At 44.3% G+C, this 63,395-nt stretch overlaps 3 protein-coding genes across 4 annotated transcripts; 1 reads left to right on the plus strand and 2 right to left on the minus strand.

Annotated features, from left to right (window-relative positions):
- Positions 1–2,691: 2,691 nt before the first annotated feature.
- fgf18b (fibroblast growth factor 18b) lies at positions 2,692–10,645 on the plus strand. 2 transcript variants are annotated; one of them, XM_017715185.2, is made up of 5 exons: positions 2,692–3,105; positions 4,727–4,766; positions 5,928–6,105; positions 8,098–8,204; positions 8,503–10,645. In XM_017715185.2, exons 1-5 carry the CDS (start codon positions 3,074–3,076, stop codon positions 8,785–8,787), a joined length of 642 nt encoding a protein of 213 aa, XP_017570674.1. In that variant the 5' UTR covers positions 2,692–3,073; the 3' UTR covers positions 8,788–10,645. The 2 variants fall into 2 exon arrangements, with proteins under 2 accessions (XP_017570674.1, XP_017570675.1); XM_017715186.2 differs by having other exon boundaries at positions 8,103–8,204.
- Positions 10,646–18,768: 8,123 nt separating this feature from the next.
- Positions 18,769–41,269, minus strand: fbxw11b (F-box and WD repeat domain containing 11b). Its single transcript, XM_017715173.2, has 13 exons — positions 41,125–41,269; positions 32,754–32,816; positions 32,282–32,501; positions 30,638–30,824; positions 29,216–29,306; positions 28,095–28,232; positions 27,727–27,845; positions 26,883–27,132; positions 25,168–25,286; positions 24,813–24,923; positions 22,787–22,865; positions 21,359–21,523; positions 18,769–19,680 (listed from the first exon to the last, which is right to left on the minus strand). Exons 1-12 carry the CDS (start codon positions 41,161–41,163, stop codon positions 21,362–21,364), a joined length of 1,578 nt encoding a protein of 525 aa, XP_017570662.1. The 5' UTR covers positions 41,164–41,269; the 3' UTR covers positions 18,769–19,680; positions 21,359–21,361.
- A 5,515-nt stretch (positions 41,270–46,784) lies between these two features.
- On the minus strand, positions 46,785–59,698 carry etf1b (eukaryotic translation termination factor 1b). Its single transcript, XM_017715175.2, has 11 exons — positions 59,605–59,698; positions 58,041–58,151; positions 54,865–55,040; positions 54,135–54,274; positions 53,478–53,616; positions 52,302–52,492; positions 50,983–51,112; positions 50,065–50,238; positions 49,917–49,981; positions 48,968–49,115; positions 46,785–47,933 (listed from the first exon to the last, which is right to left on the minus strand). Exons 2-11 carry the CDS (start codon positions 58,124–58,126, stop codon positions 47,851–47,853), a joined length of 1,332 nt encoding a protein of 443 aa, XP_017570664.1. The 5' UTR covers positions 58,127–58,151; positions 59,605–59,698; the 3' UTR covers positions 46,785–47,850.
- Between the last annotated feature and the right edge of the window lie 3,697 nt (positions 59,699–63,395).

A 63,395-nucleotide genomic window follows, 5' to 3' on the forward strand; every position in this document is an offset into this window, starting at 1 on the left:
TAGTTCCAGTGAAAGGAACTCAAAGCTTCAGCGCCAAGAGATATGGGACAATTTAATAATCCCAACTTTGTGGGAACAGTTTGGGGACGGCCTCTTCCTGTTCCAACATGACTGCACACCAGTGCACAAAGAAGGTCCATAAAGACATGGATGAACGAGTTTGGTCTAGAAGAACTTGACTGGCCTGCACAGAGTCCTGACCTCAACCCGATAGAACACCTTTGGGATGAATTGCGTGCCAGGCCTTCTCGTCCAACATCAGTGTCTGACCTCACAAATGCGCTTCTGGAAGGTCAAAAATTCCCATCAACACACTCCTAACCATTGTGGAAAGGCTTCCCAGAAGAGTTGAAGCTGTTATAGCTGCAAAGGGTGGACAGACATCATATTAAACCCTATGGATTAAGAATGAGATATCATTCAAGTTCATATGCGTGTATAAGCAGACGACCAGATTTTGGATACTTTTGGATATATAGTGCAACTGTACCATAATCCATTGAAATTATTTCTGACAGTGCAGAGTGGCAAGAAGTATCCATTGCCAACAAAACCATGTGCAATTGTAGGTGACAGTAGCATAACATCACTGGAATGTAGTAGGATTTAATTGGACCAATGACAAATTAACCATCTTATGAGCCAAATCAGTAGGTAATGAGTTCTAAGCCTTTTTGTAGTCTTATGAGTGGTTGAGTATTTCTTTGCTTGAGGCTTGAAAGCTAGTGTCTGACTTTGGTTTGCTTCTGTGACATAAAGCAACCTGTAGCAATGCAAGTATGAGTGAGTCAAGGTCTGTCTGAAGGTTCCAATATTGCAGGGAGCTGAACTAAACTTGCGGTCATGAAGAGCCATGCTGTTTTTTTTTTTTTTTGTGCCATGTTTGGCACAGCTTGCTTAACTGTAATTGGCTAAACTGAACATGAGATGAGAGGTTAACGAGTTCCATTGGAGGTCATATGTAGCAGCTACCACTAGCCAGATGGTAACGGTTATCTTCAGACCTAGAACATGAGAGTTACGAGAGGATCAACCTCAGTTTTACATGGTGTGGTTATTGTGGTCAGTCAATTAGCTACTGATCAAATCCAGTGCGACTGCCCCCTGCCCCCATTATCCCTAGTAGTTACACTGCTGCTTCCTACAAGGCAGGGACTGAAGGCATTTCAGTACTTGCTTCTTCTTAAGGTTATTCAGTATCTTACCACTGGTACCCAATTGTGTCAAGATCTCTTAATGCCCCAGTTCATGTTATATCTTACTGATATGTGGAAGCCCATCTAGACTGCTTTGCTCAGGCTTGAAGCAAGCTCTGGATCTCTTACAGCTCAGTTGGTGGATCATTTACTTATGTAGCTCCTGAACAACATTCTAAAGAAAATGAGCAATGCAAGCTCCGCCGGCGGCCACCTATTTCAGCTCCTACCATCAGGCTGGCGCTTCAGCCAGATCAGATCAGGAGGATCAGGACCTCCAGGCTACAGAGGAGCTTCTTCCCACAAGCCTGACTGTTACCTCATTTACCTGCCTTATTACCCCACTTATCTGACTTTTACCTCACTTAATTGCCTTATTGGGGGCAATTGTGGGCCGAGGTTAGGGAACTGGCCCTGTGACTGGAAGGTCGCCGGTTCGATCCCCAGCACCGACAGTCCATGACTGAGGTGTCCTTGAGCAAGACGCCTAACCCCCAATTGCTCACCGGGTGCCGTGGATAGGGCTGCCCACCGCTCTGGGCAAGTGTGCTCACTGCCCCCTAGTGTGTGTGTATTTACTAGAGTGTATGTGGTGTTTCACTTCACGGATGGGTTAAATGCGGAGGTGGAATTTCCCCGTTTGTGGGATTAAAAAAGTATCACTTACTTATTACCCCACATATCTGACTGTTACCTCACTGATCCCTTTTGCCACTATACACCCTTTTAACTGTTGCTGCCCTCAGCACTTTAATATAAGAAACATACTTTGCACATTGTGAGGTTTACATGTATGACTGTGTGTGTGTGTGTGTGTGTGTGTGTGTGTGTGTGTGTGTGTGTGTGTGTGTGTGTATGTGTGTGTGTGTGCGAGTGTGTTTTGACAGGAATATGATATACTGATGGAGACTGTGTTGTATATGATTCTACATAGAATTCATTCTATATAGCACCAAAAAGGGTTCTTCTATTGTCACACGCTTGGCATCATAACAATAGAGGAACCTTATTTGATGCTACACAGAACCATGTAAGCCTACAACACATTCTCCATCGGTCTGAAGAACCATTTCACCATGCAAAGACGCACGTAAGCCTGCAAATGGTTCTTTGAGTGCCCATAGCTCTAAATAGATCCACTGCCTTTACTAAAGACCCTTCAAGAAACCTTTAGTGTATACAGGCCTCAGGGTTCTAAACAGAACCACTGTCTTTACTAAAGAACCCTTAAAGAAACAACTTTAAGTGTGACCGTCATAAAGCCTCATTTTATTTTATTTATCATGTTTCATATTTTTGTCATGGTGGTACACGATGACCCCCACCCCCCCAGCCCCAACACACAAACACCCCCCCCCCCCCCCCACCCCTTGGCGACAACTGAACCCGCGCTCGCTCGCTCACACCGTCCCAGCCCCGCGCGCTCCTCCTCCTCGTTCCACTCCGGCGCGCGGCGCTTCCTCCCCATTCAGCAAACGCGCTGTCCTGTGGCGAGCGAGGGGAGCTTTGCCGAAACAAAAGAGGGCAGAAAAAGGGGAGAAACATCAGCAGAGCAGCCCGAAACCGAACTGCAGGAGAACCAGGAGGAGACCCTCATCCCCCCCTTTTCATACCAGTACATGTTTCTATGTGTTATTCCCAACTTTCTTATGAAAACTCGGAGCTGGAAGCCTGTCATGAAGACGGAGGAGCCGCGCGGCGGACAGAGCGGCGTGTGGGCTTCACCTGTGCTGCTCCAGCAGGGGATGGTCTCCGTCGCGTGAACAGGACTCCGTCTCCAGCCGCCGTCCTGCCACGCGCGCGCAGATGCTCGCGCTTCTGAGACGATCTCAAGCGAAAAAACAGCGTGGAGTCTCACTTCGAGGAGCGCGCGAGCCATGCAGCCCACCCTCCCTCCACTTCCCATCATGTAAGTTGAACTGTGTCTGTGGCATCGTGCCACCTGCCTCGTGCATGCGTGTGCCTCACATTCGAGCCAGAACGTCTTGATGCACCCCGGTCCGTCTTTAAGGGCTTCAGAAACAGCGCCGCTCAGATCACACGCTGCTGGAAAAGGGGCCAGCTCCTGGTGGTCACTAATGGTCTCTAATGGTGTTCTGCACTGTCCCGATGCCACAGTGTAGGACTCGGGGCACTAACAGGTGCCCTGGGACTGATTCCACATGGTGTTCGATTGGGATCTCGAGGTGCCCTACAAGAAACTAGCAGATGTCCAGTAGACAGCAGAACCTTATACATAGAACCATATACAACGCGTTCTCCATCAATCTGAAGAACTATTTGTCCATGTAAATAAGTATGGTTCCGAACTTTTAAACAAATATGGTCAGTTGAGTGTTCTTTAGTTGAGTGTTCTTTAGTAAAGGCAGTGGTTCTGTTTAGATCCATCAACACTCAAAGAGCCATTTGCATGCTTTGTGTGGTGAAATGGTTCTTCAGATTGATGGCAAATGTTGTATAGGGTTCTATATAGAGCCCAAAGGAGTTCTTCTGTTGTTGCAAGCTTAGCATTGTCACAACAGTAGAACTCCATTTGGTACTACATAGAACCATTTTCAAAAAAGTTCTACATAAACTATATACAACACAATCTCTTATCGGTCTGAAGAAACGTTTCACCATGCAAAGAATCAGTCAGGCATGAAATGGTTCTGTTCAGAACCATGAACACTCAAAGAACCATTTGCGTGCTTAAATTGTTCTTTGCATGGTGAAATGGTTCTTCAGATTGATGGAGAATGTGTTGGATATGGTTCTATATAGAACCTTTCTGAAAGTGGTTCTATATAGCACCAAAAAGGGTTCATCTATTGTTAGAAGCTTGACATCGTCACAATAAAAGAGCCCTTTTTGGTGCTATATAGAACCATTTACAACATGTTCTCCATCAATCTGAAGAACCGTTTCAGCAAGCAAAGAAGCATGTAAGCATGCAAATGGATCCCTGAGCGTTCCTGGTTCTAAACAGAACCACTCTCTTTACTAAAGAACCTTGAAGAACCGTCTTTTCTAAGAGTGTATATAAAACTGGTTGAAAATGCTTCTATATAGCACCGAAAGAGGTTTTTCTTTTGTTAGAAACTTGACATTTTACAACAACAGAACCATATGCAACACATTCTCCACCACTCTGAAGAACCATTTCACCATGCACAGAACCATTTAGGCATAAAATGGTTCCACATTAACAATGGCTCACCAAGGGGTCTTCAGTAAAGACAATAGTTCTATAAAAATAGAAGAACCTTTTGGTCCTATATAGAAGCACATAACACATTCTCCATCAATCTGAAGAACCAGGATTAGGTTTCAACCCTAAGGGTTCTAGTGATCTTTCTTCAGCAGGGCAGCAGGAAGCGTCGACCAGCACATCTTCGCTGTGTCTAATCGTGGCTGCTGCTTTTTTTTTCCACACCGCACCTCAATCTGTCATCAGAATTGCACTCGTTTTACTCCCGGCTTTATCTCATACTGAGGAATGTTAAGGTCTGATAACAGATCATCTCAATTCTCTCTTTTCATTCTGCTAGATGCGTCCAGACCGTGTTGCTGCTGTGTAGCCTCCTGCAGGTAAATCTGACTCTGGACTGACTTCCAATGTGTAGCTCATTTCCACAACGTTGCTGTCAGATCCGAAACCTCATGCATCCAAACAACACTTTCCAGGAGAAAGGAAAAACCTTAACTTTTACTGTAAGCTAGTAGAATGAGTCATTTCAGACCATCTGTTGGTCATTTCATCATGGCCTTGCCTCACAGTGTAAAAGGTCAGTCGGGCCTTCAGATTATGTAAAAAAACAAATATGAGCACGAGGTTTCGTTCTGACTGCAAAGACATTCCATCATAACAATCATTTAACACTTATTACACTGATCTGGCATAAAATTATGACCACCTCCTTGTTTCTAAGCTCATTCTCCACTTACTGTATAGCTGCACTCTGTAGTTCTACAGTTACAGACTGTAGTCCATCTGTTTCTCTGATACTCTGTTACCCTGTTCTTCAGTGGTCAGGACCCCCATGGACCCTCACAGAGCCGGTACTATTTGGGTGCTGGACCATTCTCAGCACTGCAGTAACACTGACATGGTGGTGGTGTGTTAGTGTGTGTTGTACTGGTACGAGTGGATCAGACACAGCAGTGCTGCTGGAGTTTTTAAACACTGTGTCCACTCACTGTCCACTCTATTAGACACTCCTACCTTGTCAGTCCACCTTGTAGATGTAAAGTCAGAGACGACAGCTCATCTGCTGCTGCACAGTTTGTGTTGGTCATCTTCTAGTCCTTCATCAGCGGACACAGGACACTGTCGGCTGGATATTTTTGGTTGGTGGACTATTCTCAGTCCAGCAGCGACACTGAGGTGTTTAAAAACTCCAGCAGCACTGCTGTGTCTGATCCACTCAGACCAGCACAACACATACTAACACACCACCACCTCGTCAGTGTTACTGCAGTGCTGAGAATGATCCACCACCCAAATAGTACCTGCACTGTGAGGGTCCATGGGGGTCCTGACCACTGAAGAACAGGGTAACAAAGTATCAGAGAAACAGATGGACTACAGTCTGTAACTGTAGAACTACAGAGTGCAGCTATACAGTAAGTGGAGCTGATAAAGTGGAGAATGAGTGTAGAAACAAGGAGGTGGTCAGAATGTTACGATCGGTGTATATTCAGTGTATGAAACCATGAATTTCTGACTTCTGTTCCTAACTCTCTGTGTAGGTTCTAGCAGTGGAGAATGTTGATTTCGGTGAGCATGTGGAGAACCAGACGGGCGTGAGGGATAGTCTGAGCAGAAAGCATCACAGGGTGTACCAGCTGTACAGCAGGACCAGCGGCAAACATGTGCAAGTACTTGGCAGGAAGATCCTGGCCAAGGGAGAAGACGGGGACAAATTTGGTAAGAACGTCCATGTCACAGGAAGGACATTTGCAAATACAGTGATATCTCAGGTCTGCTAACAGCAGTGGCGTAACAGGAACCTTAAGGGCCAAAAAAATGAACAAGACCCTCCCATACAGAAATGCTTCATTCAATTAATAAGCAAATTAATTTATTACGTGCTTGTTTACTCACTATTAATCTCAAGGCCACCCACTAGCATCTAAGGTTGCCCTAAATGGACACCCATTTAACATTCCACATCTGTGGGCGTCTGTATCTATTTGAAGGGCCTAATGAAGATTTCAGGTGGTCTTCTGCTTGAATCATCGGTACCAGTCCGATTGCCTTGCCCTCCTGGTAGTTACGCCACTGGCAAAATGAACGTGCAGATGGTCCTTTTGGATAGACGTTTGATTCAAAATGTTGGTTTAAAAAGTGTCCAAAGTCAGAGGGATGCAAGGCCACTCTTAAAAGTAAAGGTGCCAGAAAGGGTTCTTTGAAGTGACGCCACAGAAAACCAGTCCTGGTTCCCTAGACCTTCTTCACAGTAGCTGTAAAAATAAATGTTCACTTTTTCTGGAGGTCCTATGATTTGTTAATATCAAGAAAGCTGCTCCATTTATCTTAGCACGGCCTTTTTTGCAAAGATGTGTGAACAGTTTTCGCAGCAGGGGGTTCAACAGCTCCCCTTTCACTCCTTATTGCTCACTAGCAGCCCAACACAAAGTCACAACATAACACAACACAACAGTGGGTACTTTTACATGCACTCAATAATCCAAGAACTGCAGAATAACTGATCGACGTGTCCACATGTGCTTGAGTAATCAGATAACGGGAAACTCCAGGTCTACAGGAGTCACAGTAGTTGGATTTCTGCTTGGCAACCAGCCACTATAATCACGGTATAAGACATGACGTAAACATAAACGTACCTGAAAATATGAACGTACATCATCTAGAAGATGAACAATATTTAAATCCATCGTGTCGTCAAGCACATCATCACTCCAAAAGTGTTTCGCTGCGTCTTGCGGTGACGCTGCTCGCTGATTTCTGCTATCGCCACCTGTTTTGCACATGCACAGACTCAGAAATCTGAAAGAAGCCAGAGTAAGAGTTCACCTGCACTGAGAAATCTGATTATTGAGCTCAGTTCCAGCTTCTTTATCAGATTTCTTAATCGGATTTCTAGACCTTACTCTGATCTAAGAAATCAGGGAATTACGTTACAGGGAATAATGTTTTATTTGCTTAAATCCATTAAAAAAATATCCAATCCATCAGCAGAATGACCACTAGGCAGCTGGCAGGAAGAGGCAGACCAACCTAAACGATATACAGGTTCTGAACAAACGACAGGCCACTCCAAGAACCTTACATTCTAGCCAGGAACCTTTATTTTGAAGAGTGTAGAGGGAAAGCAAAAGGGGTCGATTGGTTGATGGACTGAATTTGTCTTGCTCCTTTTTGCCCTGTTCCTCTGTAACAGAAGGGCAAAGACAAAGAACAGAGGAACATGTAAGTGCACGTGTTGGTTGGGGAAGCAGGAAGGGAGGGGGGGTGATATTGATCTTATATGACCTCCATGTCATTCAAGGACTGTACAAATGATCTGATAGCAATCGAGCCCTTTCTCAAACAAGAACAGGCTCAACTACAATACAAATTAAATAGCAGAGAAAAGTTTGCAGGGGATTAAAGTGTTATCAGTGTGCCCCATCAGACGGCTGAGGAGAAGAGAGAGAGAAAGAGAGCAGTGTATGCAGTATTGGCCAGTGAGGACTGAAGTTGTCAAGATGATAGCACCCAGTGAAGGACATTTTTTTGTTATGTTGATTGGCCGAGATGACTAATACCTACTGAAATGAATAGTTGCAGATGGGGAGTTGCCTGTGTTTCGGCCTGGAAAAGCCAAAAATTCTCTGGCAGAGATTATGAAAAGGTAAATCGAGCACGTCCTCGGCCCATCTATATTCCTCTCTGTTTGTGTTGTCTCTTCACAAGCCCAGCTTGTTGTGGAGGCCGACACCTTTGGGAGTCAGGTGAGAATCCGCGGCAAAGAGACCAACTTCTACCTGTGCATGAACCGCAAGGGCAAGCTGGTGGGAAGGGTGAGTTGCTTTAACCTTACAGTAAACCTTCATTAAGAATGCCAACGTTGCTAACAAAAGGAGGCGCAGTTTGAGCCAGTCATCATCACCCAAATGAGATCATGCTGTTGGTTTTCCTCCACCGTCAGCCAAGTTAGCATTTTGGTGTCCCCTAATTCCATTACACATGCCCGCTTTTTGCTATCTTAGCGTGGTGAACACATTTAGCTCTTTAATGCTGATGCATGTCTGAGCATGAACGAAAACCACACCAGATGTTGTCCACCACAGCGCATGAACGTTTGTGTTTGGTCTGCAGAAAGCCAGCAGTGGGAATGCCGAGTGCGTCTTCATCGAGATAATGCTGGAGAACAACTACACCGCCTGGATGTCGGCACGTTACGTGGGCTGGTACGTGGGCTTCACCAAAAGGGGCCGACCTCGGCGAGGGCCGCAGACTCTCCCCAACCAGCAGGACGTCCACTTCATGAAGAGATTCCCTCCTGGAGAGCAGCCCAGCCTGCAGCTCAGCAGTTTTACCACCGTAAGCAAGAGGGGCAGGAGGACGCAGGAGAGTCCTGCTCCTCCTGACCTCCACTCATAACACATGGTGGAGGTTAACGTGCAGAGTCGAAGACTTCGGGCCCTGACACACCAAGATGACAAGTGGCAATGGAAGCTTTTGTTGCCTGACATCTTTAGTGAAAAGAAGCTGATATGCCTGCGTGAAAGGACTCTCCATACCAGTAGTTTGCATTCATAATCAAAGACCCAGCGTCTAGAAAGACGGACAAACTGGCCTAGCTAGTTGCTTCTGGATCTGCACTGATTTGGTAGGCTGGAAAGCTAATGTTTTCTTCAGTGGATGCTGATGTTTCGGGGAATCATACAAGCAGGAAACCACCTCCAGGTAGAGGTCAAAGTCAAGGGAGGAGGCTTGTAGTCAATCTAACGTAACCAAAGACGGCTGGGCAAATGCCTAGGAACTAAACTCTGAGAACCCAGACTCGTGACAAGGGCTCACAGCACTTCAAGCCAAAGAAGGGCCCTGCAGTGTCCAATGATACCAAGAAAAACTAGTGAGTGGCCAAACCTTACTGACCATTTCACAGCCAAAATGTCTGTGGAAGACCAACAAGTGTATAACATAACACATCATCTTCGACCCAAAGCATCTGCTTGGAACGCTAATCTATAGGACAAGTGTAAAGGCATATTAAACCCTCTGACACACAAAAATGACCAGATGAATGTAGCTAATGTCAGTGCTGGAAACACGAGTGGTAGCAAAGACCTCAATTGAACTGCAGTAGTCGGAATTCAACACAGAAGCCTAAGCACTTGATCAGAGAAAGGACTGGAGGTTGAGAGTGGCTATGGGTAAAAGCTCATACTGATGCACTTTGTACTTGGTTAGAAGATTAGAGTGTGAAATCACTAAAACCTTTAATCAGGAACTGCTGCAATTGCCAGGCCAGTTTTTTTTTGGTGCCCCAACAACAGAAAAGGGATTTAAAACAGGAAGAACAAAAATAATAGCTCACTGATTTCAATGTACCCCATTTCCAAGGACCAGTAGAAGCACCTCTGCAGGTCCTGCTCCTGATTCTGGAGACTTAAAATATCCTATACCCATATTTCTGCTACTCATCATCCTCTGTGTACGATTCTGATGCAATTCAAAATCAGGATAACGGACATGACAGAGTTTTTCCATAGTTTAAATATTAGGTATAGTCTCAACAGTGAAAGTGCGGAAATGGGTTTTTTTTAGACTCCTTAAGAAAAAAGTGGCATCCATGTTGTCTTGGCCAAATGTTGTATTTCGACGTTTCTTTTTACTTGTTATAAGTACTTTTATCTACTGGAATTATCTTGTTCCATTGGCAGATAATGAAGATTGTTTTAAGAAATATTTCTTGGAAATTTAAGCAAAAAAACCTGAAACAGTTTCCTTTGATAAAATGACTTAAACCCAGAAGTGGGTAGTTCAGGTCCAGAAAATAAACCTACTCAGGTTTCCGTTCCACCTGCTTGGCTTCTCTAGTTTGCTCAGTAATAGAGGAGTCCAAGCAGCAAAATCCTGGGGGGGGAATTTTCACTTTCTGGACCTGAACTACCCACCTATGCTTAAAAATGTGTAGAAATCAGTTATACCAGTGGTCTCCACCCCTCCTTTCCTGCCTAGTTTCACCCACAGTTTACCACACCTTCTCCAGCAAGTCCCTGATTGGCTTGGATCAGACGTATTAGAGTGAAGTAAGTGGTGGAGCAGCTTGGAGGAAGTAAACTCTGCAGGAAGGTAGTTCTCCAGGAGGAGGATCAGAGATCACAGTTAAATAGTCTTATTATAGCAACAATAAAAATAATGTATCCACTGGTCTTAAGATGATCAGTGTGTCTTAAGATCAGGCATAACATTGTGACCACCTCCTTATTTCTACACTCATTGTCCATTTTATCAGCTCCAGGTGGTGGATCACTCTCAGCACTGCAGTAACACGGATGTGGTGGTGGTGTGTTAGTGTGTGCTAGTATGAGTGGATCAGACACAGCAGTGATGCTGGAGTTTTTGAACACTGTGTCCACTCACTGTCCACTCCATTAGACACTCCTACCTTGTCTGTCCACCTTGTTGATGTAGTCGGAGACAACAGCTCATCTGCTGCACAGTTTGTGTTGGTCATCCTCTGGTCCTTCATCAGTGGTCACAGGACACTGCCCACAGGACACTGCCCACAGGACGCTGCCCACAGGACGCTGTCGGCTGGATATTTTTGGTTGGTGGACTGTTCTCAGTTCCGCAGTGACACTGAGGTGTTTAAAAACCCCAGCAGCACTGCTGTGTCAGACCAGCGCAACACACACTAACACACCACCACCACGTCAGTGTTAGTGCAGTGCTGAGAATGACCCACCCTCCAAATAGTACCTGCTCCATGAGGGTCCATGGGGGTCCTGACCACTGAAGAACAGGGTAACAAAGTATCAGAGAAACAGATGGACTACAGTCTGTAACTGTAGAACTACAGAGTGCAGCTATACAGTAAGTGGAGCTGATAAAGTGGAGAATGAGTGTAGAAACAAGGAGGTGGTCCTAATCTTATGTCTGATCGGTGTGTATATTGCAATGCAAAAAAAAATACCTTGGGCAAGACTCCTAACTCTACATTCGCCATGATAAAAATGGTAAGCTGCTTAAATGGCATAAAACGTAAATGTGCCTAGTACGGCCATTTCTGAGAACCTAAGTATTCAACGGAGAGTGTGAGCTTTGACCCAGTGCCACAAGATACCTTGGACAGTGACAGATGAATAAATGAATATCCAGTAATGGACACCAGGAGGCCGTTTGATGAATAGACATTTTGTAACAAGAACACACGTCTGGCGACAACCTGTAAGAGGGGAAAACAGAACTGGTTTATGAGGAGCCTGGCCACTTCCTATTTACCCCGATGTATCAAAAAACATGACTGCAAAACACCAGAGGGCGCCTGTGAGCAAGTCCTCCATGAATGATGGAAAATGAAGCTAAACGGCTGAAACTGAAACGTTTATAGTTTCTAATCAGTTCCCCAGAACTTCCCTTAAATTTTAGAAAGTAGAAGGACGTGTTTTACTAAAACAGCAAAGAAAACTCACCTGCAAGTTTATTCCTGTAATTCAGGTTTAAAAACTCTTAAAAAATTAACAGCGGTGTTTGTGTTTTATGCTATTCAGTGTTCAGGAAATTAATGCATTCTTTTACATTAAATGTTTAAGTATTTATAAACTAGAATTTTGCTCAAATGCTCCATCTTAACCCATTCAATTTGGACTTGCTTGGGAGCGCCCTCTAGTGTTTGAGAAACCCACAAGACATTACATAGTGGCAATTCTTGTCTCTACAAGTTCCCTGGGGAAACCCCTTAAAATCCACCCCCAAATTCCTCTAGTCCTTGCTCATTTAATGTCTACAATGAGTACAATCACTAACACAAGCAAAACTAGCTAACTAACGAATGGCTATCGTTAGGTAATGGAACTGTTTTCCTTTAATGGAGGTATTGTTCATTTTCAGCCACGCTAACTGACATTACATTTATGGGCCAACGACAAGCTTGTTGTCCCTTGGACAATTTCCACGAGTGCACCATTGCCCACCAACTTTGAGATCCACCTCCACAAAGCATTTCATTGGTTAAGACATTTCACACTCACTTTGTTCCCACTTAGAATTTGCCCAAATGTCTCATGGTTGTCCCCAGAGGTTCTCGTAGGCCCCATGGGAATACTTCATGGAGCAACGCTTCTCATTTCACTTGACATACTGGGGACGACACCCTAAGGCCTCTCCAATAGCAAAAGCCAGAGATGTCTCATCTGTTTGTGAAGAGATCTTGTGTTGTGAAATAATCTCTGTAGCACGACCTAAACTCCACTCCAGGTAGTTGGACATTACTATGTTATTCAAGCCGACACTGGTACCTCTCTGGTCCTCAATGCAGAAGATTGTGTAAAAGCCAGTGTCCAGTTAGACCCAGTTACGCTACTTTGTCCCACTGTTACTTGGGGCTGAAGTAAAAGGTGAGAGATGAACTATTTTGATACATGTTGTTATTAAAATATTTATTTTGTTGACATTTTGCATGGCGGTGTTTTATTATTAGGATTCTATCAGCCAGACATTCCTAAGATTCTCTCAACTAAAGCTGCTCCTTCTCCACCTGGTGGAAGAGGACAGTGTGAAGAATGGCCTAAAATACCCACAGATTCATCTGCTCATGATAAATGATGATTACAATAATAATCTTTTTTACTTTTAAGGTCATTTCTACATAGTTGCCATCAGTTTAAAGCCCTGAAACATCTTTCTATGGGTAATGAGGCATTCTGACCTGATAAAACACAAAGTTTAATGTTATTTATTGGGTTATGTGGTATTCTGTATCAGACCACCGTATCCCTCAGCCTCATCGGTTTCACAGAACTATTTAGGTTTTAAACAAGGCACGAGATACAGGGTGTCCTTTGGGAAGCAGTGGACACTAATTGACCTCTTGGACCCCTTGAATGCCTCAAAAAGTTTTGCAAGGTTCCTGCAAATAAACATGATGTTACAGTGTCTTTAGATGCTCAAATAGAAATACAAGGAAAGGTCATTGTTTAGCTGCTTCACCCACAATCGGTGAGCTTCTGTCTTTGGTATTCTTAGGAGATGCAACGCTAACTGCCTCTAGGTGGCACTGTAACAAATTGGTTCACCTCAGTTGGTCTTTCATAGCCTTGCAACTGTAACTATTTCCGGAATACCTCTGAAAAACTTGCTGTTGCATATTTCTCGACATGAAAATTCAAGAGTCTGATGGAAAGAGTGAACCGTTACTCATTTTCAAAACCGAAGACAGAAGAGACGTGTGTAAGATCTCAGTTAAAGTCCAGGAGAGCCCGAATTAGAAAAGAACATTTCCAGGAGAAGAATGGTAAAGCCAATCATTTAGCATGAAGCTAGCACACAGCACTGCTATGGACAGTGAGTTAGCAGCCCACCAATGCTGGAGTAGCCAGATGACATGGGACCCATCCTAAATACCAAGGGTTGTATCGCCCATTGATTTTATATCAATTTCATGCTCAGTGTTCTCTCACAACACCACCCAGCATGTGTTACGCAGACACATACAACCATACAATGGGAATCCCTGTGGTGTCAACCAATCCTGACTGCTATTCTAGCCCATGATAAAAGGGTTTAACACTACTGTAACTCTTACCTCAGTTGTGGAACAAAAGTATATTGAAAACAGATATTGCAGCTTTATTTACCACAACATGGACGCATGAGACTCATATCACGCCCTTTAAATCAGAGAAGAGAAACCAAACCGAGGTATCTAGACCAGTGTATTTAGCCCTGGACCTGTAGGCCCTGTTTCCCATGCTTCTAACACTGATCAGCCCATTACCGACTTCAAAGTTGGATGAACATCACTACAGGGCAGTGGATCTAGATAACTAGGCTCCCATCCTAGCTTTAGCTTTTGGTTTGTCATGCTCTTCATCTGATGTCTTTTTTTTAATCATTTGAGTGATGCGTTCTTTCAATTGTAATTAAAAACCTAGTAGTGCCGTTTTACTGAGGATATTCTGCTTTCTATCTGATTTCCTTCTGCATTTGCCAGCACTCGTTAAAAAACAAAAGCTTTTTAAAAAAACAGCCAAAGCAGCTTTAGCTTTTCAGCAGCATCACCAGAAGAATGTCCTAATCTTCTGGTTTGAAGACCTCACTCTCTGGCCTACAGTGGAAAAGCTGTAGGAAGCAAGTAGACATGGTTACAACAGATGTACACACACACACACACACACAAGCCGCTTCTCTCTCAGGGTCATGGGGGAAGCTGGAGCCTCTCCCAGCGGTTCTCGGGCAGAAGGCAGGATACACCCTGGACAGGTCGCCAGTCCATCGCAGGGCAGACAGACACACACACATACAAACCCACGCAGACACAGGGAGAACATGCAGACTCCAAACTGAGAGGACCCTGGTCACCCAGCCGGAATCGAACCCAGGCCCTTCTCGCTGTAAGGCGCCACTGTGCCGCCCTACAACAGATGTAGTGATGGGTAAATTTTCCATTTTCACCAGAGCGCCTCTGTAAAGAAAACAGGCCGTGATGAAACAGAAAGGCCGGCCATATTGAGAGCGCTCGTTTGCACCCTGAGATCAAGAAAGACTGCCACAAAACCCAAAGCCAAAGGTTTCTTCATAATTTAGAACAGATCTAAATGACTAGGGTTTCGTTATCAAGGCCAGTCTTGGTGTTTATAGAGAATCGGTCATTAAGAGCGAGAGAGACAGTTAGTGAAATATGTGACAACGCCCATGGGCGGAGAGAAGATTACAGGTGTACAGCACAGCTTTCCAGACACAGATTAGATTAGCCTTAAATTAAATTACAAATGTCGGTGGGGATTCACGATTCAAAAGCCTTTTCATTCTTGGACTAGACTTAATCTGTGCCTGGAAAAGTGTCCCCAGCTGTGTGTGGTGAAAGTGTGAAGGCTCGTTTTCCTCTGCATTCCTGATCAGCTGTATTGGGCAGCGTTGGCCTTCCTGCTGCAGACGTGCTTTGATCCTCCCTTTGAAAGACTCGCTCGCACACATTCTATACTCCTGGCACAAAGCGGCCTCCAGTATTTTCACCAATCCGTACCGAAGACGACGTTCAGCCAGATCCCGTTTGCTGCCTATGAACCAGTGCAAGAGAAAAAACATTATCATCTAAGAAATATCCTATTCATTAGCTTTAGATTCACAAAAACCAAGGTCAACATTGACCAGTGGTTCATAAGCAGATCGTTTGACCAGAGATGGTCAATATCATTTCTGATATTGGTCATTGAACCCTTCAGTTGGCACAGATACTGATACATTTTGTCTATTAAAACTACTGTGCATTAAAATGAGCTGTTTTATGTGATGGCCTTAGTGCTGCGATGCTGAAACTGCTCAATTCTACTCAATCCAAAATGTGAATGTTTCACAATGTCCACATAATCCCAAACATTGAGATGTAAGCAGAGATTCAGAGCAGTTTGGTGTGAAATGCTTCAGATGTCTTTACAGAGGTGGTGATAGGAACCAGGGGTCGCCATGACAACAAAAATATAGATATTTTATTTACTATCCAGAACCACCAGTGAACCTACACAAGTCTTCTGAGCTTCTATATGGAACGTTGATGGGAAAAGGGTGTAAAGTTTTACTGGGGACACCCTGCATGTAACCCGCCCCCATGGATAGATTTTAAAAGCTTTCTCAGAAAAGTAATAAAACAGTTTTTCGAAACTATGCTTTCATGTAAAAATATTCGGGTCTGGGAGGGTCACTACCACAGATTCTCTGAGTTTTTATAGAACAAGGCATTTCACATCAAACCATTCTTAATGATTCCATTATGCAAAATCTTCATTGGAAAACCCTTTTAACTCCCAACACAGCCTGATGATGACTATGATCATGTTGCTGCAGAACTTGACGCTAGAGCTGGGAAGCAGGAGTGCTGGAGGGAAGTGTTGATTGGTGCCGACTGTTTGCAAACTTTGGTGTTACCATAATTAAGAATAAGTGACCCTTATTAGCCCATTAGTAACGCAGCTGTATCAGATCATTAACAGAACGTCCATTTTCTAAGACGAACACTGCAACGGTTTTCCAGCGCCCGGCAGCCTTTAGGTCAGAAATTCCTTCCTGCATGCAAACAGATGAAAACTTAAAATGTACATTTCAGGTCAAACATGATATTCAGACTGAAATTTTAAAGCACTACTAAAAAAAAATAGATGAATAAATATAGGAATCTTAAGGCTGCAGGCTTCTGTACCCTGGACGGGTCAAGAAACACAGGAATACCACGCACCATCTTACCATTCCAATACTACACTATGTGCAAAAATATCTAGAAAGCCCTGCAGTTGGAGAGTTCAGATCATTTCTGACACAAGCATTCCCATCTACAACCCCATCTCCAAAAAGTTGGAACGCTGTGCAGAACAAATAAAAATAGAATGCAATGATGTGCAAATCATGCAAACCATATTTTAAATGAAAATACTACAAAGACAACACATCAAATGCTGAAACTGAATTTTCTTGGAAAAACATCCAGCCCTTTTGAATTTAATGCCAACAGCACGTTCCAAAAAAGTTGGGACGGGGGCCTGTTTACCTCTGTGTTTCATCACCTCTTCTAACAGCACTCCAAGTGTCTGGGAACTGAGGAGACGCTGCCATAGTGTTGAAAGTAAAGTTTTCTCGTTCTTGTTTGATACAGGATTTCAGCTGTTTAACAGTTCGGGGGCTCATTTTTCATATTGTTCTCAGTAGTGACCGGTCTGGACTGCAGGCAGGCCAGTTTAGCGCCAGGACTCTTAATATGGAGCAATGCTGTTTCCTGAAAAAGACGTTGTCTAGATGGCAGCATGGTGCCAAAACATGTATATATTGTTCAGCATTAGAGGTGCCTTCATAGATGTAAACGTCACCTATACCATGCGCACTAATGCCCCACTAAACCATCATGAATACTGGCTTTTGAACTGCGCACTGATAACAAGCTGGGTGGTCTTTAGCCCGGAGGACACAGCGTCCATGATTCCGCTCCAGACTGAAGATCAAATTTTGATTCATTGGACCACAAGACACTTTTCCACTTCCCTCAGTCCATTTTAAATGAGCTCGGGCCCAGAGAAGGCGGCAGCGTTTCTGGAGCCTGGTTATGTGCAGTTTCCTCTTTGAGTTTTAACTTGCATTTGTGGATGCAGTGATGAACGGTGGATTTCAAAAGAGTTTCTGAGCCCATGCAGTGCTTTCACTACAGAATCATGTCTGATGTAATACAGCATCACCCGAATGGCCCAAGGTCATGACCAACAAATCGTTTTTTGGCCTTGTCCCTGGCATATAGATTTCTCCAGATTCTCTGAATCTTTTAATGCTATTATGTACCGTAGATGATGAAAAGCAAAAGTTCTTTGCTATTTTATGTTGAGAAATGTTATTCCTGAATTACTGCACAATTTCACTGTGCAGTCCTTCACAGAGTGGTGAGCCCCTCATCATCTCTACTTCTGAAAGACTCTGCCTCTCCGAGAAGCTTCTTATACCCAGTCATGTTACTGACCTGTTGCCAATTAATTTCCCAGAAGGGTAGACGCTGTTACAGCAGGAAAGAGGGACAAACTCCCTATTAATACCCTTCATATCAGAAGAAAGACTGGACATGTGGCCTTGGACACACTGATCAGCAACAACATTAAAAGCACCTTCGGGTCTCTACACACTGTCCATTTGATGCTTCACTTACCATATAGGAGCACTTTGTAGCTCTACAGTTATAGACTGTAGTCCGTTTATCTGAATACTCGGTCAGCCCTCTTTTACCCCGCTCTTCAGTGGTCAGGACCCCCATGGAACCCCACAGAGTAGGTATTATTTGGGGGGTGGATCATTCTCAGCACTGCTGTAACACTGATGTGGACGTGTGTTAGTGAGGTGACTTTACATCTACAAGGTGGACTGACAAGGTAGGAGTGTCTAATAGAGTGGACAGTGAGTGGACACTGGTTAAAAACTCCAGCAGCACTGCTGTTTCTGATCTACTCATACCAGCACAACACACACTAAAACGCCACCACCACGTCAGTGTTACTGCAGTGCGGAGACTGATGCGCCACCCAAATAATACCTGGTGTCCAGACCACTGAAGAACAGGGTAACAAAGAAAACACAGAAACATCTGCACTTTTCTGTAGACGATAGGTGTACGGTAGAACTTTAGTCAGCTGCAGTAGTCCTCTGACCAAACCTTAAAGACACAGGCTCTACTGCCCTCTAGTGGACATTTCCAGAGTTCAGAGCTCACAGCTCTTTTGAGAATATACAAGATTAGAAACGCGCTCTTCTGCATACTGAAAAAAAACCCTCATTTTCTATTCGACTTTCACGAACCAACGAATATCCCAACATTCGGACACGTCCCTAAAGGCAAGCATGCAGGCAAATGCACATCCGCATCAAAAGCAATCTGGATGCGCCAGCCTGTTAACACTCCTTCACAGTCAAGTACTTTATTCTTATTAATAATAATGTTTTTTTTTTTCTTTAAAAAATCTTTTCAATATACAACACCATTTTAGACAAGACATTTCTGTTTACAACTAAATTCAGATCAGTTATGGGTCATTCGGAACCTAGACAAGCAGACAGCAAAAGGGACCAAGACGGAGGAGGAGAGAAAGATAAAGCTAGAGCTAGCAGGAAATGGAGGGACAGCGCGACATATCGGAGAAGAGAATTTGAAAAAGGGGAATTACAATTATTAGTACAATATCACAAAGAAAGCGAAATTAATGTGATTTCCCAAATAAAAAAGGAAAAGAATTTTTTAAAAAAGTAAGAAAGACGAAAAAAAAGGGGGTTTGACCGGCTCTACTGTCCCATCATTCGTTCATTCATGCAAGTACAGTCCTCAATGGAAGATTCTCCTCCACTGTTTCTTTTTTTTTCTTCTTTTCACCAAAAAATGTGGAAAAAAAAAAAAAGAAAGAAAAAAAAAATTCAAGATAGATATAGTCCTTGGGTCCAGGGGGCAGGGCAACCATCACTTTAGATGTGGGGGCGGAGCTCCATGCTCTTCCTCAATGGCATCCCTCTCTGCTGTGGATGAGCTGGGCTGAGTGTGTGTAGGGGCCTTCAGAATATATATAATATGAGAGAGAGAGAGAGAGAGAGAGAGAGAGAGAGAGAGAGAGAGAGAGAGAGAGAGAGAGAGAGAGAGAGAGAGAGAGAGAGAGAGAGAGAGAGAGAGAGAGATGGGTGAGTCAAGGAGATGGGTGAGTCAAGGGGGGGTGGTGGCGTTCCTCGACCTCTGATCCTGGCACATTACCACAGAGACTCGGTCATCAGGACAGTCCCCGCACACACTCTCGCACTCCGCACGCCTCCAGCGCTGCCCTGTTGAGTGACCACACATTACGCACTGTATTATATTACTACGTTTGGATCTACAGATACGCAGAACACAAGTATAAACAGAACATTTACACAGAAGAACATTTTAGAGCCTCACTTTCAGTTTCCCAAAAAAATCTGCAGGGATATTTTGCCTTAGAAGTACAAGTTGGTTTATCATTTTCTGCTTTATGAATCAAGAAATCCCAAACACATTCAGTGATGTTGAGGTCTGGACTCTGGGGTGGTCAGTCCACTGTTCTGAGAACACCAGCTGCTTCTTTGTTTGAGCTGTTCGTTTTACATGGCTGAGTAGCTGCATGCAAGCCTGATATCAGAGGGCAAAATGCCAAGCGTCGGATGAAGTGGTGTAAAGCGCCGCCACTGGCCTCTATAGCAGTGGAAACACTCTGTGGAGTGACTATTCACGCTTCTCTATCTGTCAGTCTGATGGACGAGTCTTGGTTTGGCGAATACCAAGAGAACGTTACCTGCCTGACTGACTGCACTGTGCCATCTGTAAAGTTTGGTGGAGGAGGTATGATGCTATGGTGTTTTTCCAGCGGTTGGCCTAGAACCCTTAGTTCTAGTGAAGGGAAATCGTAAAGCTTCACCAGAACCAAGACATTCTATGCTTTCAACTTTGTGTGAACAGTCTGAGAAAGTTCCAGCATGACTGAGCCCCAGTGCACAAAGCAATGTCCATGAAAGCCTTGCTGAGTGAGTTTGGTGTGGAAGAACTTGACTGGCCCTCAGACTTCAACCCCACCCAACACCTTTGGGATGAACCAGAATGGAGATTGTGAGCCAGGCCCTACCGTCCAACATCACAGTCTGAACTCACAAATGCTCTTCTGGATGAAAGGACAAAAATTCCCCACAGACACAGACAAAATATTGTAGAAAGCTTTTCAGATCAGTGGAAGCCGTTTTAGCTAAAAAGGGGGACCAAATGGGATGTCCTAAAAGCTCCTGTGGGTGTACTGCGTAGGTGTCTCAATGCTTTTGTCCATACAGTGTTGCAGAGACAGAAAGTCTCTTGATCTGACTTGCAGCAAAGGTGGCGTCGCACGACAGTGCAACATTTAAAGTCAATGAGCTCCCACTATACTGCTAATGCTTGTGTATGGAAACTGCACAGCTTTGCACATGACTTACACCTGTTAGATACAGGAGTAGCTGAAGCACCTGAACTCTAATAAAGAAGGGTGCCCACATATTTAGTATAGTGTATAGTGCATGTGCAAAGGTGTCAAGCACCCCTCCAAAAAATACATGTATATGAATGAACGAACAAACAGAGCTTTCTAATTAGGGGGGGGGGGGGACTCGTCAATGTCCATGATTCGCAAATAATACCCCAAATAATTCCTTTAGCTACATTTGTGTATTTAGTGTACAAAAACCCAAAAACACTGAACCCCTGAAAACTGAATCATTCAAGAATAATCAAATCAAGTTGTGGTGAAAAAGAATTTTAAGGGCAGAAAAACAACAAGTGAATTTTCTCTGACCTTAAACGACTTCTGTTCATCCTTTTTGTAAAATTTAAATATAAAATTACGCCTTTACATGAATTCTATAAGCATTTTAAGATAAATACTTAAAATATTTCATGCAAGTGACCACGACGCTACACACCAGGCCTGTACATGTACACTGTATGTGTAAGCGGTCTTACCTGCTATCTGGATATGTAGGTGTACGTGCGTGATGGCGATCGCCCTTCCATTTGTCCGTTAGACGACACGTTCAGGAAATCCCAGATGAGGATGGTGTCGTCATGGGAACTGCTGATGATCTGGAACTCGTCAAACTGCAGCCGGAACACTCGGCCCGAGTGCTCCTACGGACACAAGGACAACTCAGCTTTAGTGTCACCATATCAACTTTCAGCTTCAGCACTCTGGGCTCCAGGGTTCAGTGAACAGATCACAGTGCAGAGGTTAAATTCAATACATGTGTGTTTTTTCACATATTTTAGGAAATTATGTTAGCCTGCAACGTCAGGACCAACACAATGTTTAACTGACCAAAATGTTTTGGTTAATGAGATTAAGGTCTTGGTTAGTCTTTTAAATAAATAAATAAATAAATAAATAAATAAATCTTAGATACATGACGCCACTGTTTTTTCTGAACAGCAGTAACTGCCTCTGCTCTTTGGGACTTTGGGGAAGGCTTTACCCTAGATGGTGGGAACATTGCTGTGAGGAGCTGATAGCCTTCAACCACAAGAGCATTAGTAACGTCTGGTACTGACTAGGGACAATTACTCTGGATCACTCCGACTCATCCCATCCCAGAGGTCATTAACGGGGGCAGCATGGTCCGAGTCTGAGACCCAGACGCCGTCCTATTCGGACCTGGACCTATAACTGATAAATTATGAATTCTTTAAATTTTGATGGGGTGGTCCTATTTTAAATCGGGGTAGCTTTCCTAGCCTTTACGGTAGCTTTAGCAGCCTGGGAGACTCAGACCAATCACACGTGACGCTACTCAGCCAATCAGATCTGTGCATTTCGATGAGCACTGAGACTCAAGTGAGTGACACACGCAGGGGAGGGACGAGGAGAGAAACAGCAGTCAGAGAAGAAAGTGAGTGCAGTTATTCCACATGGCGTGCTCTAAAACTCACAAATGTTGTTGAAATTGTCTGAATTGGACTTCATCGGATTTGATATTCAGCTGTTGACTATATAAGATGTTGCTATTCCTACTAGGGCACTTCACTACAGACTATATGGCACTGAATCATGATGCAACTTAGACGTGATGTTCTGGACCTTTGCTTGAGGATATTGTCTCGTACTGGACCTTATTAAACTTTTAATTAAAAGACCCCTGCTCTAGCCCATGCTTGGCATGGAGACCTTAATGTGCAGCTGCTCCAGAGTGTCTCAGTCTACTGGTCAATGCTTTCCTATGGAGATTATACAAGCCAAGTGTGCACAACTGAGCGCTTGTCATCAATGGGTGCGGCTGAATTCACTCATTAGCAAGTCTGGATAATTTCAGAAACAGTGTATATGCATATATTTCCTGACGTGCACAGACACACAGAGGTTTAGCTTTTGTATGCAATGTGTGTTCTGAGGTCACTCACCACCAGTGTTCGCAGACACAGAGTGCTGGCCGGGGCTCGAGGGTCCAGAGCAGCCTGCAGGTCCCACACTTTAATTTTACTGCACAAACAGACACAGCAGAAGCCATTATGCACCCACACAAACACCACTATTCAATTAAACACCATTAGTTTATCTTCACTGCCTACAGCTCACTGGATAAACCTGAAAACTCTAAAAAGAGAGAAGTTACTTCTCAAACTATATATTTTGCAGCTAATCATACATTTCCAAGTGGACAACGGTGGTAAAAAGGGGTGTCACAAAGTCACAAATGTGACTGTTCAGCTATTATAAACCATTAGGGTATGAGATTAACAATCATATTTATAAATAAATAAATAAATAAATAAAAAAACAATTAGATTACAGAGTAAGTGCATTATTAATGTTTCTACACTTTAGTGTCCCCTCTGCTCTGCACACCTACTGTTTTCTCGGTTTAAAACACACCTGACTAAACTCATCAGCTAGTAAACAAATCCTCATCATTCATTTGCTACAGCAGGTATAAACTAGCAGTTAAAATGCAACAATGTGAAGTGCAAAACTTTAGGAAATACTGACGGAGGAAATGACCAACAGAGTCTTCAGTTGAAGACAACAAGCTCTGCTCGCATCTAGGCCTTCTAGTGCAGAGCACTGCTTAAAAAAATCAGAATTATGAATCAAAAAGGTTGCCACATGAAACCATATTGCTCCAGAAAACAGATCGCAAGACAAAAAGAATCACTTTTGCACATCTTGAAGCTGTGGGTGACATTTACACCATCCAACTTGTTTGCCCATCGCGACAAACTGGCTCACGTCTACGTTTTTTCAAATTCGGGCCGTCACAAACTGAATTTGAAGTCAGCGTGGACTGGAAAACAAAACCCACGTTCCCTCCACGTCTTTCACAAAAGACTTCGCATCATGGAGGTCCGCCCCGAGTTAACCGAGCGACCTCTCTCAAAGGAAAGGCGGGGGTGGTGAAACATGATATTGGTTAATATTTCCCCTGCCCACTGGTGTTCGGTGATGTACAAAGAAATCAGAAGGCGTTTTAAAGGCAGGGCAAAATCATTCATTCTGATATTCTGAAGATCACAGAAAAAAAAAAAAAAAACAGGTTGAGACTTTAAGAAGCAAATCTAATTTACTCTCCTAACCACATCAGTTCAGGGCTTAAGTAGCTGATTAGGCTGGGCCTACAGTACATTATTTGTTTGCCTGATTTTGATCCCTCGCGACAAATTTCCGCAACCGGAAACGATTCTCCAGGCTGGGAGCTGGTAAGCGGAGATGGGAAACGAGTGAATCTTGAGCTCTCTGATCGAACTCGGAAGTGATTGGAGGCCCTCAACCATGTCTGTTAGTTAAGACTCAAAACGCTGAGGAGTCCTGCAGCATGAGGAGGTCAAAGATTTACTCAACGAGCTAGAAAATAGGGAAAAAAAGGGCAAAGAAACACTGATGAGCACTGCCTGAACAGAGAGCGGAGGCATGAGAGCTGTGCGTAAAATGCAGGCAGATAACAGCAGATATTTATGCTGGTTCTAGACGTCACGTCACTCTTTATACTTGCAGCTCAGCTCTCACTGCGATTCAGCGTTTCTCTCCACATCTTACTCCCCAGTTTGCGTTTCGCTGGGCACAAAAGCACAAACAGGTCCAGCAAGTCTACCTTTGCTTGTGTCGTGTGATCTGAGGAGATCTGGGAGTTTGAGTTCTTATTCGTAGCACAAACTCGTCATCTAGTGCGAGCGTCCTCACGACAAAAAAAAAAGAAAAATCGAGTCACAAACTCAGGTTGAGTTTGCGATACTCTCCGTTTCAGAAATCTGTTAAGATTTTAGAAGTCATGTAGTGAACGCCCAGCCTAAGCTGGAGCAACCAAACATGGGAGGTCCACGATCGGCACTGGGAATCTCTGGATTGGTCAACAAACCTAACAAGACTTGTGTTAAGACATGTAATAAGCTTTCAACAGCCTTTCGATTGACTGGCAGAGACTGTGGTCCTCACCCATCGTACGCTCCACTCACGATCCTCTTGTTATCGAACCGAATGCAGCGAACCAGCTCCTCGTGTCCTTCCAACACCCGCAAACAGGCACCACACTCGATATCCCATAGCCTGCAGACAGACCGAGCGGTGCATGAGAGGACAAATATTAAATTTACTCCAGAGCCAGAGACTATAAATCACCATACTGAACGCAGTTGGAGCTTCAGAAGTCGAGATGATTTCATTACACGCGAACTGACAGCGATAAAACAAAAAGCAAGCGGCGGCAAATGGACAGTCAGATCAAATATAAGAAGACATTTGTTCCCGATGGCTACAATTTTCCGCCACGCAGGCGCACGCATACACATACCTGATGGTGTTGTCAGAGGAGCCGCTAACCACAAGGCGGTCTCTGTACTGCAGGCAGGCGATTCCACGCTTGTGACCGTTCAGAGTGCGCACAAATTCACAAGTGCTTGTGCTCCACACCTACAAGAGAGAGGAGCATGGATTTAATGGCAAAATAATACTAATAATATTAATGGTCTTTGCTTATATACCCAGATACAAGTGACAAATTAGAGAAAAAACTGATGGAGAGCAGAAAAACATGAGGGAAGAGTCAGCAATTAATTATGCTGCTGCGCTCTGTGACAATGTTGAGCAGGCCCACTTAAGCTCGATTTTGGCTCAAATATCAAAAAGAAAAATTCCAAGTGACTGAAAAAGGGAAAAGGGGTCATTACTGGGACACAGATGGCAGATGTTTGTCACTGCTGAACTGGCCAGTGCTTCAACAGAAACAGTGACTAAATTAACATCGGATTTTAGATCTGCGGGAAAGAAGGCAGTAAACAGGACTGGAAATTGTGGTCAGTGATTTTAATCAGAACTTAAACACACTTAATAAAGTGTTTATTTTAAGCCCTCAGCCACCACAGAGGATCAAGCTGGAGACTCTTAATATGAACTTGGCCAGAAATGGTCAGGCACGTTTAAAACGCCATCCATCGCTGCTGCGTCCGACAGTGTGGAGTCACGTGAAACACACGAACACACACACACACACACCAGACAGCCCAGCCTTATTATTTGGGGAATGTTTTGAGAGGGTGGGAGCTCCGAGTGGTGCACTTTTTTTTTTCCACGCAGAATGACTTGGCGAGGGTCCCAGGGCGATGGGTGGGCTCGCGCGGGGCTGCTGCGCGTTCCTGGAATCCCGACTGCCCGCAAATCCAGTGTCTGGAAGACAGAAGGGCAGGAGACGGAGCGCGATCCAGCCGAGGTGAGCCAACAGGCCGCAGTCTGGCCGCCGCTCAGCCAGCCAGTCAAAACTGCAGCCTGGAGAGGATCTCGATGAACTCCGGGTAAAGAGCTCGGCTGATCCACTGCGCCCTCTGCTGGACTTTTTGCATACGTGCCACAGCACAGGCTGCTGGACTGACTAATAATCACTGCAATGCTGATTTAGTCTCAGTAACTTAAGCAGATACTAGGGGTGTAAAAATGCACCGGAGGTGTTGATTTGTGTTGATTTAACTGCACTGGTTTTGGAACAATCACTAAAATCAACCATTATATTTAATACGGTGTGTTTTTTTTTGTTTTAAATAACAAGCATTTTAAAATATCAAAATCTGCCACCTAAAGAAAGCAAGAAAGACAGAACACAGAGCAAAAAGGAAAAAAAGTGACAATACCAAGTGAGAAGAGACGATGTAAGGAAAACTAAGAAAGAAACAAAAAGCAAAAAGAAAAACAGGAAAAAAGGAAATAAAACTGAAAGAAACCAAGCGTGGAAAAATAAAAAAAGAAGGAATACGAGGAATGAAAGTGGGAAGATGAAAGCGAGAAAGAAAGTGAGGAAAAAAAAGTTATTTAATTGGAAAAACAGACTGGGGGAAAAAAAAAGACTGCACTGTTTTTAATATCCCCCGTCACATCTGTATTCAGCAGTCAGACCAAAACAACGAGAGATTCTGAGCAAACTTGAGATTTCAAGATGCTCTGAACCATTTCCTGAAGAATCACTCCTACCCGGCACTGATTAACAGCTAATCGCAGACAAAATATGAGCTCACTGACCTTAATGGTGCGGTCGCCGGAGGCGGAGACGATGTACTTGTCGTCGAAGTCGACCACGTTGACGGCAGCCCGGTGGCCCACCAGCACACGGCGCAGGCTGATGTCGGTTGGGGAGGCCATGTCCCACACGGCGATGGAACGGTCCTTGGAACACGTCACCATCAGACCGTTACAGAAGCGCAGGTGCAACACCGCCTCGTTATGGTGAATCAGAGTGTTCAGTACCTCCCCCGAGTTCACATCCCACACCCTGCAAAACGGAGCACGCTCAGGAGAAAAGGAGAGGCACATTTGGAAGGAAAAAAAAGCGACAGCGATAGAAAACGACAGAAGTGATAGAAAAATTTTAAAGTATTATTATTTGGGTGGTGGATCATTCTCAGCACTGCAGTAACACTGTTGTGGTGGTGGTGTGTTAGTGTGTGCTGCGCTGGTCTGAGTGGATCAGACACAGCAGTGCTGCTGGAGTTTAACACACTGTGTCCACTCAGTGTCCACTCTATTAGACACTCCCACCTTGTAGATGTCCATAGCTCATCGGCTGCTGCACAGTTTGTCCACGTCAGTGTTACTGCAGTGCTGAGAATGACCCACCACCCAAACAGTACCTGCTCTGTGGGGGGTGCATGGGGGTCCTGACCACTGAACAACAGGGTAACAGAGTATCAGAGAAACAGATGGACTACAGTCTGTAACTGTAGAACTACAGAGTGCAGCTATACAGTAAGTGGAGCTGATAAGATGGACAAGTGTAGAAAAACCTGATGAAAAGGCAGGTCGGGGTGCAATATTACAGATATTATAACACCATTAGGCATCATGGAGAGAAAGGTAGAAAACTCACCTGACTGTCGAGTCAGACGACCCCGTAACGATGACTCTCTCGTCATACTGCAGACACAGCACAGACCCTGTATGCCCCGTCAGAATCTTCAAACACTCCAGAGACTGCTTATCCCATATCTGAAAACGAGCGCAGCACAGTTTACTTGGTTACATAATAATCAATTACTTATTGACCTTCTTGACAAATCAATCAGCAATGATTCACTGGAAACGTGCCTGATGATAAGGAGTCATTAAATTCTCCTACTGATGGTCATTACAGTAAGAAGAGCCAGAAGGACCATGATGCCCCAATAAAGGCCGATCATGGTACTAATACTGACACTAATGTCTAACGTGCAGAACCCTCCCCGAACCAGGACTTGCCTTGATGGAGTTGTCTCGGAGGCCGCTGATGATCTTGTCGTCGTCGTACTGGAGGCAGTAGACCCCTTTACTGTTCTCAGATCTGCACTGGATCCTCTGAAGGTTGTGCCGTCCACAGCGCCAGTTTGCCTCAATGGTCTGCAAACAGCAACAAACGTTTAACACACGACCTGCACTGTGTTCAATAATTGTATAACACCATCGAGCTCGATGATTTTCCTATGGTTTAACCTGCGTAGCCTGTATGCAAATGCCACAATGCCTTCTAAGCCAACACCCCCTTACTTTCCTCAGCTTATGCAATCCTCTGATGTCATTCAAGCCACCAGTAGCAGGCTGATTGTAAAGATAACGTTATCTTTGTGGTTCTTGTGATTTGTTTTCTAATCATCTATTCGAGTGTGTGCGTAGGTGTAAATCTCATGATGAATGGACCAAAAGAAACGGCCCAAATATATACATGTACACACACACACACACACACACACACACACACACACACACACACACACACTTTATTAGGTACAGTTCCATTGCTTGTTAACACAAACAGCTAATCAGCCAATCACACGGCTGCAGCTCAGTGCATTTAGGCATGTAGAGGTGGTCAAGACGACTTGCTGAAGTGCAGACCGAGCATCAGAATGGGGAAGAAAGGGGATTTAAGGGACTTTGAACGTGGCGTGGTTGTTGGTGCCAGACGGGCTGGTCTGTGTATTTCAGAAACTGCTGATCTGCTGGGATTTTCACACACAACCATCTCTAGGGTTCACAGAGAACGGTCCAAAAAAGAGGAAATATCCAGTGAGCGGTCAGTTGTGTGGACGAAAATGCCTTGTTGATGTGAGAGGTCAGAGGAGAACGGTCAGACTGGTTCCAGATGATAGAAAGGCAACAGGAACTCAAATAACCAACCAGAATCTCTGAGGAACGTTTCCAACACCTTGTTGAAAGTCTGCCACGAAGAATTCAGGCAGTTCTGAAGGCAAAAGGGGGTCCAGCCTTTTACTAGCCTTTACCTAATAAAGTGGCTTGTGTGTGTGTGTGTCATATATATATATATATATATATTCACACTACATGAAAGTGGCACTAAATAGTGTAATGGCCACTGCGCTCACCTCAATGTCCTGAATGATTTTTGGGTAAAGAGAACGGTAGTACGAGTTTGGCGGAACTTCTGTAGTGCGGTTCTTGAACAAGTACTTTTCCCTGTTAAAAACAAAGCACATTTACATTAAACCACACAGTAAATCTGCCACACTAGTCACAAAACAGAAGCCAATAGCTAAACAGATGCTTGTGAGCCAATACAGGATAATTAAACTGGAATCCATGACACACAAACAAATTAACTAATTATTTTTAAAATTAACGCACTAAATACTTTTAAAAATTAAAAATAAAGGTTTTACAAAAATCATGAATGAATGAAATAAAACCAACAATAAGAATAAAATACTTGAATACATCTGACACCGCTAAATATCATTATTTTACAACTTATAATAAACAACAACATTTTATTAAGATAAATAAATAAAAAGTAAGCTCATTAAAAACAACCAACAAACATCACTGTCTGGGCAAAATCTTCTCAATTTTTGTTTTTTGTAATCTGCCCAACTGCCCAAAGTGTCCAAAATTACTAGTTACAAATGTTTTGTTTTTGTTTTTTTTTCTCCTCTACCGTTACTATTTTGGAGAAGAGGTCAAAAAGCAGAAACAGTGACTAAAAGCAAAGATTTAGAATTTATAAAACTATTTCCATAATAAACGAAGAGGGAATGTTGAATGATGAGCACTGAGAAAAGCCCATTTTCATATCTGGTGCCCAAATTCACATCCTGGCCTGGTCTAAAAACCTTCATATATAGATTCCACAGCGAGAAGCACTTCTGAAGAAGGTGTAATTCCTATTCTCTTAAAAAGGTTTATAACTCTGATGATAATGAGTCGCCGTTTAGTGTCATTTACAGTTCAGCATTAAAGGACAGCAAGCTTACTGGTGCCAACTAGCTGCCATTCACTGTTAGCCAGGTGGGCATATTTGACTGAGCTGGTCTTAAGTCACGTGTTATAGATCAACCTCAGAATGTAAAAAAAAAAAAAACACCATAAATGAAGGTCAGAATCACAACTAACAACTCTGCCCATCACTTCGCCCCCAGATTTTAACTTGGCTTGGAGTTTTTTTTGCTGCAATTGAGACTAAATCACTAGTGAGTACTCCGAACGCGCCGCCTGATTTGTGTATAAAATGCCCCTGAATTTCAGTCAGCGAGGGCACAAACTGGCCCCTTAAAAACGCAAGACTTTATTTCCTGTCAGTGTGTGTGTCAGTGTCAGTGTCAGTGTGTGTCAGTGTCAGTGTGTGTCAGGGTCAGTGTGTGTCAGGGTCAGTGTGTGTCAGGGTCAGTGTGTGTGTCAGTGTCAGTGTGTGTGTCAGTGTCAGTGTGTGTGTCAGGGTCAGTGTGTGTGTCAGTGTCAGTGTGTGTGTCAGTGTCAGTGTGTGTGTCAGTGTCAGTACTGTGAACTCTCACCACTGGTGTCGCTCCGAGAGGCCCTTCCAGAGCGGGTCCGTGCGCACCATACGCTCGATCAGCTTCTTCCACAGCATCCCCTCGGAGATGACGCGCTGCCATTCCTTACACACCAGCTCGGCCGAGCAGAGCGAGCGCGCGTCCAGGAACGACAGGATGTTCTCCGCTATGTGATCCAGACCCTGAGCTGCATCAGGAACGCAGGAGGAAGACACGGAGTTAAGAGAACGGCTTCTAAACAGATCCATAAACACACGGTGCGTTCCAATCAGGAGGCAGCTCTCTAAACAGGCAGCATTCCCGAGGCAAAGGCTGTCCCATTCTGAAGGGAGATTAAGGCAGCTGCCTTCTAAGGTACCAAATCTCGAGGCAGCATCGCGTGTATACAACACTGTTCACCTGCTCACTGGCCAAGAGCTCCACTGCGTCACTTTGATAAACACGGTGGATGAAGTGGCCGTTTCGACTCCTCGATCGGCAGAAAAACCCAAGTTATTTCTTCACTTCTGTCTTTACTGTCTCGGCTGATTGTCGTATTTGTGTAAAGTATTTAACATATTTGCATATGCAGATCTCTAAAAATCGTTCCTGTGGTATAATTCAAGCAGCGGGCTAGCTGTGTAAACGCTCTGGCTCTTTAAGACGAGAGTACTGGCTGTTTACTGTTTAGCAGCGTTTTTATCTGTAAATAATTCTGTCCTCAGGAACGTTACAGCAGCTGAGGGGCGACTGTCTGAGGGGCGACTGAAAGCAGCTCAATTTTGCAGCGTATACGGGGAAAACACTGTGGAGGCAGTGCTGTAGACTGAAGTTCTCCCTGAACAATGAAAAAATAATTCAATACTGGACGATGAAGAACTTCAGAAAATGAGTGTATTAAAAAAACGAATGCCCCCAGCATATTTTTACCTGCTCTGCTCGTCTGGTATCGCTGCGTTTATCACAGTCACATCAGCGTTACATGAATGTTGATGGCTAAATTTCAGACTGAGAGCTCATACATAAGATGAGTATATGTGAATTAAAATGCATATTTGCCAGCTTAACAGGCTGCGTGCGATCATTTTTTCTGGATTTATGTTGTACAAAATTACAGATAGTGTCTGTTAGAAATAAAGCAGGTTCATTAAGGTGGATGAGGACAGTGAATGAATCGAGATGATTTACAAACACGATTTTCTGTATTTGTATGGGGCGCCAATACGACAATTCTTCACATACAAATTTCCAAAACGCTGTCAGTGCAGGAAAACAGCTGCTGCAGGTACGAGAGCCGTCCTGAGGCGATGCACCTTTCCACTCGGAGCTGAGCGCAAGTTAACCAGCGCACTGAGTTATGATGCATAACGGCTTGAAGCGCCGCCCCGAACGCGATGCCTACTAAGGTTCATCTTCCGTTAAATGCTGCCCAACAAGAGGAGCTGCTTGAGAAGGCAGTGACTAGTTAGACAGCTGCCTCCACAATGGAAAGCACATCAAGCACGTTTACCATTGAGAAACAGAAAAGAAAGGGGGAAAAAAGCGAAGAGGAAAAAAAACAAGTAAAAACAAAAAAAAAAACAATTCAGACAATAAAAGACAGAACGAAAGATAAAAGAAGAGAGAAAGCGACAGAACAACAGCGAGAGAGAGAGAGACCGATACCCGGCAGCGCTGTGATGAAGTCCCTTTGGAGCATGGGTTTGAGGTAGGAGTTGATGTGGCCGTGCTGGTAGTGGCACATGCGTGAAATCAGGTGCTCCACAAACTCCACCTGGTCAGCCTCAGACCACTGGTCAAACAGCTGGATACAAACGTCCTTCTCCTTCTCGTAGTTCCCCGCCGACGGCCTCTTCCTCGAGCTGGTCAGAGGACCATTAGTGATCTGAGAACAACGAGCAACATTTTGATAGATAAGGTTCACCAAGAGCCAACAAACATTAACAATAATAAACACTAAGCTCATGGACGGCACGTCAGTCTTGGGCTATCATTAGTTTGTGGCCAGCGCATTAGATGTGGGCACCATCAAAGAACAGCAGTGCTGCTATCCAATCTTAATAGATCAGACCAATTGACTTGTTACACCCCCAGTATGTACAGTAAAAGTGTTTATCAGACGAGGGCCCCTTCTCACCTTAAATACTGTGGTGGTCTTTGGGGACAGGTCTCCAGTATGGGACTCCATGACAGAGGTGTTCTGAAGGAGAAGACGTGCCATGATTAATCATTAATCATCAAACACGCGGTTGGCTTTCCGACAATAACGCAACTCAAAATCGCCACGTTCTCAAAATCGCGATGTTTACGTCTCTCGCACCTGACGAAGCTTTTGTTTTGTTCTGCTTTCTCGTCTATAATTACACCGAAGCGACGCTTCCACAGCCCCACAAGCCCTGACCACATACAAACCACGTTTCCAGAAAGGAAGCCGCTTCAGTTCTTGCGCATTTCTGAAGTATTTCGTCAACACCACAGATTACAGTGCACACATTATTCCAATACTGATCAAAAATACTTCAAAAACCTCTAATAAATCCCAAGGCCAATATATCCCCACTACTTCAGGACTGCCGTGAATGAGCACATGATGAAAACCAGGGCGTGTAAATAGCGACATCAAACAAATCACCCCGGTATTTATGCCGTATGATTTGTGAAGTTTGACATAAAAATATAATAATTCACTTTTACTTAATTTCCAGTCTCTTGGAATTAAACAGGACACTGTTACCGTGCCTTTAAGAATGATATGTAAATTAGCTCCAATCTGGCTGCCCTGCCCTGCGCCTGGGGTGAAACACTCATTACTTCAACCCGACTGGGTGGGACTGAACTACTGCAGACTGAACGGGCAGATGCATGTAAACGGGTTTGTTTTTGTGACAAAAGGACTGTATGGAGTGAGCAATATCGCTTCAAATGGTGCATAAACCCAGGAGAGGGTGACAAAACGGTATCACGACACTTCCAGACATGTTTCACAATATGCATCATGTTTTGCTTTTTTAGGGTTTGGTAAGTTAGAAGAGATAGAAATGGACCAGTAGTGACATTTTTATATATATATATATATATATATATATATATATATATATATACATACACACACACACACACACACACACACACACACACACACACACACACACACGCTGTCGGAAGAAAAGTTTAGTTTTTTGACATAAAATGAAAATATCTATTAGACTTTACATTGGTTGTAAATTTCATGAAGAATGGACTAAAAGAAATGCCCTAAAATAACTTGGGGTTGGGGGGGGGGGGGGGGGGGGGGGTCTGGTTCCATTGACCTACGTTGAAAGTAAAGCGATCATCTTGGAGCTTTTCTACAAAACCTTGCATCTCCAAAATGATTATACAGGGCAATTCAAAAAGATTAATCAGATTTCAAAACGATTTTTTCCACTTAAAAACGATTACAGAGCAATGCAGTGAACTGTGAATGGTTTTAATGAGCATTAGATTTATTACGTAATTTTACAAGTGCTCAATATGAACCTCCTCCAGCTGTAGGGACAACAGCGCCATAGCCAAACTCAGCCTATCCTTAACGTACCCCCACAAAAAGTCACACGGTGTGGATCTGGTGATGCTGGTGACTTTATCTTGGAGCTGTTGGTGACGTCGATGGATGCTGAGCTGTTGAAGGGTCACTGCTATACTGACAGTCAGAAACTATGACCCCCTCTTTCCAATTAGTATGTGATTGGTTCCTAGGCGCCTCGCGGCGGTAAAATATGACGCTTTGAACCTGGAAGAATCTTTTCCTGTGTATACAGCTATACATACTTCGCATACGGCGACGCCCTAAATCTAAATACACAGGACTGAATACCGTCAGAACTAAACCTTTCATCTCTTCAAAAGAGGATGGAAAAACTGGCTTCATTCACCAGTACTGCCCTCCTAAGATGGTGAGTAAAAGAAAAAGAAAACCGTGGAAGTTGGTTTTAAGAAGAAATTGAAGAACGCTTAAGAACGGTCAGTGAATGTGGCCCAACCAGCCTGCTTTTTCAGGGGAATTTTGGACCATCTGATCATGAAATCTCTGAACTTAAAGGGCAACTGGAGTTTTCTAAAGACGCAACAACATGAAAAAAATGGCAAAATTGGGGAAACAAATACTTCCAACACTGACGAAACTCAGACGTGCTCACGAAAGCAAACTGTGATGCAATAAATCAAAATATCTCGGAACATTTCCCACCCCTACAACAAACAGCCCTGTTTCTAAAAAGCGTGGCAGAAAACGGTTTTAGGTTCTATCGGCCCTTTAAAACAGCCAAACCAAAACAAAGCAGAACGTGACACTAAGCACAGCAAACGAACCCATTATCAGCCGTTCTCCCCCCGCTGTAACTCTGCCGTGTTACATTTATTATTGCTGGCGTGGATAAAGAGACAGGAAGGCCATGTATTTTCCGTGGTGCAGCTTTGTGTACAGTAAATAATCTGACAGAAGCATGCAGGGTGGGGACCGGGCTGGGGGTGGTATGTGTGGGTGAGCGTAGCCTATCAACAGCTGTACACGAGCCTCGGTCCACAGCCTCATCCAGGAAAATATGACAAAGGAAGCATAAAGCTTGTGCCACATGGTGGGTTAACACATGGTTTACGCTGGGATTGGGTGTTTCTGGATTATATGGCTGCCACCACATGGCAACAGCAGCTGAAAAGGCCTGTGGCTGCATCAGACCGGCTCCTTGTCCCTCATTACATCTAAAGCACAACTGTACAAGTGTACTGGCTGATATGGCAGGTAACTGCTGGTTTTCCTGCTTGTGTTGATCATCTTGGCTGTTTTCTAACTTCTCGTTTTCCCGTAGGACTAACCGGGATACACAGCAGGTAAAAGGGGCCCAAATCCGACCTCTTTCCTCATGTGTGAGGCAGATGTGGGTCAGTGCGAACGGCAAAAAAAACGCACCGAATCTGAGGTGAGGCGTGTTCACATGTGGCGCTGCAGTCCGATCCGTATCCGATCTGCGGAAATGTGAGGCGGGAATTCTCGTGACTTTTACGTCAGTCCAACTCAATTCGTCATCAGGCTGATGTTTCTGTACTAACGAATTAGAAGAGACGCATCTCAGCCGCTCCGCGCTCGAAGAGGCTTCGAACAAAACGGGCGAACACAGCCGGAGGAGACGAGGCTGCAGCATCAAAACCAAGCAGCCGTGGCCGAATACCGGACCCGTTTTACAGCGACTCTGACACACTGTGGGTGATGAGCCCAGCTGTCCACCACTGGAACTTCACATTCGCTCCTGTGATGCTGGCGAAGCCGGAAGTGAACCTCCGGGAGCGACCGGCGTTCGCTGGCCGTCGGGACTGGTCACCTCCGGACGAGCCGTGTAGAGCTCTGTTCTTTTGCGCATGCGGGTCGGTTTGGGAGCTGATCCGTTCAGACTGATGTCGCATGCGGATCACGCTTAAAAGAATCTGAACAGCCAAACAAAGAAATCGGATTTGGTGAGAAAATCTGCTGTGTAAACGCAGCCGAAGACGGATTTTCCTGGTGCGATCTTAGACTCTGGGCTCCGTTTTATCCTGCATGTAAACACAGACACTAAAGCAAACGCAGAGAAACTTGTTCAAGCATTTCTTCCAAGCAGAGTCGATCACCGTAACGATCTTAATGGACTTCCTAAAAGAAAACATCTACACCGCGTACAAAACGCATCAGCATGAACTCTAACAAACCAAACAGAACTCATTTAAAAAGAACTGCTTGTATAGCGCAAGACAGACGTTCTGCTACTAGTTTTGAAGGCTCTAAACGACCTAGCACCCACTTACACCAGACTGCGTCTGTTTATGTTCCAGCACGTTATCTGCAGATACGCACGTCCAGCAAACACCTTCCGTAAAGCTCAGTTCACCTTTTATTAGACGGTCAAGCTCCGTGCTCACTTGGCATTTCATTAAAACTCCACATCTCTTTGGTGTTTATCTTTTCATTTGATCCGTCATTTTCTCACAAGGCTTTAAATCAGTACTCATAATTTCTTGTATTACTGTTAAAGCTTCTTCACCAGTCTATCAAGCACTTCAACCAACATAAAGAGCGCGATATAAACAAAAATTAATACTATCATTATTACTATATTTGTAAGGGACTTCTGATCTGACTGGCTGTCCTGTATTGCGCCTCACTCAGAGCAGCCCAGGCTGAAACACTCCTTATAACTTCACTGTGAGTGGGAGGAGCCAAACTAGCAGATGTTTTAAAAATAAGTAAATAAATAAAAATAAAATTAAAATTTCTTAAGCATGAAATTTTCATATGATGTAAAGGGCAACTGCTGTGTTCAAATCAAATGAAGAGACACTGATCATTTTTAAGGGCCCAAATCAAAGCAAACGAAATTCTCACTATTTTGGACTAAAACGTTTAACACACTACCCGAACACTGTTAAACGCTCATGTGTGCTGTTCGAACACCAGTCTAGAGAGTCCGTACATGGAAATAAAGCCACAGAAAGAGCTCGTCTTGAATTTACTGTTTTTGTGAGGTCACAGAATCGAAAGCGTTTTCATACAGACATCAATTCACACAGGTTCACTCCACCCATCCCCTATGAAGTTAAGCGTTCCAGCCTGGGCTGCTGTCTGAATGAGCCTCGTTTACTTACAGGTCTCTCACTCACACACACACACACACACACACACACACCAGGCAGAACGTTATGACCACCTCTTTGTTTCTACACTCAGCTCCACTTTGTAGTTCTACAGTTACAGTTTGTCACCCCCGTTTTACCCTGTCCTTCAGCGGTCAGGACCCCATGGACCCTCATAGAGCAGGTACTATTTGGGTGGTGGATCGCTCTCAGCAGTGCAGTAACACTGACGTGGTGGTGGTGCGTTTGTGTGTTGTGCTGGTGCGAGTGGATCAGACACCGCAGTGCTGCTTTTGTTAAACTGCTATATCTTGTTATTTAAAAAGTCCTGGCCTATAATCTGACAAAGACCACCAATCATGAGCCAGTATAATGCGTTAAAACATAATAAACCAATAAAGTACTGAAGAGCTAGATAACGCGCCAGCTGCCGAAAAGTAACGGTGTCCACGTCCAACCCTTTTATAGGTCAGCTTAGCAGGTGCAGGACACAGGACGCTTAAATCTAGTCCAGGAAGTCCAGTATCCTGCACCCTCATATACTGTAATAGGGAGAGCTTGTTTAATCAGCACAAATATTTACACCCCTGGTGCGCAGCTTGGGCCTGGAGAGCTGGAGTCCAGCACAGCCTGATGATTTCAGACGCACCTGATACAACATTAATAAATATTAGTGCCGGGCGACAACTGTATACATCAGTATACTGTGGCACTGACATACAGTGGAGTGGTGTCGCTTTTCAGATAATCAGATCAGCACTAAAATAGCAATGTAAGCACTGTTGTCCACATATTTAATAGATTGAGGATTATATCCACTATATTCATAATATAATGAACAAAACATTGTTTTATGTGGTCAAGCGCTTTGTTTCCAGCTTTTTCCATGTCTGGGAATATTTCTAACTTTCTGAAGTTTATCCAGAACAAAGCATCTCACCCTGAACGGCTCTCTTCACATTTGATCATTAAACTATGCGGATGTTCTGAAAAGTGGGTGGAGTGGCCCTGTAAGGACCAGCGTTAACAGGCGTGTCTGAGCAGGTGAAGCTCCAAAACGCTGCATTCGACCCCTCGAGGCCCAAGTCTGCGCCCTACCGGATCTACGGAAACGCTCAGTTCTCCTCGACGTTTCACTCCTGACGGAGACAAGAGTGGACACACTCCTACCCGTCTCGCTGTATCCATGGCAACAGGAAGCAAACCCACAGCCAGGGCAGATGCCATAATATCGCAGAGACTGACAAAAAGTGATGCTGCATAGTACAGGAGGACCACGCCGATTAAAGGGGGATTCCACACGTTTAAAACATTTCTGAATAGTTCAGTCCTTGAGATGCGAGCGGTCATTCGCAGCGGTCTGGTGCCAAACGGGTCATTGTGGAGAAACTTACTGACTCATTTCTTTACAGTGGAGGTGATAGAAACCATGAGTCGCAATGACCACAGCACAAATAAAGCCATTTGATTTACTATACAAACCCACGAGTTAACCTACGTGTCTTTTCTGAGTTTGTACTCGCAACGTTCGTGAATGTGAAAATATTAGGGACTATTTTGAATTCCAGCAGCGTGTATCCCGCCACCATAAATAGATAAAAATACATTTTACGCCAAAACTTTATAACAAAACTACTGTAAACCGACATCAGGCAGCGTCTTCATGACCACTCCATGCACTACCTTTCTGTGAGGCAGCTTTTAGAGGTAGACGTCTGGTTCCCATCACCACCGCTGTGAACAATTCTGGCTACGTTTCTCTAGAATGGGGCATTTCACACCAAACCGCTGAGCGCCGTTATTACATTTCACCCCTTTGATTATGTAGACTTTATGAAAACAGGGGTGGAGTCACCCTTTAAGAGAGATTTTCCCTTCAATCAATTACAAATGGCACAAAATCTGACATCTATATTCAGAAGAGCACCAAGCACCTGTATTTACCTTACGACTCATTCGATTTCTGATCAGATGCGCGTTTGACCTTAAAGATCACTTTCAATATGAATTTTGTAAATATGCAGTGACACAGAACCCTAAATCTGAAGGAAACCAACACCACACGACCTAAACAACAAGGACGAGCCTTCACAAAAGGCCATATGTCGGATTAGGTTTGATCATTTTAATAGATGAAGATTATTCACGCATGATATTACAGCAGTTATCTGGTGGACGCCTAACCTCAGCCTTATCTGACTGCTAATGTCCTAAGGACGACTTAAAAGGGGAACTCCACCGACTTCTCAAAATTTCAGGTCAACATATCAAGTCATTGAGTGTGGTTCGGCGTGAAATCGCTCGGTTCTAGATAAACCTCCCAAGTCAGAACTGTTCACAGTGGTGGTGATAGGAACAAGACGTCCACCTCTAAAATGTCCCACACAGAAAGTTATGGTTACTGGTTAGGGACTGGTTATAAATTCACTGCCTGCGATCTGAAACGTCGGTTTATGAGGGTTTTGAGATGAAGCTTTTGGTCTGAAACGGGTCTTTAGTCTGTTTATTTTGATCCATTCTTGGTGGAGGGACACATGAATGGTGTTCTGAGGCAAAGCAGTTCCCAAAGAAGTTTTCAGACTTATGGCTATTTTAACACTACATATAAAAAACTATTAAAAAAGAATAGAGTGTAGGTCCACTCGTGATTTGGGTCGGTAAATAAAACGGCTATACCTGCGTTGTAGACATCGTGACTCCTGGTTCCCATCATCACCACCACCACTCGGAACGACTCTGTGTACATCTCAACCGCTGAATTACAGAAATCCGGAAAGATGGGTGGAACTGCCCTTCAACTTAAAATACACGCGCCTTATTTACGGACAAATTCCGCCTATATTTTGCCTCAGGATATAAATAATTTAACACATTTATTAACCGGTTATGCAGCCAACGTCATCTGGCAGGGTAGCCAGGCTAAACCGGTTAGCTATCAGCTAACAGGCTAGCCGCGTTAGCTTCCTTCTACGCAGCGTTAACGTAAAGTCTGCTGGGATCATTTAACAGGACACACTCGCGTTAATACGGCGCTAAAATGAGAAGGAATAGGCTAGAACGACATTTCGGGCTGAAAGACTGGGATATGTTTGAGCCACAGGCCATCACGGTCTCAAAAGAAGGAACGAATCAAGGCGAGGCTTTAGCATTAGCGTTAGCTGCGGGCTGACCGCTAATAATGGCGCAGCGGCGCCGCAGTGAAGCCCCGGCTGGCTGGTTAAAGCGACGGGGGGAGTCTCTACAAACGTCGCCGTAACTCCGCTCCTGCGTGGCTAACCTACGGGTTTTTAACCTTGAACACACTCGGTAAACGTCAGGCTTTAACCGCTGTGCGTTTAATCGTCCGGCAATACAAGATAGCTCATATTTTCCCGAGATAAAACAAGAAACTGAAGCGGAGCTGGATGTCCACAGGCAGGCAGGCAGGCAGGGCCCTCTCCGACTATATATATAACAAGCTAGACAGACACTTGGCTTCCCGTTTTTTTGCCCCCCCCGCCTTTTCCTTTTCCTATTCTAAATACACCTCATTCCCAACGTCTGTCCTCTCAGAGGAGCTCAACGCTGATCGATTACGATAAGGACACGAAGCTGAAGTCAGCTTCTTATTCGCCAGCTTCTTGTTCGAATTCCCCCGTTCCACCTTAAACAGTACAGCGGTTGCATTCCGCTGCCCGAGGCACTAGAATGTAACTACTGCACTACTTAAGGAGGAACGGGTAAATTCGAACAAGAAGCTGGCGAATAGGCAGACAACTTCAGCCTCGGCCCTCACTTCGGCTCCTACGGACTGATGTGAGGTTGGCTTGTTTTGTTTTTGGTTTTTAAAAAGGGGAAAACTCCCCCGCAAAGACATGAGCGCTTACCATCAGCTCTAACGTTTTGTCCTCCATGTCCGGCTCCATATTGTTGTTCCCCCGAAACTCGCATCAAAAAATGGAAACCCAGCCCTGCAGCTCCGGCGACGTCATACGAGAAAAGGGAGAAGCAGGGAGGGGCGGGACGACGCGGCGGAGCACACGCTTCTGATTGGTCAAAACGGGCGCATAGAGGGCGTGGCCCGCGTCCCCACGTGTGCCGTGATTGGCTTTCTCCGCCGCCAACTAAATGATGCACGTTTTTCGGTAGTTGTTAAAACGTTTACTTGGCTTAATCTGGCAGGTACATCACTCTTACACAATACTTCTGTAGAATTCATCAGTTTTTACAAAACCTGCCAATATACTCGACTTTAAATCCACTTTATCTGCTGTATCAAAAAAGTGGCTGCTTTCTAGCTAAGGTAATACACACTGTCCACTTCATCAGCTCCACTGTAGTCCACCTGCTTCTCTGCATGCTTTATGCTGTTCTTCAGTGGTCAGGACCCCCACAGAGCAGGTTGTATTTGGGTGGTGGGTCATTCTCAGCACTGCAGTGACACTGATGTGGTGGTGGTGTGTTAGTGTGTCGCACTGGTATGAGTGGATCAGACACAGCAGTGCTGCTGGAGTTTATAAACACTGTGTCCACTCACTGTCCACTCTATTAGACACTCCTACCTTGTCGGTCCAGCTTGTAGATGTAAAGTCAGGGACGACAGCTCATCTGCTGCTGCACAGTTTGTGTTGGTCGTCCTCTAGGGGCAGTCGTGGGCTGGAGGTTAGGGATCTGGCCCTGTGACCGGAAGGTTGCCGGTTCGATCCCCAGGGCCGACAGTCCATGACTGAGGTGTCATTGAGCAAGACACCTAACCCCCAACTGCTCCCCGGGCGCCGTGGATAGGGCTGCCGACCGCTCCGGGCAAGTGTGCTCACTGCCTCCTAGTGTGTGTGTGTATTCACTAGTGTGTATGTGGTGTTTCACTTCACGGATGGGTTAAATGCGGAGGTGGAATTTCCCCGGTTGTGGGATCAAAACAGTATCACTTATTACTTATTTAGTCCTTCATCAGTGGTCACAGGACGCTGCCCACAGGACGCTGCTGGCTGGATATTTTTGATTGGTGGATTGTTCTCAGTCCAGCAGTGATGCTGAGATGTTTACAAGCTCCAGAAGCACTGCTGCATCTGATCCACTTGTTCCAGCGGAACAACCACACCTCCACCACGTCAGTGTTACTGCAGCGCTGAGAATGATCCACCACCCAAATAGTACCTGCTCTGTGGGGGTCCTGACCACTGAAGAACAGCATAAAGCACGCAGAGAAACAGATGGACTGATCTGTCACAGTAGTTCTTCCACCAGGCTATAAATACCAGCTCAAATCATGTTACGAAACTCGCAAAAAGGAAGTTTCGCAAATACATGTTTGGCAAGACCTGCACGACACACAGTTTGGGTTGGTCAAGGTCTGCATCAAAGTGAAGACAGACCCTTAAAGAGGCACTTCAGAAACGTAACCACTGCTACAGTCGTTGTATAGTGCGGCCACAATCGTCTAGAGTGAGATTTTCTGGTTTAAAGACCAGAGAAGAGATGGTGGACTGTTAGAACCGTTTTTTAATCTGCCCCGTTAACAATAAACGGTCTTAAACGCTGGAGTTAATGTAGAACTGCTAATTCAGCCTTTAATCCTGAAGACCAGCACAGACTGCCTAGCTAGTATACAACGAAACGGCAAAGAGAGAGATTTAAGACGAACATCGATAATTTGGAGGCGAATGGACTCGATTGCAGCTGGAATCCTGATACAATTAATCACCAACGAAAAACTGTCAAACACTAAGAAATCCCAAAGCTGAAGTCATTAATTCGCCAACTTCTTGATCGAATTTTCCCGTTCCACCTTAAACGGCGCAGCAGCTATATCGTGCCGCCTCAGGTACAATTTAAGGTGGAACGGGAAAATTCAACAAGCTGGTGAATGAGAAGACGCCTTCAGCTTCATAAAAACTTCTGTGGAAGTTTCCTGCCTGAGATGCGAGAAAAGCAGCTACAGCCGAGCTAAAGCTTAAAGCAAAGCAAGGCTGCGAATTTGTTTATACTATTTTTAGCCTATACTAGGATATAAGCTCATACGAAATCCATACACTGATACATATTTACAGCCAATATGGTAAAATGTGTTCATTAGCCTCTACACGAGTGGACTTCTTTAAGGACTTTGGGATTATTCCCAATGGGTGTAAGATGTCATTCCGTAATGCATGCTGGGTGTCGTAGTGCGAGAACATTAATTGCTAGATTTGAACCTCTGACCTCTTGTCATAGTCTTGCAAACTGAAGCTATCAAATATAATAAGGCCCACGTAAAATATGAGCATTTAATCTAGTGAATAACCTTTACCTAGTACATATATCACATATAGCTCTCATTATGTATAAACTATAGGCACATTAAAGTTTAGTAGTTCACTCATCACACTTCAAATACAAGCTCAACTAGCATTAGAAGTTGCCCGAAAGGAAGTTTCGTAAATAGACGTTTGGCAAGTCTGGCACTAATCCTCTCGAACGTACGTTCGGACAAAAAATAGACAAAATTTGCAAACAATGAGAACGTTTAATATATCTGTGACCTTATGTAACAAATGATTTATACAAAATATTGATGGATTGAGCAAGGAGATGAGAAAATACAGAAAATATCTGTTAAAATAGGGAGCATCTTCGTCGCGATTACCTTCTCCTGTTAGACTACATTACTGAGTCCGCCGGCTGCCTATAAACCTGATTGAGATCAAGCGAGACCGTGCCACAGTTACTAACGAAAGGTCCGACAGGTGCTCATCTCCCATTTATCCAAAACCAAATCGGTCACTGAACCACTGGGCAAAGTGGAGGGCTTAGGTTCAGATGAACTAACATGGAGGCACAGGGATATGAACCCTAATGAGGATTTATAAATCCACACCGTCACAGTCCAGTCAAGCTCAGCACCCCTCCATCACAGTCAGTGTCCATAAGCTTCCCTATAGGTCTCCCAAGTGGTCTCGTCATTCTGTAGCGTTAGAAACTCCTGCGTTTCTCTGCGACACAAAGTTTTGGAAATTACTCTAATGTGGTAAACAAAAAGATTCCAAACGTGATCCAATTTGTTCTTGGTGCACCGTTCCTCTGAATGTGGCCAGATCCTCTGAATTACAAGGTCCTTAAATAGCCAAAATATGAATTTGCGAATTTTGCTATGTGAGCCAACGCTGCGCACTGTAGGGTCATCAGTAGAGTTGGTAGCAGTAGAGTTCATTTGGAGTAGCTGCTGTTCGTATACACACCTCAAAAAGATGGTTCTTCAAGGGTTCTTTAGTAACGACAATGGTTCTATATAGACCCATAAACACTCAAAGAATTCTGCATAATTGTTTATTGCATCATGAAAGCTTCTTCAGATTGGTGGTGAACGTGCTATAGACAGTTCTATATAGAACCTTTCTGAAAAGGGTTCTGCTATTGGTTCAGTATGAGCTTGCTTCTATATAGAACCATCTACAGCACACTCTCCATCAATCTGAAGAACCCTTTCACGATGCAGTGAATCCTTTAATCACGCAGAGTTCTTTGAGACTTCATGGATCTACATAGAACCATTTTCTTTACTACAGAACCCTAGAAGAACCATTGTTAAGAGTGTAGAACACATGGAAAGCCTCAGAGCCTTTATGCCTCCAAAGATCTCTGCACTACTCTCACTTCATTGTCAAGCTTTGGACGGAAACAAGAGGATTAAATTCTTGAAATGCCAAGGCGAGAACAGGCCAATCGGGAATTCTTCTCCATGGAATGTAGGTAGATATAAGCGATCGTTCCAATTGGTTAGGACCCCAGAAGCAGAGTCGTCCTCACACAGCAGACTGTCTGACATGTTTTGATTTCCAATGGGTGGGACCTATCTGATGAGGGAAAAACTCTAGGCCTTTCCAGGAAGTTCTAGATACATCGCTGACTGAACACGAGCAGCACCTTAATCAGTGGGTTGGTAGAAACAGAAAAGTGGCGGCAGCTCCGTATCTTCGCTTAGAAGCTTCATATTTCTTGTCTTGGGTTTAGTCTAGAAAGGCCAAAGCACTAGCAAAGTACTTGAATCCCATAGGGCCGCTAGCAGAAGTTAGCATTATCTTTGAGGTGGGTTGTTTCCTCATATTTTCATCGAGTTTTGACATTCATAGCCCGCAGTGAAGGCCAAGCTCTAACAGTCCTGGTTCACCACGGTTATATAATAGTGTTGAAGTCTGCGCAGAAAGGGGAGCTTGCCATTAACACGGACCTCCATATTCCAGCTCTTTAAATGACTATACAGAGGATCCAGTGAGGGTAGAAAAATGTACGTAGGTCAAAACGCATCAGGCTTTTTGTTAAAAGCAGGACGTTTTTGAAAACCTCATTGATTTCTGTCAGAGAGAAAACCAGACCTGGAGGTCCTAATACGGGCATGACGACTACAGAATGACGTGCCACCTCGGGAGTCTATGGGCTCAGGCGGCAAGAGCCGTGAAGCTCATCTTCATGTCCAAATCATAAAAATACCACAAGGCAAAAGAACCGTGCCATCATTACTTCACACATCACACGATTCAGGCACGCAAACACAGCTCATATGAGGATGGGGGGAGCCATCCAGGTGGTGAGGGGAGTTGTCCAGGTGGTGGTAAAGCATGTAAAGTGGTGTACATTATTGAGGGCGAGGCTGATGAGGCTGAGAAACAAACATCTGTCCTCGTACAGAGGCAGCAGAATGGAGAGGCGATCCAGCTACACGATGGTCCTTCTGTGCAGGAGACGTCTCGGTGCGCCGTCAGGTCCACCGAGACAGGAGGAGCAGATTTAGCTGGCTCAGAATGCATAATCATACTGATTTACAGCAGAAACGAGGCAGAAGTAAACTGAAGAAGAGAAGGACAAAAGGGGCTTGAGGGGGCTGAGGAAACGGTGCCGATTTAATCTGTCCTGCTTGCCAAACACAGAGGTTACTTCAAAACAAAACAGCAAATGCCATAAACTCTCAAAATAGCACAGCAGCAGCAGGAGAGTCAAAGAAAGGAGAATCAAGAATAGGGCTGCAAAATATACTGTGTGTAAAACATTATCGCGGTGGTCTCCCTCGCAACGGACCCTTTTCTACTTCCGTATTTGAAGCAGCGGAAGTCGACAGAGGTCGTCAAGTTTTCTGACGTAGGCAACAGAAATGTTTCATAAAGACTGCCAAAATGTTTTGGTTCAACTTTAGTGGATGCATCGTTTGTCAATTTCCTGAAATGTTGCAGAAACCTACATTAGAGACGCGTCTTTGGAGAGGACATTTACACAAATTTAGCTTCAAACGACGATAGAATAAAAATAAAATTAAAATCTCCATTTGTTCATTTTGTTTGGGAAGTCAGGGAACCCAAAGGTACACAAGTTGCAAGAGCCAGATGAAGGAGAAAAAGGTGAGACGTTTAACGTCGGTTCGGCGCAGTTGCCATGGCAACGCTAAATGATGGCACAGGCACAGCGGAAAAAAAAAAAAAAAAAAAGCACACAAACTCCGATCTGAGCGTCACATTAAGGTCACATGGCCACAAATCGGATACGTATCTGATCTAGGACCACATATGAAAGTGGCTCAGGTCGGATTTGAAAAGATCCGATTTGTGTCCACACAGCCCTGAAAACATCAGATCCGAGTCACATGAGGGGCAAAAATCGGATTTGTGCCACTTCAACCCGGTGATGTGAACGTAGCCTTAAAGCGGCCGTTAAAATATCCACTGCGCAGTTTCATATTAAAGAGGGTCTAAACTGAACGCAGAGCATGAAATTCACCAGCTTTCAGTGAGGTGAACAATTTTTCGCCACAGAAAAGAATCGAATATCAAACCAAACGTTTTGCTTGCCACATTACATCACTCATATAAACGCCTGCCAGCTGATGAGACATCAACAGTATTTTCTCCATTAAATTTCCTTTCTGATGTGACAAAGCGGCCTTTGTAGACGGTCCCGTTTTGCATTATGTAACAGCACTACCGAGGACCCAACTACCAATCTAACTACACTTTACGATTCAGGCGCCAAGAGGAAACGAGCTGACACTCCCTACAGGGACCTAAAATGTGGACAGGGATCCATTTCAGTCACAGCCAAGGCGGACTGGCTTCTGTGGGCGTTTTGATGAATTCAGGTTTTTGTGTAACCCAGCAAAAGAAGATCATTTTGGTCAAAATGTTGTTACTTTAACGGTCACATTACCAATTTCATACATTGCAAGGCATCTCACAGTCGCGATATGTAGATGTACTATAATTATAATGCTTGTCCATATTGTGCAGCCCTAGTCATAAAACAGGGATGAGTTTAAAAAAGAAAACAAAAAACCTCACAGCCTATCAGGATGTATTCTGGAGAGCCGAGAAGGGGCGGTGGGGCGGGATGTCCATGTCCGTACTGTTGCTGTGATGTGTTAGCAATGTATAGAGAGGAGCAAAACCCTGTCAGCTTCATCCAGTCAGGAGATGGAGTCACTGTGTTTTAAGGTCAGGGATACATGTAGATACCATTTCTCTTCCCCCTCACGTCGTAATCTCCTCGTCGCCAATTCACTGTCTTCGCCTTACCCCCCTAGTCATTCGCTGAGCAGCAGAGGGGAAAATCCTTTACTTTTGAAAAATTCTCCAATTGTCAGTCTCAACTACCTAGTAGTCATCTAAATCAAAGAACTCGTCATCCTCGCCTTGGTACTCCATGCCTTGGAAATCGACTCTGTACCGCAGAATTCCTACAAGAAGAGAAGATAAAACAAGCATTTGCACCTTGGGCAATCATGGGGCAGTTCGCAGGGTCTATAGAATTATGATGTTTAATCGGCTGTTTCAGGAAATATTAGCTCAAATGTACATCATAGATTTTACAGAATATGTTGAAAAAAAAATACTGATAATAGGCAACACTAGGGCTGGACAACATGACAAAACGCTCAGAAACAGAAACAGAAGAGTGAAGTAAACCTGTGCACTGTTGTAATTTATATAAGTTAGTCATAAGCTGATTGGCTGAGCAGTGCTCTAGCCCTGCTGTTATATGGCCATAGCATCACGGGTTTTTCACTAACACCATCACTCTGCTAAGACGCCGTTGCTAAGCAACAACTCTGACAGCTGTAGGAGATGCTCAATACATTTGGACGTTTCTACTTCTTACTTTGCCACAAACAGAAAACGGACACTTGACCGACAGCCGATTTGGTCCGACTCCGAGGATGAGACTACATTAAATTCCCAAACTGTCAGTCGGTCTGTATGGAGCAGAACGAACTGCGGGCTGAGCGGCGAGTGGGCGGAGCTCGTTACTCTGGCGTAGCTATAAGATGCTCGTTAAGGAGCTATAATTAGGAGGAAGGAACTGAACATTAAAACATTAAACGCCGCGTTCACGGCCAGTTTATTCATTTCTTACTGTATTTATTTAACTGCTGTATTAAAGCAGTAGAGCACTCGAGGAGGGAGTTATCACCAATAACATCACGGCTGTGATGATCTACGGCCACCAGATCACAGCCGGGATGTTATTTTTGCGAAAACGCACCCCCTCTCGTCTTCTATTGCTTAAGCACTAATCTACACCAACAAAACAAGAATAAATAATTTATTCTATCCTTGTTCATTTTGGCTTTTGAATTGTTTGTGGAAAATCGTTTTTTGTTTTTATAACAGGAGAAAATCCACATTAACACATCAACATACCAGCATTCACCTCCCACCTCTACAATTCAGCTGCTAAATTTCGACTGAAAAAGCTGAAATTGGCCCTTACCACCAATGCCGCCAAAGCCTTTCACAAACTGCGACCCCTCCTGGCTCTTATCAGTCACGATCTCCAGTGTGGCCCCGAATTTCTTGTAGTTGTTGGCAAACCACTCGAGCAGCGGCATGCTCTCTATGAGTTCATGCTCCTGCCCCGTCTACAACAGAGGTACAGACTCGGCTCATACATGTGCAGCTAATAAAACATACCGAGTTTAAAAAGCTAGTAAGGATTAAATCAGTACAGACTGTTTTATTAAAGTCCACACTATAAGCTGTTTCTAAAGCAATACTGGACTACTACACTCCCACAGGCTCATTTGGTTTTTCAAATTCCAATTGTAAACAAAACAAAAATTGATCATGCCTAATTGATCATGCCTAATTGATCATGCCTAATTGATCATGCCTAATTGATCATGCCTTTGTGCTCAAAAATAAACAAATAAACAAAAACAGCTTCTTTTCAAGTTGATCAATATATTTATGGCTCTAGGCTGAAAAGCTCATCTGGTCCAAACAACAAATAACGGTGCTCAACAAACTGCTGCATTATTTTATCAGACTTTTAGTGGCAGTTACTACAACTAGTCCCTCAATCTGTTACAATTTACTCCACATCTACCATCAACACCACTTACAGCTGAAGTGCTCACAAACAGTAGATGCTTGAAACAAAAATATGTAGGTTGCTTGTAAACCAAATGAATACTGCACATATGCTAAAAATGACTAAAATTTACTTTATTACTAAACTTTTAAACACTAAAAATGATTCAGCTAAACCCTCTCCTCTCCTGTATTCATTCGGATGTGCATTTGGTATCAGCTGGCCTTGGCAAAGGAAGCAAATTAACCACGTTAACAAGTGAAATGAGAGTTTGTATTATTCTATCTAAATCTAATTAGTTACACCAGACAGGTCAGTTTTGCTCTGAAGCGGTCAATTTTTACCTCACCTCTTTGTCCGTGAAGTGAGACTTGTCCTTTTCCTGCTCTGGTGTCAGATATAGTGTCTTCTCATCTAATCAGGAAAAGGTACAGGATTATCAGGGCTGTTCTGTGAGACAGAAAGAATCCAAGAGTGCAAAACTTTTACATAAATACCGTTTTCCGGCGAGCTGCCCTCGGCTCCGTGGCAGCGAAGGACGTAGCGCATAGTGTCCAGGTTCTCATAAACAATGAGGATCTCCACGGCTCCCATCTCCAGCGCTTTGAGCGTGTCCTCCACTCCAAAGCAGTACTTCCCCGTGTCCTGACTGATCTCGTCAAAGTAGCGACCTGAAGAGGGACGCAATGACGTTTTTTAAGGTATTAAATCAAGACAACATGGTTAACAACTGGCCAGCATATTTGGACCAAACTGATTTAGGTTTGTTGGATCAATTAAACGTCTTGAATCATTAATATGGCCATGAACGTGTGAGGGTTGGTCAGGATGCTCAAATAGGCGAGTCACAATTCACAGAAGTTCAATAAATGTGCTGATAAGTTAATAATAAGTTATCCTTTATTAGGATATCCAACAGTACAGTTTCACCTCCGCATTTAACCCATCTGTGCAGTGAAACCCCCACATACACACTAGTGAGCCTGGAGTGGTGCGCAGCCCTATCCACGGCGCCCGGGGAGCAGTTGGGGGTTAGGTGTCTTGCTCAAGGGCACTTCAGTCATGGACTGTCGGCTCAGGGGATCGAACCGGCGACCTTGCGGTCACAAGGCTGGTTCCCTAACGTCCAGCCCACAGCTATAAGGAGCTGGTAAACATGTGCCTTGTGTTAATATCTTAACGTTTCCATTTTGGTTTTATTTCCCCTTCAATATTATACAAGTACAATAATCGAGACAAAATTTGAGACTTTCTAATGTCTCGATCTAACGATTTAGCCTTAGCCTACAGCATGCTAACAAGCTAACACTAACTCAACATGTACTGTTAGATGCAGACACTCTGCTATACTGCGCAGCCTGATAAACACAGACTAACGTCTCAAAATCATCAGGATCCATTCTCAGGTTTGTTACCTATTAGTTTCTTCTCTTGGATGAATTTGACGTTGGATAGCACCTCAGCGGAGAGTTCGATGGCCTGATTGAATCCGTTCTCTCCTCCATAAGAAATGTCAACCAGTTTCAACACCTTCGCTTGTAATCTCTGCACGGAGACGGGGAAAACAAATGTCAATAAGTGGGGAAAAAATAAGCCACGGTGTGTGAAGAAAGACAACATTAAAAGCTGGGCAAGTTAGCCAAAGCAGATCACAATGCTTAAAAACATTTCCACAACGCACAGTGTGCTTCACAATAACATGCTTTTCTGATGACTTCAAACGCGTCCGAATGGAGAAAATGCACTGCAAAACTGTCTTTTCCACATTTGTGCATGCAGTTGTTCAGTGTTCTATGAGTAGTGACTACACACAAGACCTGAGGAAAAAAAAAGGAGCAAACTTTGACAATTTAACAAAGATGATAACATACACACTGATCAGGCACAACATGATGACCACCTCCTTGTTTCTACGCTCACTGTCCATCTTATCAGCTCCACTTACTGTATAGCTGCACTCTGTAGTTCTACACTTACAGACTGTAGTCCATCTGTTTCTCTGCTACTTTTACCCTGTTCTTCAGTGGTCAGGACCCCCATGGACCCTCACAGAGCAGGTACTATTTGGGTGGTGGATCATTCTCAGCACTGCAGTAACACTGACGTGGTGGTGGCATGTTAGTGTGTGTTGTGCTGGTCTGAGTGGATCAGACACAGCAGTGCTGCTGGAGTTTTTAAACACCTCAGTGTCTCTGCTGGACTGAGAATAGTCCACCAACCAAAAATATCCAGCCAACAGCGTCCTGTGACCACTGATGAAGGACTAGAGGATGACGAACACAAACTGTGCAGCAGCAGATGAGCTGTCGTCTCTGACTTTACATCTACAAGGTGGACCGACGAGGCAGGAGTGTCTAATAGAGTGGACAGTGAGTGGACACTGTGTTTAAAAACTCCAGCAGCACTGCTGTGTCTGATCCACTCATACCAGCACAACACACACTAACACACCACCACCACCATGTCAGAGAATGCTGACAATGATCCACCATCCAAATAGTACCTGCTCTGTGAGGGTCCATGGAGGTCCTGACCACTGAAGAACAGGGTAACAGAGTATCAGAGAAACAGATGGACTACAGTCTGTAACTGTAGAACTACAGAGTGCAGCTATACAGTAAGTGGAGCTGATAAAGTGGACAATGAGCATAGAAACAAGGAGGTGGTCATGATGTTACGCCCAATCCGTGTATCTTTCTGGCCACCCCTGTATGGCACACGCAGAGGAACATACCGGGTCAAACATGTCTGATTGGCTAAGCTCAGTCTTGAAGTCAGCTGATCCAGCAAGAACCATCCCAGCCACGTTGACCTTGTCATTGGACACAAATAGCTGCACGGCCGTCTCTGCCACCTTTCTCACGTAGTTGTGTCTCTTCTCCATTCTCAAACGTGCAAAACGCAGAGCGGACTGACCTCCTCGGCCTGACAGAAGACCACAAAGAACAGTGAGCAAAGACCTCAAACTGACAGACGCAAATTACATCACATTACTGTAGTTTTGGGGCAGATCCACAGTAAACAGGCTCTCAATCACCATGACTGCAATACTGTAATTCATTTACCTTTTGTTTATGAGGCACAGAAGGAAAGCAAATGTTTAAACTATTGACCTCAGCAGGGAGTTTATCACAATATACATTAGAATAAAGTCGTATTCATAATTCAAATAAACAGAAAAACAATAAAAAGCAACAAGAATTTCTCGGGTCCGTATTTTTCCTGGACACCTTCACAGCCGCCACAGAGACTCGTTAATATCATCAATTACATCATGAGCTCAATTTACTGAGCACTGATTCAAACCAGGAGCTGCTTTTTAACTACATATAATACTGGGCTTCCTCGAGGAGCGGCTTGGAGATGGGTAAACAAACACACAAACATCCAAAAAAATCACATATTAATTAAGATTATAAACATTCAGTTTATTCAAATATTAACACTTTTCTCAGCAAATAAACAGATTTTGAAAATGTGTCTTGGGTGCCTAAGACTTTCTCACAGTACTGTATATAAATTAGATCTGCTCCTTATTCAAAGAGCCAACACGGAAACATGGGCGGGGCTAAATTGCTGTGCAATGAAAAAAGGAGGACGTATGTAAATGCATTGTTTTTTGTGACATCACCAAACAGGCTGTTTCTGTTAATGGACTGTAAAGCCCGAGGAGCTCATCTTCATGGGACTCCTTGACAAATGATTTATTACTTTGTATATACAGTAAAACAGCCAAGGTGTCTGCAATCAAATAAAGGGTGTCCTCCGCACCAACGTCAACGCCAATCCATTAGCAGGGCTATCTAACAGACATGCCGTATGAAGAAAGGCTAACATAAGCTGCCCAAGTGGCTTTTTTCAGATCACTGATGTAATATCACATCGGCGTGGGTGAGCTGACACACTTTACCGTGCTTTTTGGGCAGGTCCACTGTGAACTTGTGCAGCACCTCCCTTGTGTTGCCTTGTAGAGTCCCGAAGAGAGCACCGCTGCCATCAATCACAATGAAGCCGAACTTGCTGTCATCCGAGAGCAACGCGGTGAGAGCCTGAAGGTGGACAACAGTCAGGTTCAAGATCAGCCCTACAAAATGTTAATCAGGCTTTCAAGAAACGAACCTCAACTCTATTCAGAGTCTAGAAAGGAACATAGTCAACCGATAAACATTAATGTGGTGCAACATCTCGTGGGCTGAGAGAAGATAAAGGACATTAAAAGATACCGACCAATTAATTACCATTAATTAATTAGACAGGTACTCCTCCCTAACACGCGATCCGCAAACTAACTCGAAATTTCACTAGAATTACTGGGTTTTTTTCCCCCCAAGGTAAATAATGTGCTGCATTTGAAGAAACATCCACGTCTACCAACCAACTTGGGGTCTAATACAACTGCATTAATTTAGCCTGCAAAGTGAGATGTTCTGGTAAAGAGAAGTGCTGCATTTCCATTTGCTGTATTCATATGCAAATACATTGAAAGCTGCCTTAAAACTTCTGATTTGTGCTTCAAATGCACACAAATGTCTGACCAGAACTGCATAAAATAAATAAAATCACTCACCTCTGTGTGGAATTTGTTGTCACATAAATACAGGGACGTGTTGATTGGCTTGAACGGTTCAAAGTCAATGTTTACTTTCTTCTCTTTGCCCTCCTCCGTCACTATGGTCCCACAGTACACCACCAGACCATTGGGAGGCACTGCAAATGAGCACCAGAAAACATGAGTAGGAAATAATACCTGGTATTATAAAGGATGTGTGGTTTTCGCATCTGAAACCTAAACAAACATCGAGCTGGACCTGCTTTCTGAGTCTGTGCGTGTGATGTCAATATATAAAGACGTGTGATGCCGTTTGAAAAACTCAACGTGACTTAAAAGATTGTTTCAGGCTTAATAGCCTGAAAACCACACATTTTAGCTTTTTTTCCTCCCAACAAAAAGAACAGAGACAAGCAAAAACATGGAAAGATGTCAAACAACGATCAATAAACCAAAACATAAGCGACAACCGTTTTTTTTTTGTTTTTTTTTTAAATAATATAAAATGCAATCATTACGGAAATCATTTTTACTGCTAGAGGTTTCAAGGAGAAAGGCCGAGTAAGATCACAGAACTGCTCTGGAAGCAGTAGCGAGTGGTCACTACTTCTGATCTAAAATCTGTTTGATTTATGCATTTTTATCCAGCGTCATCACAAGCCACCAGTTGGAAAACCACTTCTAAAATGGATAAACATGCACGAACACACACACACACACACACACACACACACACACACACACACACCCTTGTTGTAGAGCTTGAGTCTCTGCTGTACTGAGGTGATGGCGCCCAACACTGAGAGTCTGTTCACTCTGCTCTTGATATTAGAGGCTGTCCCGAATTCATCAGCCAGCATCTTAGCCACACGAGATATCTGGTCCTTAGGAGGGATGATGAGGGATATCATACTGGTGCCGTTCCTGCAAGCCACATAACAATAAAACACAAATTACTGAATCGCACAAACTGCACTTCTGACCTTCACAACATGAGGGCAGGTTGGCAATTATGTTTTTAGCTCAGAGAACCTGAGAGCAAGCAACCGAGCCTCGGAGCACCAAAACTCAATTCTCAATAATGCAACGTTTACACAACAGACAGGGCTCACTAATAATACAGGCACCAGGGGCCACGACAACAGGGCAGCCTCTCTCACTACACACTGAAAATACATTTTTGAGGACTTCATTCTGAGGTGACCTCTACGGGCTGCTTATACATCACTGAAGAAGGTTCAGGGCTGCATGCATTACTGCAGTTCTGTAAAAGCCAGAGATCCAAGTCACTGATTTTCACGAGATGTTTTGGAGGAGACAAGGAAGAAGTAAGTCAAAGGAAAAATAAGCTTTTAAAAAACCTCCAAAACTGGAGCTCAACAAATTATTAAAAGCTACAGAGCAAATGGGCCTCCTAACAGCCACCTGGAAGACTTTGTAGACCACCTCCCCTCTTCAGATAAACAGCACTGAAAGCTTTGATCTCTGAGAGGGAGGAGAAGATCAAGCTGCTTCAGATCTGAAAACATCCACAGGTGTTTCTGTCCATCCTTCCACTGTGAGAAGACCACTCAGCGCTGTGGGTCTGAAAGGACGTGTAGCTGATCAAGAAGAACCTCACTGAGAAAAGGAGACGGACACATCAAACAAAGAAGCTGGGCGATGGACTGGCCACCCCAGAGTCCAGACCTCAGCATTACTGAATGGGTTTGATTACTTCAGGAAATCATCAAGCAGCTCCTAAGATTGAACTTTGGAGGTGTGGAAAAATCCATCCATTTCCTAAGCCGCTTCTCCGTCAGGGTCGCGGGGGGTGCTGGAGCCCATCCCAGCAGTCATCGGGCGAAAGGCAGGATACACCCTGGACAGGTCGTGTGGAAAAATATTCCAGCATATTTATTTGGAAAACTGAAAGAGTCTCCTGTAAAGAGTAAAAGTCACTATAAAAGGGTGGACACACTAAATCCTGTACAAACCCTATCATATAAAGCTGCTAAGGCTCGAGTGTAATGACTTGAGATTAAATGTATGAAGGGTGGTCTCCGACTTTTGCACAGTGCTGTAAATCCATATCAGGCTACCAGCTGTACACCGAACAAATACACTGCTGGGCCAACTGTTATGTTCACATTCACACCAATAGCCAACCGACTGCTGGTCTTACTAAAGGCGTTCGTCCATCAGGAAGTACGATATGTTTACAAATCCATGACCGCACTTCTTCCACTGCCAAGCTGCACCGGACCGGAGCGCCTGTACTGAACGTGGTTACCCTCCTCGCCCGTTAAAGTTATTAATCCAACTCCATGACTATCCATACTTGTGTCCCTTTCCCAACAGATCCTTAAAAGTACGCTATTCCTAGCTTTGCCCATAAGAGGGGCAAACTGGCAAGGAGGGTAACCAAGTCCAGTACAGACACTCAGGTTCAGTGCAGCTCACCTGGCAGCGGGAAAAGTGCAGTCATGGGTTTGTAAACATATCGTACTGCCGCACACTTCCTGATGGACGAACGCCTTTAACTGAGCCAATTGGGGCAAAATCTGATGATTTTCTGACCACTAATCTGACGGTAACTCAAACTTTGACTTTTAAATGTGGGTGCAGGCCTGTTATTTTGGCCAAGAACACCAGAACAGCATTTTTTCCAGCTTACGCCTTGTACACGGCATTTACCACCAGTTAGCTGTGGTTGTGCCATCACATACACGGCGCGCGTGTTTAGCTGCTTTTGACTGGTCCAACTGTTCACAAGCCCCATGTTATTATGTTAAACTGCACCCCTTAAAACTTACGACAGCGCATTCTTTCAACCCGTCATTTCAACATATACACTACTAATCTTTCAGCTTTGGTCTTGAAGGGAGCACGGTTTCATACAGCTCTTCTAAATGTCTTGATTCGGCCCAGTTAAGAAGCTGGTCACACTGTTATGTGCATGTAAACCTAAAGTAGCTGTTACATCCACATGCAGGCTTCTAGCTCTGCCAGCAGACTATGCCACATGCCAGCTATATCTAACCAACAGCACTGAAAAAGCTGTAGTGATCAACGCTGACCCAGCCACGCTGTCAAACCTCTGTTACACAGGCACCTCGGAAACACTGAGCTGGACAGCAGCTGACCATCATATGTGGGTTAAGGGGCGGTCCATTACATTACCTATTATTTAACATACATACATTATGCAACACTAGTGAATACACACACGCCAGGGGGCAATGAGCACACTCGCCCGGAGCGGTGGGCAGCCCCATCCACGGCGCCCGGGGAGCAGTCGGGGGTTAGGTGTCTTGCTCAAGGACACCCCAGTCATGGACTGTCAGCATGGATGGAACCGGCAACCTTCCGGTCACAGGGCCAGATCCCTAACCTCCAGCCCACGACTGCCCCACCGTGGCACCGTGGCGTTTAAGCCGCTATTATTAATAATTAAGCGCTGTCAAATCTTGTCCGACTCCCGACAACCATACGGATAGTGTTTCACAGGAATATACTGTTTTATGTATGGTTTGTTGGTGATTGTATCCATCCATATGTTGCTGGTCATCCTTTTCCTGTCTTGCCTTCAGCTCTTCCAGGTATTTTCCAATAAGTCGGATCTTCTCAGAATATGTCCAAACTAAAAGCTTCAGTTTGGTCATCTGGGCTTCGAGTGACTTGGCTGAAGATCCGCTTAAGCCACTACTGAGAGAGAGAGTGATAAAAGCCCGGTCTGCTGCCGTTCAGCAGCGGGAACAGAGAACGGGGCCTTTGCCATGTTCCTCACACCACGTTCAACAGCTGTCAGCAAAGCTGGCTGTCAGCGTGTGGCTGGGTACACAGAGCAGACCCCCAGGACACATCGGGCAGAGTGTAGTCCACACCGAGAACCAGAGATCCCCCTAAAAAGGGTCATGCGAGATATCCAGCTGGTGCTCTTACCCCCTGGCTGCTTCAAGGCTTTTGATCAGCTTCTTGATCTTCCAGATTTCCACGTTCCTGTCCGCCGCGCTCGGGTCGTCCGCCATCTTTCAGCGTGTCGTTATGAGGGACCTGGTTGAGAGAGAGAGAGAGAGAGAGAGAGAGAGAGAGAGAGAGAGAGAGAGAGAGAGATATAGCATCGCACACTGACATGACACCACACCACGCGTAGCTAAACTAGGCTAAGCTAACCGCCTGAACCCGGAGAATGGCGAGGTCTGGACGCGGAACAGAGCCGTCTACGCCGCGGCTCTGGGACGGTTCAGACCGTGGCTGGTTTGTGGTCGACAGTACGCGAGAAAAGACGCAACCGCCGGTTCTCCAGCGTCCTCGGAGATAAAGTAGCGCTACATGCGCTAAGCTAAACTCTTAACTAGCTGGTTCGGGCGGCTTCTTATTCAAATTTCCCGTTCCACCTTAAATGCCGAAGACCTACGTTCTGCCGCGTCGGATGCTTCTCGCTAACTGCTGCCCGGCTTAAGGTGGAACGACAAGTCGCGTGACCACCATCGTCCGCTTCAAGAGAATAATTGGCGCTCAAATTTATGTAATTTTTTAGCTTATTTTAGGGCGAAGTAAACAAAAAACAGCCAGTTCTTTTCATTATTAGGACCTAAAATAACAACCGGTAACGTCAGTAGCTAAGCTAAGCTAAAGTTTCCTGAAGGGAGCCGTTACGGACTTTCTCCCAGTCTTCGGCTTTACTCTTTAGCTAGTGCGAATCCTCGTTTCTGTAAAACGGCTTTAAGGCAATGTTTTTAATAAAGCAGCAAAAAAATAAAACTCAATCTGGCTGAACTGAAAGTTTGTCAGACTCTGAACAGCTAACCAAGCTAAGCTAAGGCTAAAACTGAGCGTCACAAACTACGTTAAGCTAAGCAGCTGTTTCAGTGAAAGCCCGGAGGCGAGCACCGACCGGCTGGAATAATAATCTATTAATTTGGTAAAAACAACCAGAAAACACACTTAAAGAGAGTTGGGGGTCATTACAAAAAGCAACTTGACTCGTCTAAGTTCTTACGCAATAAGCTAAGCTAAACTAGGCGAAGCTAAAGTTTAACTTCCCCGTTCCACCTTAACTGGTGCAGCGGTTACATGTCGCCGATGCACCGTTTAAGGTGGGACGGGGAAAATGGAACAAGAAGCCGACTTCGAGGTTTCTCCAAACTAGCCAGCCGGTTTGAGAGAAAGATAAATGCTGACAGCGCCAACATTTATTTAATAAGTCGGTTTATTTGCGAATAATCTTCAGCTAAAGCGGTGGGAGGGTCCTCGCTGTGGTTCCGAGGGGCGACCCAGAGCCCAAAACCGCGACTCAAGTTTCCTCGGCATGGCTAATGTTGCTAAGCTAAGCTAGCCGGCGGGTCGCGCTGAGCTCCGCGGCCTCTCCTCCTCCTCTCCGGGCAGCGGTGCGTTTCGCGCGGTTGAGCCCTTTGCGCCGCCCGACTGGAGGAAGCCGAGGGGCCGCTGGTTAAGCTCTCTCCCTCCGTCCTGCGTGTTTTGTCAGTGTTTGAAAGGCGCTTACAGGCTGTTCGCTGCTGGCCGCTGGTTTTCCGGTTCGGAGCCGGTTCACTCTCGCTGTACGCGGCGTGGTCCGGCTTAGGGGCGGAGCTGAGGATTTTTTTCCTTTAATGTCACTTCCATGGAAACGGCACACATTCCCGCCTCGGATTGGTTAGTCGCTTTGTCAATCATCGTACGGTCGCCGACGCCCCGCCCTCTAGATGAGGGTCTTAGTGTTAAAGTTGACTTGTCGTTTTTTGCGCTGGTGTTGCGCAGATTGTTAAAAGGAGGGACTGATTTCTGCTTCGATTCGATATGAAGTGCCGATATCCCGATATCGATACTCTAAAAAGTCTTCGTTAAAAGGAGAATTAGAGCGTGTCTCACATGGCTGTTTATGTGTGTGTATATGAAAAGATCTTGGCTATTCACATGCTACAATTATTATTATTATTATTATTATTATTATTATTATTTGTGTATTTTTCCATTATGTTAAACTGAGCACATAAATAGCAATGGTGAAAAATGGCAAATTGAATAGTTTTCTCTGTGCAGGGTTTCTTAACTTTTAAACTTTCACTTAGAAAATCACCAAAAACACGTCATTCGGCCAGGAACATTCAAACGTTTGCATATGACTGTGAATCAGGCAGAGGTGGACGAAGTACACAAATCATGTACTTGAGTTAAAGTCGAGACCCCCAAGGTAAAATATTCCTCCAGTAAAAGTAGAAGTTCCTCCCTTTAGACCTCCACTTGAGTAAAAGTACTAAAGTATTTCCCTTCAAATGTACTTAAGTATAAAGTAAAAGTACTAAAAGAGTAATTCTGGCTCTGATCTGGTCCTGTTATCATTTTTATAACCAGACTGGCTTCATGAACTCATTTCAGGTGAAAGTCCTCCAGCGTCTCTCTTGGGAAACCAGTCTTTTAATAGAACGTCATTAATTAGTGACGCTGACGTCTATTAAAATGATCAGAAGCACAAAACACTGAAGGTAAACAGTTTCCATCAGGGAGAACCGAGTGGCTCTGAAATCACTTTTTACACACAAGCAAAGTTTCAGTTTCAGATTTATTTACAACTTAGTTCCAAGTTTAAGTTGAATAAAAACTGGCTTTAAACTCAGGATCACAGATGAGCTCCTTTACTATGTTGATCTGTAGGCGTCTGTTCATAAACATAAACCAGCCCAAACTCATTTACTATAAAATGAAATGGTGTTTGTAGAAATTCAGAAAAAAGCCGCGTCAGTCTCGACTGCATATGTGGACATATTTCTATATTGTGCTCTATTTACACAAAGTTAGGTTAGTTCATCATTTATGTTGAACAGACTCTCCCAAAGTTTTACGCTGCTGCGCTGACGTTGAACCGCGTGCTGCACTGGGTCGGTATGACCAACAGGTCAAAACCAGCTCTAAACAAAGTGACCGCTGGGCCCTGATTGGTGCTCTGGCTTTGCGCTTCTTTCGTTTTGACATGTTACGTTTTTATACACACAGAAACCAAAAGGAACGACAGATTTCTCAAAATGTAGGAGGAAAAAGTCGGATATTAGACTCTGAAATGTAGTGGAGTGAAAGGAAAAAGTCGCCCAGTAACGGAGAAACTTCAGTACAGATACACCAAAAATACTAAAGTACAGAAACTAATTACATTTACTTAGTTACTTAATTACTGTCCACAACTGGAATCAGGCTTGACAGCAGAGTAACAAATCCAGCCGGTGTAATTCTAAGGGATAAAGAGACGATAAAAATGGGTCAATAAGAAATAATTCGAATTGTTTTTGTTATATTAAAGCCACAGAAATGTCTGAAATGGACCTCAAGGGTTCTTTGAATCAGGAATCCTGATTCAGGAATCAGCGTTATGGTTCACTTTTGAGAGAAAGGCGGTGATGCCGATGAGAATCTCCCTGTGGTCACATTTAGTGGACTGATTTATGGTTATGGTCGTCTACATTCAGACACATACATCCCATAAACGAAGCGCCTCTGAGAGAGGAGGAGTGGTCCTCATGCCTTTGAGAGTAGCTCTGAGGAAAGAGTGGTGAGGCGTTACCGACTGACACACATTCTGGGAGAAATTCCTTGTAGCTTAAGAGGCTTTTTAAAAGATCATGATGCTGCGCACAAACACAGATTACACTGCTGATCATGTGGGCTTTGGCCTGTAAGAAGCTTATAGCTCGTATTAATGAGCCAGACAGAAAAAAGACCCTGTTTGTGAGACTGAGCTGCAGAGAATGCTTGACATAAATAGTTTAGATGGGGAATAAAACAAGTTTTGATGAAGATAAAGTTGAAATGTGCAGCATGTTTTAATGAACTGAGACTCGTAAAGCAGCCTAACATGGGAGAACAGCCTGTTTTAGGGCTTATAGCTACATTTTCCGGATTCAAAGTTGAGTTTTGATCGTATTAATCAGAGATTGCCTTGCATTACAGTGTATCACAGGGTTAATATGTAAGTCTATCACACAATTTCCATAAAAAAAACAGTTCAATTTATGTCCCTTTACCTAAAACCGTCAAAGTAACTGTTGTTTTTTTTTAATTTCTGTGAAATGTGTAGGGATCTGTACTTTAATTGAAAATAAAAGAATTAAAAGTAGCATTTTATTGATCACATTCATCACAGAAACACTTTAATATGGTGTTTTTGGGCCGTCCCACATCACAGATGCTTTTCTCTATGAAATATGTTCATCAAACTCTCCCAGCAACACCACCGTTTCAGAAGATTCAGCACTTTCTTGGGTTACTATTTCATCAAAAGTGTAAGAAAAAAGTCTTTTTCATGTGTAGTTAAACATCAAGGCAACAAACACACACACACACACAAACACACATCTTCTAAGCCGCTTCTCCTTCTGGATCGTAGGGGATGCTGGAGCCCATCCGAGCGGTCATCGGGCGGAAGACAGGATACACCCTGGACAGGTCGCCAGTCCATCACAGGGCAGGCAGACAGACACATTCACACCTGGGGCAATTTAGCATGTCCGATAGGCCTGACTTCATGCCTTTGGACTGTGGGAGGAAACCGGAGAACCCGGAGGAAACCCACGCAGACACGGGGAGAACCTGCAAACTCCACACAGAGAGGACCCTGGTCACCCAGCCGGGGACTAAATTAAACAGATTCACCATTTTTTTCTATTCATGTAGTTACATCACTGGGCCAGCAGATGGAGCCATAAGCACAGGAGAAGGCAAAGGGTTGGGAGTGTTGAATTAAAGGGGAATGCCACAGATTTTTCATCATTCCTGCACAATTTAGTCAATTAGACGTAAACAAACTCAGTCAGAGCGGTTTGTTGTATTGACTGTTTTCATGTTTCTAATGGATAAAACAGAAAAATCTGCCAAAAAACTATTTTCCCTCATAACACTCTACACGTATCCCTCCACCCTGAGTGTAGTTTAAATATACGATTATCTGTCTCAAAACTATCAAGCGCAATGCAAAGCGTGGAATGCAGTGGTGTAAAGCGCCACCACTGGACTCACAGCAGTGGAGACGTGTTCTCTGGAGTGACCAATCACGCTTCCCCGTCTGGGAATCCGATGGATGAGTCTGGGTCTGGCTGCCAGGAGACGGTACTTGTCTGACTGCATTGTGTCAAATGTAAAGTTTGGTGGAGGGGGCATCATGGTGTGGGGTTGTTTTTCAGGAGTTGGGCTCGGCCCCTTAGTTCCAGTGACAGGAGCTCTTAATGCTTCAGCACCAAGAGATTTTGGACAATTTCATGCTCCCAACTTTGTGGGAACAGTTTGGGGACGGCCCCTTCCTGCTCCAGC

This window comes from Pygocentrus nattereri, chromosome 18 (assembly GCF_015220715.1).
Source record: "Pygocentrus nattereri isolate fPygNat1 chromosome 18, fPygNat1.pri, whole genome shotgun sequence".
In the NCBI taxonomy this organism is placed as follows: domain Eukaryota; kingdom Metazoa; phylum Chordata; class Actinopteri; order Characiformes; family Serrasalmidae; genus Pygocentrus; species Pygocentrus nattereri.

Coding starts and splice junctions, on each gene's coding strand:
- fgf18b (XM_017715185.2), top strand. CDS start 3,074: ATGCAGCCCACCCTCCCTCCACTTCCCATCAT. Junction 3,106..4,726: donor CTCCCTCCACTTCCCATCAT/GTAAGTTGAACT, acceptor TCATTCTGCTAG/ATGCGTCCAGACCGTGTTGC. Junction 8,205..8,502: donor AGGGCAAGCTGGTGGGAAGG/GTGAGTTGCTTT, acceptor TTTGGTCTGCAG/AAAGCCAGCAGTGGGAATGC.
- fbxw11b (XM_017715173.2), bottom strand. CDS start 41,163: ATGGAGCCGGACATGGAGGACAAAACGTTAGAGCTGATG. Junction 25,287..26,882: donor CCGGCGACCGCACCATTAAG/GTCAGTGAGCTC, acceptor TCTCTCTTGTAG/GTGTGGAGCACAAGCACTTG. Junction 21,524..22,786: donor TGTGTCTGCGAACACTGGTG/GTGAGTGACCTC, acceptor TTGTGTCCGTAG/GAGCACTCGGGCCGAGTGTT.
- etf1b (XM_017715175.2), bottom strand. CDS start 58,126: ATGGCGGACGACCCGAGCGCGGCGGACAGGAACGTGGAAATCTGGAAG. Junction 53,617..54,134: donor ACAACAAATTCCACACAGAG/GTGAGTGATTTT, acceptor GTCCACCTTCAG/GCTCTCACCGCGTTGCTCTC. Junction 49,116..49,916: donor CTCACTTCACGGACAAAGAG/GTGAGGTAAAAA, acceptor CCTCTGTTGTAG/ACGGGGCAGGAGCATGAACT.